At 34.3% G+C, this 54,777-nt stretch overlaps 2 long non-coding RNA genes and 2 pseudogenes across 2 annotated transcripts; 1 reads left to right on the top strand and 3 right to left on the bottom strand.

Moving 5' to 3' along the window:
- Positions 1-15,265: 15,265 nt before the first annotated feature.
- LOC120167902 lies at positions 15,266-16,174 on the top strand. Its single transcript, XR_005520083.1, has 2 exons — positions 15,266-15,674; positions 15,899-16,174. It is a non-coding gene; the product is annotated as an uncharacterized LOC120167902 (long non-coding RNA).
- Positions 16,175-16,339: 165 nt separating this feature from the next.
- On the bottom strand, positions 16,340-21,186 carry LOC120167901 (annotated as a pseudogene).
- A 17,831-nt stretch (positions 21,187-39,017) lies between these two features.
- LOC120167998 lies at positions 39,018-39,732 on the bottom strand. Its single transcript, XR_005520091.1, has 2 exons — positions 39,510-39,732; positions 39,018-39,333 (listed from the first exon to the last, which is right to left on the bottom strand). It is a non-coding gene; the product is annotated as an uncharacterized LOC120167998 (long non-coding RNA).
- A 5,822-nt stretch (positions 39,733-45,554) lies between these two features.
- LOC120168002 lies at positions 45,555-47,794 on the bottom strand (annotated as a pseudogene).
- Positions 47,795-54,777: the final 6,983 nt, after the last annotated feature.

Here is a 54,777-nt window from a genome sequence, read left to right as displayed (position 1 = left end):
CCGAGTCCATCAAAGAATTTGGAGTCAAGAATAATAAGACTTCCAAGGAAAAGCCGAAAGTCGATGGTAGCGACAAGAGATTCCGTGATGAAGGAAAGTCAGAGGATGAGGAATGTTGTTCCTCGAGTGGCAGAGAAAATCCACTCAATGATGAACCAGATGGTGAGTCTGGAGAAGATATGTGTAGTTTTGGCACAAGTTCGAGTGTCAAAGATGCTAAGCCGAGGGTAAAAGTTGAGCAAATGAGGGGGTAAAGACTTAAGATGCCAGCAGTGTTGCAAGATTACCCGAGGGGAGCCGAGTCATCCAAGGTGATGGATGAGCCTAGGATCGTGTTGTCCAGAGAAGAGGACGAACCCATGATCGAGGAGGCGTTGAGACTTGGCTCAATACGGTTTGTTTATGCCAATGCGAGTAGTGGCCAAGTGCAGGAGGAGTTGTCCATGTCCAAGGAATTTGCTAAGCATTTTCGTGTAGAGAACATGGCTTCAGAGACCATCATAAGAGAATGGTCAAAGCAAGAGCTTACCGAGGATGTTCACGTGAAGAACAATCCTTCAAAGAATCGTAGACAAGAGTCGAAGGGAGCCAAAACGTTGAGGGACAAGACAACAATGGAGACACGACCCATTTGCAAGGTGGAAAGTGAGCTCCAACCTTCGTGCTAAAAAGGAGGAGGCAAAAAGGGGCATCAGACTTTATCGTGAGAAAGTGTCGATGTATGGTGGCACAATGAACTCCAATGAGAAGGGTTCAATGCGAGGAGTGTCAAACTTCATGGAATAAGAAGGGCATACACAATTTTGAGTAAATGCAAACGAAATCAGAGGGGAAGGTACATCTCAACACATTTCTTGTGTTCTTTTGAGTTTGATTTGTTGTTTAAGTGAGTGTAGGTCGAGTAAGACCTAACCTTTAACGCGGAGGAAACAAAGTTTGAAGGGGATCCAAGACTTTGCCGCAAGGGTCGGGAGGGTCCAAACTGAAGCAAATCAAGACAAGTAGTTCATATGAGAGGACCAGAGTGCTATGATGAAGCAATGCATGTGGAGAATTCAGTCAAGTGAGAGTCTTCCATGAAAGATGATATGGACTAGTTTATGTCAAATCAGACGTGGGAATTAGTTGTATTACCACCAGACAAGAAAGCGCTTCATAACAAGTGAGTTTACAGGACGATAACTACGGAAAAACTGAAGTTGTGTTCAGCTTCAGTTGGCATGCTAGAGTAACAAGACCAGAAATGTTGCTGCATTGATATAAGTGTGAAGACAAATTAAAATCAGTCTTCAAGTGGGAGATTGTTAGAAAAGTCAAAAAGGAGGGCTAAGGGGGCACCGAATTCGATAAAATTTACAATATTAGTCCCTACACACTTTAGGGTATTTACAAGATTAGTCCTTAAGCTTCAACTATAAATACCCTAACCTATTTAGCTTCAAAATCATCCCAAATCATTTTTTTCTCCCAATACTAAAGAGTTTAGAGAGTTTACTTGTGAGTTGTGAGTGTTTTGTAAATACCTATAAATTTTCTCTCTTAGTAAAATATCTACAGTAGTCCGGAGACGTAGGCAAAATTAGCTAAATTCCGTTATCAATTTCGAGTATTATTTTTCTATTTTTATTTCACATTCTCACTAATCTGGTTATAGGAAAATTACTCATTTATTTCCCAACAGTGTTGTCCCTTTTTTCTAATGAAAGTAGCCATGAAAGGGCCTCCTGCCTTGAGTGATATTAATCAAAATGGAATGTAATTTCTTTGTACTTGTAGCTAAGGTAAGTGTCGACACCGTTTTTCGCCTGGGCGGGGAAAAGATCGATACCGACTCGGGGGTTTTATCTTTGAAAAATCGTTTCGAAATGTAAGGAGTCGCCACCAATCATTTAAGGTGCGATTGAAACACTGTAAAAACTGGGTGATTTTAATAAAATATTTTATTTTAATAAAATACCGAGTTTTGGGGTCTACGAAAATCCAAAAATCAGGTTCGGGAGTCAATTACGCGTAGGGAATGATTAGTACCCCCACAAGCGCCCGAAAATTGGTACCTAGTTGATTACCCTATATTTAAAATCAGAAATTTTTAGTTCGATCTTTATTTAATTTAAATATCATTAAGGATGCAAAGTTTGAAAAGGATATTCGTTTATTGAGACCGATAGATCGGCTATTTTGTCTAATAACTGAACATTGCCTCGTTTTTTTAAAACATGATGTGGTTTTGAAAAGGATGTCGACTTATGAGTTTTCTTGTGAGTTGTGAGTGTTTTGTAAACACCTATAAATTTTCTCTCTTAGTAAAAGATCTACAGCAGTCTGGAGACGTAGGCAAAATTGCGAGAAAATAAAAGAAAGTAACTCAATAAAAAGTAAATAGGGACCGAAATGCAAGAAAATAAAATTCAGTAACTACATTAAAACTAATAAGTACTAAATCGAAATAAAATAAAAATACATGCCAAAATAAAAAATAAATAGAAATAAAAGATGCAGTGACAAAAGTGTAAAAATACGCTAAAATTAAAGGTACTGAAACAGTAAATTTACCAGAAAAATAAAGCAAGCATAGAGAAATGGTTAAACATCAATTTCAGTCCTTACATTGACTAAAATGTAAAAAAAGGGGAAAGTTAGAGGCATTTAAGATGTAATTTTAACATTAATCTAGCCTATATATACTAACCTTTACTCTTTTTTGTTTCATTTTTACCCAAAAACACACAAAAAAAGAGCTCTTGAGAGACCAACTTGCTCAACCCCTGACCACCGGTCGGCCGCCACTCCGACCTCCGTACACAGTGGCTAAAACTTCTAAAATCGACTCAAATCACCCCAAAACAATAGATCTACCCATTAGGAACCCTCATCGGGACTAACTTAAAGTACCCGAAAACACCCCAAAATTGCTCGGTTTTCCCGGATTCCGACGACCTCTGACGAGGCCCCCTTTGGCTCAAGTAAGCCTCGATTCCTACTTCTTTTATTTTCTTACTATAAAATACATATTATTTATGCTTTTTATTATTCCGAAATTAAACGAAAAAAATCAAATATTATTGTTATTTCAAGAAAAAAAATGGAACGTTGTTGTTTCGAAATAAAGTTTAAAAACTAAAAAACCACTACCTTGCAAAAATGCTTTGTATTTCTATTGTAAACAAAAAAAAACCCTCCCTATTCATACATTTTGTTTGGCTTTTATAGCCCAAAGTTTACATAATTTCAACATGAAAAATTTAATCCTGCGCAAATTTCTACAGGTGACAAGGATGAAGGGAGCAAGTATTATGGGTGAACTGCCTTTGACTTCTGATTTTGAAAATTGGGGATTACAATAAGCAAATAGAGTTCGAAGGAAATGGGTAAGTACCAGATTGACGGACTCTCGAGTTGCAGTAGTGAGAATATCAGCGCAAGAAACAATGCCCGGACAGACGCATTCAAGTGCAATCTTCATGGCATCTGTCATAACCGGTTTTCGCCTGGGCACGAATGTTTCTTGGCGGAAAAGCGAGTGAATAAATAAATGGTTTTTAATAAAATATTTTAGAGTCGCCATCGAACCTTTTGGGTTAGGTAGGACGAATACCTAAAAATAACATTTTAAAAGAGTTTTTAAGAAAACATCATTTAAAAGATAAATCAGTCTGCGTATAACCAGAAATTCATTCTTTTTAGTAATAAAAAGGGATTCGTGGTCGGTTACGTTTGGGGAAGGATTAGCACCCCCATAACGCCCAAAATTGGTACTCGTTGATTATATATTGTCTCTATTAGTGGAAGTTTAAGAATTCAAATATAAATTTAATTTACTATCATATTATTCCAGATTCAATCGCATAATTTTATTTAAAGGAAATTCTAAGAATTTAATATTAAAAGTAACCAAAATATACATATTTTATTTTTTAGTTTTTTATAAGGTATTTATTTATTTTAAAATATCAGAATAGGACATTTAGTTACTTTAAGACATTCATCTCTTAATATTAAAATAATAAATAATCCTTTATATATTTATGACTAAAAATAATAAATAATAACTAAAGATTTAATTTAAAATATTTAAACATAAAGAATAATAATAAAAATTTCAATTAAAAAAATAAAATAAAGAAAATTAAAACTATAAGATTAATTTATAAAAATATAAATTAATAACCCTATTTCGAAATATAATAAAATCTAAGTATTATTAGCGTAATTTAACCATAGATAATAATTCACATTAAAATATAAATTATCAAAAATATTGTCAAACTTATAATAGTACCAAATGTTCATATTTCAACCCGATGATTGGTGTCATTAATGAATGAAAAAGACAACTTGTACAAGTCTTTTTTTATTATATTATTTATAACATAAATTATTTAAAATATACCTAATAAGTTAAGGAAATGTTTAAAATAATATAATTCGAATATATATAATAACTATAGTGAATTAAATCAATGAAGATAATAAAACATGCCTTGTTAGGTTTAATTTTGTAGTATTAAAATGTATTATAATATAATTAAATTTTAAAATATAGACACCAAATCTTTGACTTTTTCTATAGGGTCTAACGTTTAGCCATTAAAGGAGATTATAAAATTATTATATTTCAAGCAATTTTTCTTAAAGTTCATGTGAGTTGAGTGTAAGACAGTGACTTAAACTAATATATATGGCTGGAAAATCAATTATTGCGTGCTAGAAAACATTATAATATTAAAATATAAAAATATATTAAAGTTTAGATATTAAATTATAAAATATAAAAATTAGTCACCATAATATTAAATTTAAGTATTAAAAGTGTAATTTAACCATAAATAATTATACAATATCAAAAAAAATTATAATTATAGTGACTAAATAGGTTATTAATCCTAAATATATATAAATATAAGATAGTGATTAAAATATAAATAAAAAAATTAAATATCCAAATTAAAATGCTCATAAAATTATTTTAGTGACTAAAATAGAAATTTATAAAGAATCAGATATTACAGACAGAATTTACCTGTTAGCAAATTACACACAGACCTCTCCCCAAAACGACGTCTTTCATGGAGGGGTATAAATAACCCATTAACTGGCCATTTAGGCCTTCATTCTCTTATTTTCTCAAATTGCTTCTCTCTCTAAAGAGAGAGAAGCTCTCGTTTTCTCTGAAATCCCTCATCGGAGGGATAATCGGCCGCCGACCGGCAACCGCAGACCACCACCGCCGACCACCACCCACGGTGACCGAAAATGTCAAAAGACACCAAATTAAAGCCTGTATATTCTTAAACCCAGATCTAAGGTTGTTTTGGCCTAAAACTTTACAAAACGTCGTAGACCTAGGATTATTACCTTCGATGTTTCAGTTATCCGGTGGTGTGTGGAAGCTCCGATGATATGGTAAGTCTACTTTTCCTTCTTTTTGTTTGAATGATGTGGTTAGCTGGATTTCCCCCTCTATTTTCAGTGTTTGTTTTGCTTGTTCGATATTTCGCTTGATGTTCGTCTTTGCTTCGATGCTTGCTCCTCTTGTTCTCCTCTTCTTTGTAGGTAAATCGAGTCCTTTTATAGGGCTTATAGAGTTCTTCTCGGTGGATCTATCACATGAGGGTCCTTTGTGAGTCACCGAATTGCGATGTACGCAACTCTCCTTAAGTCTTCTAGAGGCTTTGGTGGCGTGGCAGAAGATAATTGGGGAACATGACGGCGGGGTGGTTGAAGGCGAGGCGGCGGAGCAGTTGGATCATAGAGGCGGCGTCGAAATCACCCTAGGGTTGGTGATCCCTAGGGTTTCTACCGGGAGAGATCTGGATCGTTGGATCGTGCCAGATCCAACGGCTATTGAAGCTGGCGGCTAGGTGAGACGTGGAAACCCTAGAAGGGTTTTGGGCCTCCTCAAGTTATCTGGGCCAGATCGGGTCTGGATCTGGGCCTTCGGGTTATTGGACTCCGGGATTGATTTGTAAATGGGCTTCAGTTTACTATTGGGCCTGTAAAATTAATTGTAATTTTTTATTATTTTTTATAATAATAGTAATAATTATTATTATTATTATTATTATTATTATAACAATAAAATGAAAAAAATTAGTATTTACAGCATCGACAACCTCTAATCCCCTTGTTGAGTTATTAATTATTATTCGAAGCAGCTTCTTTCTCGCTTTCTATGGTGGCGCTGTTGTCCAATAAAATCGATCCATTGCAGCCCTGAAAATGTAGTGCAACCATTTGTCCTCACTTAAATTTCTTGTTAGATTGGATAAGTATTTGAGAGTGTGCTTACAATAAATATACAGGTAAATTACGCCACTAAACTTTAAACGGTGTATTGTTTATACCATTAAATTTTCAATTGCTCAGATTATATGATAAATCTTTCTTTTACCGTGATAGCTTGAATAAAATGAGTCGTTTTGGCATAATTATTGATGTTCAAAATTATGCTATTTTAAGTACTGAAATTTAAGGGTATTGATTTTGTCAATAAACTTTTAAATAATTCACTTTTGGCACTAAACTTTTTTTACTGTAACTAGTAGCTAATCGGCACCTGTCATCGGTCACCACTTGCGAAAGGACCATTATTAAAATCTTCGCATTTCACTCCTCTTTCTTCTAATCGGATTGGGTTTCCAAGCATCCAATCAAAATTGAAAAAATTCATTAAATGTTTAAGTGTTAAACTCTAATCTCCTTCGATGATCGTTTTATGTACTAATTTTGTAGGTAATGTTTGTACCCTAAAACTCCTCAAATATGAGAAAGCCCACAAAACCTTAATGATGGTGCATTTTAATTGTTTAATTTTGTTGATTTTGTGTAAGTTTTATGAAAACCAACCTAAAAGAAGAAAGAGGAGTGAAATGCGAACATTTTGATACAGGTCTTGTTGTAAAAGACAATCGATGACGAATGATGATTCACTGCCAACGACGATAAAAAAATGCAATGCAAAAAAAAATATTTAAAAGTTTATTGGTAAATTGAAATACCCTTAAAGTTTAGTGTCTAAAATGGCGTCATTTTAGGCATCAATAACCGCACCAAACGATGGTGTTTTGTCTATGTAATCACACCGTTTTGATTTTAACAGTATGAAGTTAAAACCAAAATTTTGTATTATAATTAGAGTAATTGAAAGTTTAATAATATAAACGATATACTACCTAAAGTTTAATGATATTTGATATAGTTTATCCTAATATATACCATCCATAAAACTATAAAGGAAGAGAGAAGGATCATTACATTAACAAAGCAGTCATGGAAACCTAAGAAGTCTGGCAGTGATCTAGGATCCGACAGCAAGCATCTTCGATGATCCGTCGAATGACGCTAAATACCTCGGGGCACGTTTCGTCGTAGAACGATGGAGTCAATGTGGTGGTGGCCGGTAAGATCCCAGTGGAAGCGAAAGGGAGAGAAAGGGTTGCCATTAGACATCTGAAACGAGTCATTTCTCAGTCATTTCCCCTCAAATGAGCTCTAAATATCTAATGAGCTCTTTGTATCTTGCTTGAAGAGCACTTTCCAGGAAATTAAGAAACATCGAAATTAGAAATACTAATAATACTATTTACCAGTAACTTAAGAATTCTGGCAAAATAAAGCGATCAATTATAATTGTCACAATGCCTTTCATGCTTTGCAAAGAGATTCCATTTACTTTGGGACAAGGGAATATCTGGTTTATGGTAAATAAGCCGTTGAGGTGGGATTATTGCAGTCCATTAAAGGCACCATTAAAGTTTCTAAGAATGTAAAATTTTCCCCATTCGTTTGATCGGTGAAAATCTTAGAATATTTGAGGTTTTTAGCAATGATGGTTAACGTTGACACAACTGAAAATGATTATTAATAGTTTTTTTTTTGGATAAGTAAGTTTTATTACATAAAATAGCAGATCCTTGCTATAAAACAATACATCAGGATGTCAAAAGAATGGGGAACCTATTTACAAACAAAATTAAGCAATACCCCAATTACGACATAGATCTAAATTGATGCTATCGCTTCTATTGATGGACCTATCACTTAAAACAGTCCCTACAATCATCTTAACATTGTTGACGATTTCCTCATTACTTCGGCTTTTCCCCGTAAAAAACCTTCGATTTCGTTCCTCCCAAATGGTGTAATTAAAACCGCACCAAGAGAGTCTCAAAATAGTCGAAATCAAGGACTTACCTTCCAAGAAGATGCTGCCCATTCCAGCAGACCAGACCATGAGGAGAAAGCAAAATTTAACCCGGACAGTTGGAGCAGAGAACTCCAAATGGAAGCTGTAAACCTGCACGTAGCAAATAGGTGGTCTATAGTTTTAATTTTATCATGGCAGAATATACAATCAACATTAGAAATAATCCCGAATCGTTGCAATCTGTCCTTGGTTGGGAGACGATCCAGAATGATAATCCAAGAAATAATACTATGTTTCGGGACATGGAGAGAAAACCAGATCAGCTTATGCCAAGAGACTTTGCTATTTTTAGGGCGAATATCTTCCCAAATTTGCGCGGTGTTAGTTGCAGAAGAAAGCGTTAACATTCTGGTTATGGTTCGTAATTTTAAAATACGCTTAAAAATCCAGCTTGCATTATGCGGTTCAGGCATGGTCCAGAAATCTTGGTTCTTGATGATATTACTGAGAGTCCATGCTACCCAAAGAGAACCTTCACCAGCAAAAAGTTTTCTGGTGAGTTGAATCAAGCTCGCACAATTCCAGGTTTTAATATCCTTAAGTCCTAAACCGCCTTTAGACTTTGGGTTACAGATTTTCCTCCAGCTCACCCTTGCTCCTGTAGCTTTTGAATCTGAGCCCTTCCAAAAGAATCTTGAGCACAGTTGTTCAATTTTCTTGATAATAGAAGGAGGCAAAATAAGTTGTCGACACCAATAGTTTGCAACGCTATAAAGAACAGTCTTGATGAGCTCTACCCTTCCTGCATAACTCATATTTTTGCTAGACCATTGGTGAATTCTGTTTTTGATATTGTCTATAAGAGCTTGACAATCCTTTTCAGTAAGTTTCTTGGTGACCAAAGGAACACCCAAGTAACATACGGGAAGTCTTCTTTGTTTAAAGCCAGTAAAACTTATGATAGATTCAAAGATGTGATGAGATATACCAGCCGTGAAGAGTTCACATTTTCCAGCATTAAGCTTCAATCCAGAAAATTCATAGAAGTAGTCCAGGACTGTAATGACACCCAGAACAGATTCAAGCTCACCTTTGCAGAAAATTAGTAAGTCGTCAGCAAAAGACAAGTGAGTGATCCAATATTCTTGCATTTAGGATGAAAAGAAAGCATCCCTTTAGAAGCAGCAGTGTTGAGAAGATTGGACAAGACATTCATAATCAGAACAAATAAAATGGGGGAAAGAAGATCGCCTTGTCTTATTCCCTTAGCACCCTTGAAATAACCGATCAAAGTTCCATTGAATGCAATTGAGTACCTAGCATTCGAATAGCAAGCAATAATCCAGTCAATGACTTTAGATGGAAATTCCAGAGAATTTAGAACAGCCGAAATGAAATCCCAATTTATGGAGTCAAAGGCTTTTTGAAGATCAATTTTTAAAGCACATCGTGGAGATAAAGATTTCCTCCCATACCCTTTGACAAACTCTTGTGCAAGAAGAGTATTATCAACTATACTTCTTCCCTTGACAAATGCAGATTGATTTGGAGCTATAAGTTATCCTATTAACAAGGATCTTAGTAATTGCTTTGTAAATCACTGAACATCATGATATTGGACGGAAATCAGAAACTTTGCTTGGATTTGGCATTTTAGGAATTAATGCAATAGTGGTCGAGTTAAAGGCTGGATAAATAAAAGATTCCTGGAAGAAATATTTGACAGCTTTAAGAACATCATTGTCAACCACCGACCAAGCTTTTTTGAAGAACAAGACGGAATAACCATCGGGGCCTGGAGCCTTATCATTGCCTTGACTGAATATGGCTTCTTTAATCTCCTCATTGGTAACTTCTTTAGCAATCATTTCCTTATCTTCCAAGGAAGAAATTGGGTGCACCAAATCTTTAAGAATAGAAGGGGGATAGACTTGATTCTTTTGAAGATATGTCAGTGGAACTTATTGATTATTAATAGTTTTGTAGTGATTCTCTAATCTCTTTTGATGATTTGAGTTTTACGTTATTAAGAAACTATTGATACTACTATCTTATTACAGTTTCTTATTATCTTAACGTGCCACATTTGTGTTATAGGTGAAAAAATTTATATTAAAAAAATTAACTTATTAAATTATTATTGGTAAATTATGTTAAACAATTTATTTTTTCCCCCTAAATTTCCAAGGCTTCGTCATGGCTAATCTGAACCGACTCGAATCGCACACCTGACTTTGGTGAGTGAGTCTCTTAGGGGGGATTTTCTGCATACACAATAACTCGAACATGAGACTTTACTTAAGTGATATCAAGATGCTCACCACTTGAACCAACCTTGTTGGTCTAAATAATTTAGTTTTATAATTATTGTTACAATATTTAAAAAATATTAATTTAATTATTTATTGTTTTTTTAAATCAGAGTTATAAAAGAAAAACTATTATAGGCAATTAAATATTGCTTTCGGGACTAGCTACCACTTCGCATAAAAAATTGTTTCCATTACAAAACAACCGTCAATTTAAAAGTAGTGTGTTTTGTTTTCTCTTACTCTCTTATTATAGAGGTGAGTGAGGTAAATATTTTCCTTTTATGCGTGAATGTAACTTAATTTAAATTAAGTCAAAATTTATTATTATTTTTTGTGTTGATGTGTGAGGTAGCAATTTACAGTGATTCATACAGTGAGAAATGAGATTGATTATAAGTTGGGGATTGGTGGTTTATCCTTTTTTGATTTGAGGTAGTATTTTTATCTCTAAATCAGGGTACTAATAAATAATTAATCCACTAAGCCAACTCGTTTATTCCAGTTGAAATAATAGTACAAGTTTACCGAGTGCTGGAGAGGTTCTTAGGGATGCAAATGGCGATTGGATCGTTGTATATGGACGTCAGATTTATTGTTGTTCGTGATGGAGACTGAGATGTGGGGAGCATTCAACGGACCTGGAAATGTCGGATACGGGCTGTTGTTTCTCGTTAAAGTTTCAAATTACCATATATTTTAGAATCTTTTATTTTATATTTTGATAATTTATTTTTACTCCGAAATTTTATAAGTTTGTTTTTACTCCTCTACTAAAATTTTAGAAAATTCGTCCTCATAATATAAAATCTGAGTCCATCCGTTCAAGATACGGGATTGCAGAAAGTAATTGTTGAAGTTGATGACTCCATGTTTGTGTGTGAGACTGGTGCTGAGTTGCAACATATAGTTGGGTTGATAACAATAATTCATGGGTTGGACATACTTCATAAAACAGAGAGAATAATAATTTGAAGCTTTCACATACATGCGTACACACGCATATTATAGCAACCGGCTGATTCCCAGCATGGAAAACTTTTTATATACAGGCTAAAAGCCTCAAGGGCGGCAGTTGACTGTTGAAACCTTTAATGAACTATTTAACAAACAAATTGCTTGGGGATATGGAACACATTAGATATATGTTTACATTACAAAGGTGGAGGACAGAATTTTTCCTTTACCTCCATTTTGTCTGCTTCATTTGTCACTTTTGAATCCTTGGGTGCTTGCCTTGTTGCCCAATGTTCTTGTTATGTCCCTCCATATTGTATATATATATATATATGAGGCTTTATATCTGTTAGCTAGATACGAGTTTTGGGTTTCGCGTTGAATTCTGTTCCCAACTCAGTTTGTATATATAGCTTTTAATCACTGTTTATATTTTTGTTTCAAGGCATTGAAAGCAAGTTTTGAAGCAGATAGAAAAAAGGTTTTTTACACAATTTGGTGGGAATTATTGCCAATTTTATTAAGGTAATTTAGTTAGTGTATGTTGTAAATTTATAGCCATTTTGCAGGTAGTAAAAATTGATTTTGCTTTGCAACAAGATTCAGCATACTAGGGGGGAGTTCTTAACGTCATAAAGAAATGGCATCATCTTTGGAAGAGCTTCTTACATAGGAAGGGTTTAGAGGGAAGACTTCGGTTTCGAGATTGAGATCGTCCGTCGGATTAGAAGCTTCGAGCAAGCCGGATTCACCGTTTAGTAACAGAGTTAAGAGCCAGAAACGAGGTCCATGCATCTCGGTACAACTGGAAGGGTGAACTGTGGAGAAGTAGAGTACTGCTACACATAGGACCAAGATTATCTTGTTAGAAGAGAGACTATACGCTGAAATGAGAAACGAAAATAGAGACAGGCTTGAAGGAGGAGGGAAGATTTTCGTAGAAAGGAGATCGTAAAGAATGCATTCGCTAATGTCGGGAGACATAGTTTAGGGAGACAAGATACAAGGAACGACAATGCTTCTACTAAATATCCAATCGGTCGAAGAAGCAATAGCGATACACATCGAAACAACCCGAAGCAGCGGAATGCTGCTTATGACAATGCTAATAGAGATGGTCACCGTGAAAAGCATGATGATTTGGTACCTACAGTTCCTCAACCTGCGCTTGATAAAGTTGCTGTTCAAGTAATTATATCCATCTTAAGCGGCTATATTAAACACTTTCTCGAAGACGAGGAATTCCGTGCTTCCCTTCATCTCAAATGTTTCTCTTCGGTTGACGTAATCGACTAGAAGACTGACATTCAAGAAAGTCATTGTCATCCTCGAACAAGTAATTCAGGTAGTAGAAAAGCCTTCAGAGTTTGTAAGTGCAAAGGAACTGAAAAAAGCTTCATTGCAGCTTAGCGTGATAACTGGCTTGAATTCAAATGATTTGATGGACGGATTCATGTTCGGGGTTCCTAACTCATGCTGTCCTCGTGTGCTCATCTTTACCTCTGTGTGACATATAAGCTACAAAAGAAAGACAGGGCTTCAGCGAGGCATCTTTTGCAAGTGTTTTGTGATTCACCTTCTCAGGCACGGATGAATCTCTTGCCCAAACTGTGGGACGATCTGTTTTTTTCCGCATCTCAAGGCTTGGTACGAGCAGGAAGCTAATTCTCTATCAGATGCACCGAGCAGGGAGAGGAAAGTGAAGCTTCTTGAGAAAGTGTATAATGAAACTGTGGATTCTAGCACTTACAAAATAGCTACTTATTAAAAGGATTGGCTCACAGAGGGGATAGAAGCTCCTTTCCCTCGCATCCGTGTTCCGTCGGTATCGGTTGGAGACATTCAGCAAGAGGACTTGCTTGCTCATTCTCCTGTTCTAGCGAATCCAACTAGTCCATTCTCACCTTAGCCGATGGTGAGTAAAAAGTTTTATGATGCTGTATTCGGACGATCCAGTAAACCCGTACTAGACGAAACCGGAGATAACGAGTCACATTACTGTGATAAATGTGAGAGAAGCTCATATAGCTCTACTATTTGAACAAACATTAACATGCTCTTCAGAGACAGTGAAAGATCCATACCAAAATAATGGTGAAGCTTCCTCCAACAGTCCGCAGGATGATGCATCCTTTCTAGTAAAATTTTCCCCTAATACATACTCCTATATCTTGTTATTTTCTGATTATCAGCTAAGACAAATGTTTTTAAGAAAACCTTTTTCATGATTTACCTATGGTGCAGGAAGATGGCGTCTCCTCGACAGCTGAGGAAGAATGGAAACTGCCAGGACTGAGCATGCTGCAAGAAAAAAGAAACTTACAATACATGGCAGACAACTGCAAAAGATTACGACGAGCTACATACAACTGTTCCTTTAACTTCCAATGAACTCATGCTCAAAACGCTAGCAAAATCGGCATTCCAGTTGCGACAAACTAAGATCACAGATGAACTTACTCTCTTTGGTCTTCCAAACCTTAGTGAAGGTAAGTTGAAGGGAAAACGTTATGAATGCTTGAGCAGTTGTGCTTTATATTCAAGGTTTTGAATCGATTACTAATATCGATCTTGTCTCAGTGCAGAGTTGCATGAAACATACAGATGTTGCGATGAAGAAACCTTATTCTCAAACATGCATAAGGGCTTTGTTTGCCCTCTGACAGGAAAGTTGTTCGAAGACCCGGTGACCCTAGAGACGGGTCAAACCTTTGAAAGAGTGGCCATCAAGGAGTGGTTTAATCAGGGAAACAAGACTTGTCCAGTAACAGGGAAATCGTTGGATTATCTGTTTGTGCCTTATACCAACATTATTTTGAAACGTGTAATCGACGGTTTGAAAACGGACGATTCTGCAAAAAACTTGGCTTTGGCCTTTCTAATAGTTGGAAACTCAGAGGAACAGGGGTTACCAAGGAGGGAGGAGACGGCCATATTCACTTTAAACCTATTTCTTACCACTGTAAGCAAAGAAGAAAGACTAATGAATGCCAAACACCTAATTTCTCTTGGAGGTTTGCCATTTCTTATTCAAAGGTTTAAACCAGGAAATATGGAAGAGAACATATGTGTTGCTGCACTTCTTTCCTGTTGCATCGAAGCAGATTCGATCTGCAGATATCCCATAGTGCGAGACATTAATAAACAGTGTCTGTTTGAGCTGGTTTGCTGCGAGCAAGTTAACTTGAGAACAAATGCAGTGTTGTTACTGGTGGAACTGATATGTTTGAGCAGGTTTGTGATTAATAGTGTCCTTAACTCTGTGTCTACCTTGTCATTAGTAGTTGTGAGTGAAAATATGAGATTTCATTCGATATCTATTCTGATGAGCACCATCCGCTTGATCACTTATTCTGAGTCTCTTCTTCATCATAATAGGAGGAAAGATGTCCCACAACTTCTTAGCGACTTGCAGAATGAAGAGAATGAATCTTATGCATGTTGTTCATGATTATCTCCAAAATTCTCCTCCTGTACAAAGACCCTTGGTTGCCACGCTGTTGTTGAACATAGATTTGTTGGTAAGCTTGTTAGATTTAATAGTATATTCTAAATGTTTTATTTCTCATACCAAACTAAGTTCCAAGACTCAGATGAACACGTTCTGCAGGTAGATCCTAAAAAATATGGCTTATACAGACAGCAGGCTGTTGATGCCATTACAGAAGCATTGGATAGCAGCTTAACCGATGAGGAGGTTCGAGAAAAATGTTGTCGAGCATTACTTATTCTGGGAGGATGTTTTTCTTTGACCAGGAACTTATTGACAGAGGACTGGATTCTGAAAGTAGCTGGGGTCAATGATGACCGTGAAGCGAACTCTGAAGAGGATTTGAATATTGGTGATGTATTCTATCAGTAAGTTTCATCTCTAAGTTCCATTCACCATTCTCTCCTTTCTTCTATAATAAGCATATAGGACTAGTTCCATTGTCCGTTCTTTTATTATAACCAGGAAGATGAAGAACATGCCATTGCAGAGTGGTCGAGGAATTTGTCGGCAGCACTAGTCGGCGGCGGCAAAAAGTCATTTTTAGAGGCTATTTCTAAGTCTTTAAGCTCGGGATACCAAGATTTGGTGACTGCCTGCCTAACAACTATAGCGTGGTTGACCGGTGTATTACCATCACCAACCGGTGCTGAGTTGCAGCAGACCATATGCACTCTCATCCCACAGCTCAAACAAAGCCTTGAAAGTGGGGAACAAGTTAAACATAAGATTTTTGCTTCAATGTCCTTCCTGAACTCAAGTAAAGTTCCAGGTTAGCAACCATTCATTACTATGTTTCTTTAATTTCCATGTAATGGTACCATGTTTAAGGTTGAACAATAAGCTCAGCCATTGCTTATGTCCCAAACGTATTTAACCATGTTTTTTAAACCTGAGGATTCGGCTTACGGAAAAGGTAAGTGGTTCAGATTTGAAACAATCGAGTTCGGATTATGCTTTAAACAATAAAAATGACCTCTCCCTTACTAATTGCAGAATACAGGGTACTGCTAATGACAATTGCAGAAGAGATGGTGATTCCTCTAAGATGCCTTGCTGATATAACATGGACAGCAAAGGAGCTATACACCATAACTTCCGCTACGACAGACCTCTAAATTTTAGGAAGATGCTGCTGCTCTTGCTTCCACAGTTCTAAAGTTTTGCATATATTTATGTTTGATAAAATGTCGTATACTTCTGTAAACATGTAAAGAAAGTTTCTAGTTCTCCCTGATTCTTAGAACTGTTAATAGAATTATCATCAAGAACATATCAGGGAAAATACTGTGACATTGTCAAAAGAAGAAGAAAGACTTCTGGTAATGTCTTTAGATAAGATGAGCAAGTTTCCATTCCCCAGAGCCAACAGGTAGGTTAGATTAGGTATGCATAGAAAAATCATCACATAAGAAATACGAAAAAACTGGAGACTTGTGACTTCAAGCTACCATTGCATTGCGCAAAAACAAAACTCATAGTACACCAAAAATAAACAGGGAAGGGTTTTTACCTAACATAAAACATAAGGAAATTATATTCCTGGTTTGCGAAGTTCTTCTGCTCCATGTGCGAAATGACACCTATCACCAAAAGTGCAGGATCCTTTGGAAAAATTCTCACAAAGCTTAGTCTTTAAGTTGTTTGCTGAACCCATGCCACCCCTAGCAGGATTCTTCTTGCTAGTTCCGGAGGATGAACTAACATTAAAAATTCTCGAACCATTGCACTAGCTTCCTTGATCTGATCAAAAGTTCCCTCCAGCTCAATGTTCTTTGAACTAGGATCTGACTCATTGTCTCTTATGGAAAACTTGGCTCCTGTAACACGACAAATATGCTTCGAGTTCACACCATTTTTACCGATAATAGCTCCAGCAAGGGATGCATCAATGCTGATCTTGGCTGTAGCTGAAGCTCCAAAGCTGGCTGCAGCACCAAGACCCTGTGAGGGTGGCTCCATCCTACTAGCCATCCTTCCTGGCATAGATCCCATAACACGAGGATCTTCATAAGCAGGATCAGTTGGCTTTCCAAGTTCCCACTCCCCATGGGCAAAATGACATTTATCACCATACTTGCAACCTTCGGGGCTGCTGAATTTGTTGCACAAACGTGTTTTTACAGCTGAAGGCAATGAGCCATTGGAGAAGGATGGTGGGGCTGCTGCATTTCTGGAAGCTGTAGGAAGAGCTGGGTTGCTACCAAGCATCTGAGACACCGCTTTGATGCCACCAGGAACATAGTGCAAGAAGTGACAGCTCTCACCAAATGGGCACCCAGAAGTGCTGTTGTGAGCAAACCTCATGTATCAGGCCAATATCAATGAAAAACACTTTTACTAATTCTATAATATTACATGTCAGTAATTATATATATATTAACAATGAAATCTAATATAATTGTGAATTCCAGGCTCTTCAAGCATTTATAAGCTCATTCAATACCAAGAAATAGTAATAGTGTTACTGCTTTAGCATTCAGGAATAGCAAAAGATAGCAATCTTTTTTATTTTTAAATCATTGAGTAACAAGCACAAAGAACATGCCACATCCCCTTGTAATTGTCCAAAACCAAGCAAATCAACAACCCATTAAACCAAAGCAACTTTGAAAAGAAAAATCATTATCTTGAGACTTCAATCTACTGGTCATTTCCTCCCCAAATACATTGTAAAACTGACGAGTCTGACAGGGGAAAATTGTCAAGATCATGCAGCCAACAATTGTAACAATGACAGTTATAACAATAAAAATAGCATTATAACTATTTCTCACTACATGATGTATATGTGAAATTTTCAACTATGGAATACTACATGACCTAGAGAAAATCCAGATACATTCTTAATTTCTCTCCAAGATAAAGATAAAAAAAACTATCCGGAATGCACACAAAACCAGGTTAACATTATAACAGATAATCAATTCATGTACAAAAACAAAATTTGAGTTTCTCTCATTACTTTTCTATTCACTACACTTCAAAACACTTTTAGCCACCATTGGTAGATATGATATTCACAAGGAGTCGGATCCTACAAATAGGTGGTTATAATGTGAAAACTGGAAAATATGGAGGGGAATGCAGTCACAAAGTTTTAAATAGAAATACACACAAGATAAGATAAGACTATTGATCAATGACAGTTATAACAATAATAATAGCATTACAACTATTTCTCACTACATGATGTATATGTCAAATTTTCAACTATGGAATACTACATAACCTAGAGAAAATCCAGATACATTCTTAATTTCTCTCCAAGATAAAGATAAAAAAAACTATCCGGAATGCACACAAATCCAGGTTAACATTATAACAGATAATCAATTCATGTACAAAAACAAAATTTGAGTTTCTCTCATTACTTTTCTATTCAGTACACTTCAAAACACTTTTAGCCACCATTGGTAGATATGATATTCACAAGGAGTCGGATCCTACAAATAGGTGGTTATAATGTGAAAACTGGAAAATATGGAGGGGAATGCAGTCACAAAAGTTTTAAATAGAAATACACACAAGATAAGATAGACTATTGATCAACGACATTAATTGTGTTGCACAAGAGGGGAAAGGCCAATTAAACCTAAATTTGATAAAGCTTTTGACTTTACTAGAGAAAAAAAAAATTAAAGGACAATAGTCACAACTTAAAATGGGAAAATAATTCCTTATCTCTTGAGCCTTTCCATGTGACCTCGACTTGAAAAAGAAATTTTGCAGACAAAAGCATTTTACGAGAATCTGGAGGTTATTTAAACAGGTGAGGGAGAGAAACCAAGATTGGAAAAGAACACCACAACAAGAAAATCCTCTAAACTATATATAATTAAATAAAAGATGCATTTTTCAAACAATGAATCAGGGACAACCTCCCAAATATTTAATTCAAAAGCAAAATCATTGCTTTCATGAAATGCTCAATTATGTTATATTCTGTTTAAAAATTTAATGTCTGTATTTGCATCTGGATTAAGAACCCCAAGATGCATCACCAAAGATACATTCTAATGCAAATTTGGTTCTATTTATGAAATAGACTACCCCATACCATACTTCATGTAATTATTCAATTTGCCATATACTGCTTTTATTGAAAGATTATGGTATGCTATAAGATAGAAAGTTTTGCATCCTGCAGCTTGCTTTCTGCTTGCATATAGGCCAGGAAGTAATTAATCGCTTTCTGCTTGCATATAGGCCAGGAAGTAATTAATCAAGATTTTTACCAAGAAATCAACCATTTCTGTTCCATAGTCTTTCTTATCAAGACTAGAGCCATGAATATACCTGTATCATCATTTTAATGACCAATTAATTAGTCATAAGGGGTTAAGATTTGAACCTGAAAAACTTCGTGCATGGCTTCGATTTGCTTCCTATACCAGTTGGAGCGGACTCCGTTTCTGTTGCAGAACATAATTAATTCATCTCAGTTTCACTTTAAGTTTTATTGATTTTGGGACTTAACAAAGATTTCAATACCGTGTTACCATTTCTTATCCCAACTACAAAAGAAAATTGCACTTTATTAGATATGAATATTGGTTTACATCATTTTTTGAATATAATCACCAACATTACTAGAAAATTGAATAGTGGGCTGATAATTTGGTAATCACATCCAGTAAAAGACTTGTAAAATTGTTCCATACGTTAAAACAATACTCTACTTTTAAGAAAAATAGAGAAAGAAAAGAACATTTAAACATAATGTTTTACATTTTTCGCTTCCCAGCAAAAATAAATCAACAATGCGTTTCTAGAGTAAGTTGAGCTTCCTATTTTCCAAGATCTAAGTTTAAGAAGATTAAGACAAAATAAAGTTCTTTCCCTTTCATGATTTTCTGGATATATATATCAGAAGGCATTCCCAAACCTCTACAAGAAACAACATGAAAGAATTTGCCAAATTTTAACATACAAATCTATAATGGAAAATCAAAACTCTAACAACTGCAACAAACAACAGAAAAATATAACATAATTTCAGCCTAAGTATGCTATCATTCTTAAACATTCAATAAAAGCTTGTCCAGAATGGAACAAGATTCAATGGACTGCATATTTAATATACTACCACATAATAGAACCACACAGGAAAATTGAGAAAGGAACAGCCATCAACATCACAATACACTTGCTATGCAATCCCAGAGACACTAAAAAATGCAAATGAAGAATCACATGCAAAATTGAAACTTGCTGCTGCTTATGCTCAGTAAATCCAAACTAAGTGAAATAGTGCACACAAAACACTTATGGAGGATGCTTGGACATCAGCAATAGATTTGAAAAGTCCACAGGCTGGTTTAACTAGTTGCCACTCTCCATTTAACAGGAAATAAGAACAAATCCATTAAGCTAACATATATTGTTAAATGGAAATGTGAAACAAATTAAACCCATTTGTAGGGCATATAAGCCACATGCTCAAAGAAAGAGTAATATCCCAAAATCTCAATTTATATGTATATTATGTTTGATTGTACAGTATAATCTTAAAACCTCTAAAACTCTATGTAGTAACCATATAAAGTATAAACCTGCTTGTAGTGTTCTAAAGCCCCACGATCTTGTACTCTCTTGCGTGTTTGAATGAGGAAGAATCAAGCAAAATTTTTAACTCAAAATGTTCCCCAACTTTCCTTTCTATTCCTCTTGACAAAGCTTCCATGTTCAATTCATATTAAACTTGGTATAATGTGTTCAATTCAAATTCATCTTCATACATTCCCAGCCGCCAATGTATATATCCATGTACTAAACTATAACTAACACTCAAATCTCCATATGTGCTTTCCCAGCAACAAAACACTGCTAGACTACACAAATTCAAAGCTTTCCACTTTTTCAGTACTTCAAGAAGCAAAACGAAGAAAGCAAGAGAAGTTCAAATATCAGAAACCACCGTTTTCATCTCAAATACACTACGAACGAACTCGTACAAACATAGAAAATATATATACAGATAGTTAAACATATTCACATATGCATGTGTAAAACCTAGTTGAAAGTTCTCACCTGGCTTGAATTTCTTGAAGCCGCCATTGCCGTTCTCTGGCCTCCCTCTTTTGCGTCCACCAGCACCAAACTCCATAGGACCAAGAACGAGATCCGAGAAAAAGGAAAAGAAAACGAAAAGAGTAAACCTAGAACAGAGAATGTGAATTAGGGTTCGAAGTAAAAGGGAAAGGGGGCAAAGGGCTTGAAGGAGGGAGAAAGGAAAAGGGAGGGAATTGAAAATTAGGTTAAACTGCAGTCGATTTATTTATTTATTTTTCCTTTTTTTCCTGTTCAAAGTTAAGCTGCAGTTGATGATATCTGCACTGAGCCAGAAATAAAAATGATTTCTACCACACGTCATCCGCCTCACGGTATATAACTGAACTTTAAATTTAAGATTAAGTATACAAATTATCTTTAAACTATAGTATATTACTTCTCTCTCATTTTTTTCTTCATTAAAATATGTGTCAATTTTATTAATTAATTCAACTTTTTCTGCTTTAATTTTAGTTAACAGGTGACAGTATTGATTTTGATGTTGATTATTGCATGTCAATTGTCTTTTTTATTTATTTTTTAGTTTTTAATAAGAATATTTATATTTTATTGACATGTTATCTGATTTTGTGGCATATTTTTCTCTATCTTTTGATAGCTTAAGATTTTTTGTCGTTGTTTTCGTTTATATTTTTTCTCAGGGTTAGATTTGATATCGTATGACTAATCAATATGACGCTTATTTGTTATCATGTTGATATTCTCTTCTTTAAACCCTCAGATTAATTTGGATACATGTTTTGAGTTCATGAATAGTTTTCTCACGTCGTTTTAATCTGATTTGCGATTTTTTCGGTGGTCTTCAGTAGTTTCATCCCCCTTTTGTGGTTTATTTGCCGATGCAGTCAGATTTCTTCGTATCTTTATTTTGTTCGAGCATTGGTTAGATTTTTTAATCTTTTCTTCTTTTGGTCATTGTGTGATCTAGGTGGCTAGTTTTTGTATTAATAGTTATAGGAAAATGGTTTAATTATAATTTAGTTTACATTTACGGTTGTGCTTGTAAATATTCATTGTAATTTTGGATATTTTCTATTTTTAATAAAACTAGCAACTTTCTATCAAAAAAATAAATTATAATATATTATTTTGTTGAGTCTCTTGATTTTTAAAAATTATAAAATGATATTTTAATTATATGGCATTGTTTTATTGAGTTTTTCGATTATTAAAAGTTACATTTAATTATATGGCATTGTTTTATTGAGTTTTTCGATTATTAAAAGTTACAAAATTGTCACCTAACAGTTCATATGTTATAAACTAATTTTTTGTGTGAAAAAATTAATAGTTGTTTGAGTTAAAAATTAATTTATTCACTGTGATGTGATAAAATCTGATAATAAAATTATTATAGTTGTATTTTATGGATAGAGCCTCTATTTACATTATGTTGTCGGTCTAGTGCTAAAAATATTATCATCGAGTCATTGTTTAAAGGCAACAACAGTGTCAGTAGACATCATTAACATATGATTTTATTAGCAGGTTAACGTGCAGCTCAGACGATCGTCAAATTTTTAACAGAAAATGATGAGTTTGGAATATATGAATAGTTAGGTGATTATTTTATAACTTTTAATAATTGGGGATTTAGCAAAGTAGTATGCTATAATCAAATGATCATTTTATAATTTTTAATAGTCGAAAAATTTAATAAAACAACATCATATAGTCCAAGACTATTTATGTACTTTACCCTTTAATTAATTTATTTATTTAAGTAAATTCACAATCATCATTAAAAATAATCATTATCACTAAAAAATATTTTATTAAATTCTTATTTTAATGGGTAAATTACACAATTTCTCACTAAACTTTACTCTCTCTCCTATTTCACTCACTATATTTTTAATTTTTTCAATTTACTCACTAAACTTTTGAATTAATCATGTTTTGGTCACTCTGAATTTTTAAGGTTAAATTATTCATTTACTACCTAAACTATCAGTTTTGGTCTATTTTAGTAACTAAACTTTCAATTTTTCCAAAATCATACCCAAAGTTTAGTTTTTGTTTCATTTCAATACCTCTGTTAAAAACTTCACGTTAAATTTTCAAAAAAAAAAAAGTTTAGATATTAAAACGGGTCAAAACTAATAGTTTAGGTACTAGACGTGTAAAGTTTGTAATTGCGGATACTAAAATGAAAAAAAAAACTAAAGGTTAGGTATGATTTTGAAAATATTGAAAGTTTAGGTACTAAAATAGACTAAAACCAATAGTTTAGGTACTAAATGTGTAGTTTACCCATTATTTTAATATTATTTTGGTATGATGTGGCATTTTTATTATTATTATTAAATATAAAAATAAACTAAAATAAATAATAATATAATATTTATTATAATTATTATTATTATTAAATTTAAAAAAAAAAATCACCACCCATCGTCGATCACCATCGGCCTTTGAAACCAGCAGTCATTCGGTTCCAAATATCATGGGTCGTTTCGTCTTGATCTCCTGAGTCCAAATATGATGGTTATTTTATCGAAAAATATCCCGAAACCTATGAATCTCGACTGAAATATTTCGGTTTTCTCACTTTTAATCTTTTATTCGTGAACTTCGGAGCATGTTTCGATAAAAATATAGGTTGTTTTCGAACTCAGAGGTCGATATGAAGCGACTCATGAAATCTGGGATCGAACGAATACCATCTACGATGGTCGATGGAGGCCAACGTTTCAATTTTCTCATTTTTGATCAGATTTGGAGCATGTTCTAACAAAATGGAAGTCATATTTGGACTCAAAGGGTCAAGATGAAACAACTGATGAAATCTGAGACCGAACAACCATCATCTACGACAATCGACAGTGAAGTCCAATGCAGACAAACAGTAGATGACCACCTTCTATTTTTAGTTTATATTTTAAATTATTTTTATATTAAATAGTAATAAAAATATACCATATCATGACAAAATAATAATAAAATAATTTAGAATGACAAAAATATGAGTAGTTTAAACATTCAGTAAATAAATTGAAAAAAGTGAAAGTATATTGAATAAATATACGAGAGAAAATAAAGTTTAAAGATAAATGATGTATTTTACCTTATTTTAACTATTTAATCGATAAATATCTTTATTCATATTGATGTGGTCTTTGATCAAATAAAATTGATTCTAACTCATCACTAATGATTTTAATTTGTTATGATGTTTTCGTACTTAATTTGATTAAATTTAATTATTTTATTTATTTATATTTTTATGTGTATATCATTTTTGAATAGTCTTAGATGAATACAATAAAATATATATTTAAATTTTTTCTTAATCAATAATAACATACATAACATGCAGACGTAGTATCTAGAATTCAAATCATTTAAAGAGAACAACATTACTGTCACTCAATGAATTCAAAATGATTAAGCACTTGATCGTTATATTATATTATAAATTTAGTTATTTATTAACAAAAGATAACATCTAAATAAAATTACGTTATTAGAAACCCTAAGGCATATTGCTTTATTTTCTCTTTAGGGTTTGTGTTATTCTCTATAGATTATATTAATTTTTTCTTCTTTAACTTTGTGATATTGGTTCTGATGTTGATATCCAACCGTCGATTTTCTTTTTTTTTAGTTTTTTTATAAGAATGTTTATGCCTTTGTGGCACACTTTTTATCTTCTTTCTTGGTCGTTTGGTCACTTTTTTTATTTTATGTTTTCTCAGGGTTGTATTTGATGAAGCCACGACTAATCAAGATAGTTTTGTAATCATGTCAATCATCCCTGCTCTGGACCCTTGGCTTGAATTTAGATACGCGGTTTTGTATTCGTGGATAGTTTCTCATTATGCTCAGCTATGATTTGTGATTCTCAATGGTCTTTCAATAGCTTAATTCACTTTTGTGGTTTGTTTCTTGATATCATATTTGTTTGTTGTAATACCCTAATTTTTCTCAGAAGATTCAAATCAGATTGACAACAATCAAAAACCACTTGAAAGCGAGAACATTAATGGTAAAACTATTTGAGAATGATCACATTCAATTCAAAAGGCTTTGGGAGATTTCAAATATTATAGTTTGGCTTGTCAACCATACATATTTATGTTGGAAATTTAAAGTCTAATTTTACTTTAAATGTTTCATACCAAAATATTAGAAGTCCTAAATAAAATCAATCATTTACCCATTTGATCTTTACCCAAGTAAAGCCAAATATTTCAAAACCATATACCAAGCCCATACAATTCTAAACCCAAACAGTGGCCTAACGAAACCTAATTAACTCATTATCGTAATTATCACAAGAAACCATAGCTCATCTGTAACACCCTAATCCAGTATGACCTAAAAATCCATGGATTACGATGCTACACGGAACCATTGAAATGATCAACCCAAAAATTTCTTTTTAAAACATTTAATAACATCATAAATTAAACGGAATCGAAATCAAGTTTACAAAATATGGAAGTCTCCCGAATACGTATAAATAAATACATAGAGTATAAATCAAATAGAGTTATGACTCAATCATACAAAAGGTCTATATAAAATACATGCCCTCTAAAATAGACTCATGACATACTCTGCAAATCGTCTGGTATGTAATGTACTGATGCGATAGACTCCTCAATGATCCCCTACTAACATGCGTATAGAAACACATTCTATACGCTGAGCTTACAAGCTCAGTGCCACATAAATAACTATGTAATACTACATGCATTCATTACATGAACATGTTAGAGTGCAAGGTCATAAACATGCAAAAGTACATAACAAACATGAAATAAGCCAAGTGGTGTGGTAGGAGGAATTTTATGTGCATCTCAAATAAAACACTAGTCTATCTAGAACGTGTTAGCTTCGGGGTAAGAACCAGAAGTTACGTGCATCAAAACTTATAACCCTTAGTCTATCTCGGATACTCAAGAGGTCAGGGTGAAGACCGAAATTTTTATGCATCGAAAGCTCACATTTTGAAGCTAGTCGAGCATAAGGCACGATTTCAAAATTTACGTGCATTGAAATTCGTACAGATAGAACCTGAAATTTACGTGCATCATATACGTACAAACAAACAATATATGGATATTCACAAACAGAGAACGATCCTCGTAATGCTAGAGTAACTTGGGTGTCTTAGCAATTTCTCGAGCATCATACAAAGGCCAATATTATGTCATCCAATCTTGCTTGATTTCTAGGTGAGAAATTAGTAAACTTGTTTGTTTTCACTCGTACTGAATACTTGTAGCATAAACGAACTCAAAACACCCAAGCCCAAACCCCCGTACCAACGAACCAAAATTGACAAAAAATTAGTGATGGTACAGATATTGGGCCAATAGTATCGACCAAAATTTACTTTGATAGTTTCAAAAATACCTTGGTATCGATACTCCCCATAAGAGTAACGATACTCCCAATAGGAGTAACGATACTCTACCCTTGGTATCGATACTCCCATGAGTATTGATGCCAACAATGGCTACTAGAATCTGAAACTTGTCACCAGTATTGATACTATCTTCTGAATATCGATATTATCTTCTGAATATCGATACTTGACCCTAAGTATCGATACCCTTTGCTAGAGTATCGATATTGCCTTTATAAATTGCCTTATTTTTGCCTTTCAAGAAGAGTGGTACCGGTATTATTCTTCCAATACCGATATTAACATGCATAAGTGCTATGTTTTGAGCACGAAATCACATCCAAAACTCACTCATTCACTCTCCTAAGACTAGTGAACTTTTTTAAAGTCTTATTTGAGGTCTTTGAGGTCAAAAGGTACCAACTTTCATGCTTGCAAACATCAAATATGAATTTTACCATGGATTTACTCTAGTATGCTTTCATGAACAAACAAACCTTATATGTGCATACAATGATCTACACGTAATATGAAAAAGTTAGAACCATATTACCTTGGAGCTAGGTGACTGAAAACATCCCCAAATCACCCAAGAGTGAATTTATCTTTACCCCTTACCTTAGAGCTCTCACCCTTCTCTTACACTAATTAAAATAAAAAATGAGTCATGAACTCACTTTGAAACTTAGGAGAATGTTATAAACAATCCTAAAATCAAAGTTCTCCCAAAAACGGATTAAATCCAAGGTTTCATAAAACCCTCTTAAACCCATTTTTGAATAAAAAAACCTAAACCTTGTAAAATAGTGCTTAATTTGAAGCGTAGGAAGTGTAATTCATGAATATTACCTTAGAATTCTGATTCAAAATTGCAAACTAAAAGTTTGAATCTTTAGCTTGCCTTGGGGAGAAGAAGATGAGAGTAAATAAAGGAAGAAGAGACAAACAATGGTAAAACAAAGATGGGTAAATAGATGTGATATCATCCCAATTAATGGGAAATCAACAATTGGTTCAAAAATTGGTATAATTACTCCCTTAGTCCCTCCACATCTATGTCCAGATTAAAAAATCATTTTTAATACTTGTTGGGCTCATCACAAGCCCAAATCAAATGCTACTTGGGTAAAAATATTTGTGGGCTAAGATGATTTATTCTAAGGTCCAAATCAAATATACTTGAACTCTTAACCCAGAATTTAGGGTTCCCATGTCACTTTTTCAATGCCATGGTTCCTCTATAAAATCTTTACTAACGGTATCTTCTTGTTTCTTAGTTTATTGACGTATCTGGAAAGGATTCAAACTGATTCTTCCTCGTAAGTCAAGTCTTGTCTCACTTCCAATTGCTCAAGGGGAATAACATGGGATGGATCATATCGATATATTCGAAGCATGGAGACGTGAAACACATTATGGATGAGTTCAAGCTCTGGAGGTAACGCTAAACGATATACCATTGGCCCAACTCTCTCTAAAATCTCATATGGTCCAATTAATTGTGGGGTCAACTTACCATTGCATACAAACAAAAGTACCTTTTTCCATGGGGAAACCTTGAGAAATATTTTCTCTCCCACTGTGAAATCTATATCCTTGCACTTTAGATTAACATACGACATCTGTCAGTCAGAAGCCTCTTTCAAACAACTCTGAATTAACTATTTTTTTCTTAGGTCTCTTAAATTAAGTAGAGACCTACTATCTTACCCTCACTAAGCTCTGTCCAACACAGTGGGGTTCTACACTAGCGCATATACAAGGCTTCATATGAAGCCATCTAAATGCTTGCATGAAAGTTATTTTTGTAAGCGAACTCCACCAAAGTTAAGTGGTCTTTCCAACTGGCTTCAAGGTCCAAAAAGGTGCACCTAAGCATGTCTTCCAAAATCCGAACAACTTGTTCAGTTTATCCTTCTGTCTTAGGATGAAAGTCGGTGCTAAAATGCATTTTAGTACCTAAAGCTCCATGAAGTGCTTTCCAAAATTGATAAGTGACTCGCGGATCTCTATTGAATATAATCAAGATTAAAACTCCATATAACTTCACAATCTCGTGGATGTACAACTGTGCCAATCTATCTAACGTGAAGTCCATATGAACCGATATAAAATAGGTCGATTTGGTTAAATGATCCTTATAACCCAAATTGCATCATGCCTAAATCATGTCATCAGTAAACTGGTTATGAAGTCCATCATTACTCTTTCCCATTTCCATTATAGAATTAGAATTGGCTACAGTAAACTTAAGGGAACCTGGTGTTCCACCTTGACTTGTTGGTATACCAAGAACTTAACAACATACTCAAATACTTATCTCTTTATGCCCGACCACCAATGTAACACTCGGAGCTCTTGGTATATTTTGTTGCTACCCGGATGAACGAAAAGAGGACTACAATGCGCTTCCTGAAGGATCATCTCACAAAGTTTCCTTTCGGTTGGCACGAATTGTAATAACCCAAATTTTGGTTAGTGGCCAAAATGTAAGTTTTGAAAGTTTAGTGACTAAAGTATAAAATTGGAAAAAGTTTAGAGACCTAAGTGATAATTTTCCCAAAAAGAACTTTTATTCCATAAATTGATAGTTTACTATTGAGAATGAGGTTTTATGGAAATCAGGTTCTTGATCCATAAATTTTGTTAAAAATAGAAAGGGTTAAAGTTTAGTAAATATTTGGTAAATCAGATCGAATAAAAATTTTGAGAAAAATTGAAGGATGATAAATTAGGTTTAAAATATCATTTCAACATTTTAAAATGATGGAAAATAATATAAATAATTGGATTTGAGAATTTATTTTCATGCTCAATTTGGACCGTTGGATTTAAGTGGCAAGATTGATGTTTTTGAAAAGTTGCATGGATAAAATGGTAAAAGGGTAAAATATTTTGTTCTTATTTGACTTTTGAAATATGACAAGGGTTATGTGGCATGGTTTGATGGTAATTATAAGGTTTCATTAAGGGTAAAATTATCTTTTCCCAATTAAATGAATTTAATATTCGTTTAAGCTTAAATAAAGGATAAATTAACATGAAATTACTTAGAAATTTCACTTAATCTTCCTAATTTTCAGCTCTAAGTTGTGAACCCCATCCTAAGGTAAGAGAAAATTTCTTTTTGATTTTTGAGTAATTTCATTTGGATTTTGGATCGAGCCGTGAAATAGAAAATTGTTCTATTCAAAACAATGATATCATTTGGTACCATTTATGCACGCTAATCTTTCTTGTGTTCAAAAATCCTAAATCCTAATGTTTATGTTCATATTAGGGTTTATGAAATTAATTATGGATTTTAATATTTTTGAGGTTGTAGATTCATTTACATGTTTGTTTAATGATTAAAACTTGCTCAAACCTCTTAGAAATGCTATTGGTATTTTTGACCTAACCCTAAAATTTGGTGAAGTTTTTGTTTTCATGAAATTTGATTAGGGGTTTGATTGTAGAGAGTTTATAATGTTGAATGGAGGTTAATTTCATGCTCGAATCGAATCGAATCGAAATCGAGTAAAAATCATGAAAACCCTAGTCTTGGGTACTTGAAGCATTCAACCTTGGCTTTAGGCGATGAGAAAAATTATGAAAAAAATTATCTAGGGGCTGGAAATGATGTAAGAAGTATTCTATAAGCCTTAGAAAATTTTGGGGACCATTTTGTAATTTTATAAAAGTTGGGGTACCTATTCAAAAATTATGAAAAAGTTATGAGTGAATGCATAATTTTTCAAAAGTTGTTTACCTTGTTGGAAATTACTTTTTAAGTGTTGGAATTTAAGTTAGAATGTGAAATTGGATCATCTTGCGATCCATGAAGATGTGGCACTTCTCCCTAAATAAGTAGTGTCTCCAAATCCTCAATACAAAAACCACTACGGCAAGGTCCAAATTGTGGGTAGGATAGTTTTATTCAGGAGGCTTTAACTGATGGGATGCATAGGCCACAACTTTCTCTTGCATCAAAACACATCTCAAACCATTTAGTGACGCATCACTGAATACAGTGAAGTCTTTAATAGATTTCGATTATGTCAGGATGGGGGCTTGCATGAGGATTTATTTCAATCGATCAAAACTCTTTTGACGCTTCTCATTCCATACAAAAAGAACATCCTTTTAGAGTAACTTGGTCAATGGTGTCATAATCATAAAGAATTCCTTGAAAAAACGACAGTAATACCCTAATAGGCCTAAGAAAATACACACTTCTGTGATATTTTTAGGTGGTTTCCACTCTAACACTACCTCAATCTTCTAGAGATCTACTCGGATGAAATCAACTACTACTACATGACCCAAAAATGTAACTTCGGTAAACCAAAATTCGCATTTCAAAAACTTGGCATATAATTGACACTTTCTAAGCATCTTCAAAATAATACAAAGGAGCTGATCATGCTTCTCCTCAGACCTGGAGTACACAAGAATTTCATCGATAAATAACACCACAAACTTATCCAGATTGGGATAAAAGACATGGTTCATCAAATCCATGAATGCCTTTGGGGAATTGGTGAGTCCAAATGGAATCACAAGAAACTCGTAATGGTCATATCTTGTCTTGAAAGTGGTCTTGGCAATGTCGCCATCATTGGCTTTCAACTGATAATACCCTGACCTCAAATCTATTTTAGAGAACACATATGCCCTTAAGTTGGTCGAACAGATCATCAATCCAAGGGAGAAGGTAGCAATCATTTATGGTTAACTTATTTAGCTGTTGATAGTCGATGTATAACCTCATTGACCCATATTTCTTCTTGACAAAAAGGACTGACGCTCCCCAAGGCAAAACACACGATTGAATAAAACCCCTATTTAACATCTCTTGAATATGATTATTTAACTCCTTCAACTCTTTCGATTCTATGTAATAGGGTGAAACAGATACTGAGGTTGAACATGGCAAAACCTCAATACCAAACTTGACCTCACAGTCAGATGGTAACCCTGGTAGTTCTTCCAGAAATATATCAGAGAACTTTCACACAGTATGAATGTTCTCAAGTGTCGAAATAGAAACTCGTATATCCACAACATGAGCCAAGAAGGATTCACACCTGACTTAACAATCTCTGCACCATGATTGCCGAACCCACTAGTCATCACTAACTTGGTCCCATTATCATTGTGAAGTTTAAGTTGTCTCACCTTGAATCTCAAGCTCGTGTCTTGTTCGATAAGCCAATTCATGCCTATCATCACATCGAACTCCCGAAATGATAGCTCTATCAAATCCGCTTAGAATACATCACCCTGAAGCTTTACGAGGTAACGTTGGTGAACCTTATCAACCAAAAAGTCTACTCCTAGGGGACAAGATACTCTGAACCCTATTTTTAAATCATCAGTTAGAATATTTCTCTCTCGGACCAAATCATAACAAACAAAAGAGTAAGTGGAACCCAGATATACCAATGCAATAACAGGAATAGAGAAAAATATAAAGATACTTGAAATCACATCAACAACATTGCACTCCTCATAGGCTCATACAACATACTGACGCAATGCTACTCTGGGCTCCTGGACAGTCTTAGATCTAGCGGTACCCTTACTATACCCCTTTTACCTCACTAAAAAAAAGAGCGGATCTCTGTGAAGATACGGGGGTTGAACTCTGAGCTCGGGGATAATCTTTGACAAAGTGGTACAGAGACTCATAGTTGAAGAAACCTCAAGTTGCTCGGTAACACTCTCCAGAGTACCTCATGCCACAAGTCGAGTACGATAGATGATCTGGTGCCCTCTCTCATCTGGTAGCGCTAGATCAAAACCTGACGATAAGGGTCTCCTACGAAAGTCGAGCCCACCTCCATGGTCAGATCTCTGAGCTGGCCCTCTAGACATCCGTGATGGTAGTCTTCCTGAACTCTGAGGGCCTCTAGCCCGCTTAGTTGTTGATTGAGATAACTTAGCAATCTCTGGAGCCCTCTATTTCAGACTCACTGAGTCGCTCGCCATCTGAGCTTTCTTGAGCAAAATTCTCTCGACTACATTTGCCTAGCGAGTCAACTCCATAAAAATACGAGGAGGATCGACTGTCAACTAAGTCTGAATATCCAAGTGGAGGTCTTCCCTAAACCTCCAAAAATGGTAAGTCTTCATCAAAATGAACTCTAGATCATACTTGCTCAATTTGAGAAACTCCTTCTCATACTCAAGTATGAACTTGTCGCCCTGAGTCAGATGTAGAAATTGGTCGCACAAATCATCGATGTAGATCTCTCTGATGTACATCTCACAAAATTCTAACAGAAAGTACTCCCAGGTAGATCAATCTGGCTTCATCACGAACTCTACGATCTTTTACCAGTCAATCATGTCACCCTTCATAAGGCCAGTGACGTACTCCAACTTGCCCTCGAGAGTGAGGTGCAACTGACAAAGGTACAAAGTGTCTCCCGAAGCTATTGGTCTGAAAAAATAGGGTCGTCATCCCTAATCCATAAAAGTCAATCATCATGTACATATGGAGCCTCTCAACAGGGGACTCTTAAGGAGCCATTGTAAGTTGGACGGGGGTACAGGTGAGAGGGTGGCATAGCGGACAGATTTAGAATAGTGTGGATTATCTACCAAAGAGTAAAGATTAGATCTGAAAGAATGTTGCCTCGTCTACTCCTATATTTGCAGACATCTCATGCTCTGAGTCTAGGGCATATTGATCCCCCTCGTACTTGCCCGAACCCCCAATCCAACTAACCAAAATTACCAAAAATCAGCAATTGTACCAATAAAAAAAAGGAAAATGAGTTATTAACTCACTTTAAGACTTAGGAGGATGTTAGAACAACCCTACAACTCAAAGCTCTCCAAAAAACATATTAAACTCCTAGGTTTCCTAAACCCCACTTAAATCCATTTTTAATAAAACACCTAAATCTTACAAAAGAGTGCTTAATTTGAAGCTTAGGAAGTGTAGTTCATGAATCTTATGATTCAAGCTTACAAAACTAAAAAACTTGAATCTTTAGCTTGCCTTGGGGAGGAAGAAGATAAGAGTGAAGAGAGGAAGAAGAGACACAATGGTGAAGAAAACAAATATGTGTAAACAAATGTGATATTATCCTAATTAATAGGAAATCAGCTTTTGGTTCTAAAATTAGGATAATTACTCCCCTAGTCTCTCCAAATCTAGGTATATATTAAAATCACCCTTTCTAGTTAGGCTCATCACAAGCTCAAATCAAATAATACTTGGGTCAAACACTTCATGGACTAAGAGGATTTATTCTAAGGTCCAAATCAAATATACTTGAAACTCTTAACCCATAATTTGGGGCGTTACATCAAGGGTTTAAACCATAAAAGTGGCCTAGTGAAGCCCAATTAACTCATTATCGTAATTAACACAAGAAACAATAGCTCATCAAGGGTTCTTACCACCACCTCTATTTCTCTTTCAGCTTCCATTTGTGGTCCTGATGGTCCCTTGTATGCACATCAAGTACTCCACGTACGGTCGCACGCGCCCAACGCCGATAGTAGTGGTCCCAACACATTCATTCACGTGTGTATAGTCTCTAGCTCCAAGTAAACCTTCAGCTAACTATGTCTCTCTATCAAGTACTCGAGCGAGCCTCTAAATGGTCCATTTATCATCAAAATCACATGCAAATAAAAAAAATGAAAAAAATTTTAATTTTATTTTTAATTTTATCAATTTGTAATATGGGTATAAAAACCCCAAAAATATTTTATGTAAGGGATCTTTGTAACACTCGAATCACACAGATTCGATTGTAACATGAAATTTTAAAAGTAAAGACCCAAAAATTTTCCTAAGAAATCATATTTGCTTCAAAGTATTTATATAAAGTACAAATCGTAACAATTTATAAAAATGGGGCCCTAGTTTAGAAACTCGATAAATAAAAATAAATAACTCATATATACACTAACTGACTCTTTTTAAACCATGACATATACATGCCCATTAAGCCAACATCGTCGTATTTTGGTAATTTGTTGAGACTACTCCGATGATCTCGTTGTCCTATCGCGATCCATGAAAGAAAATGGGGCCCTAGTTTAGAAACTCGATAAATAAAAATAAATAACTCATATATACACTACTGACTCTTTTTAAACCATGACATATACATGCCCATTAAGCCAACTCGTCGTATTTTGGTAATTTGAGACTACTCCGATGATCTCGTTGTCCTATCGCGATCCATGAAAGAGAAAACATACGAACGAAACACATTCAAACGCTGAGCTCGCAAGCCTCGCGTCATACAATACCTCTACCATACTACATGCATTCATCAAATGATCATGTTGGTGAACAAAAATATGTGTATGAGAATACACTCAAACATCCTGAGGTAAGTCTAGTGGTGTGGTCGGAGGAATTTACGTGCATCTCATGACAACACCCCTAGCTTACCTAACATCTTATGAATATGTAGAAACATATCAACAAACATGAGAACGGTCTAACACTGTGGTTAGAGGAATTTACGTTCATCTCAGACAATATACTAGCCTATCTAAAACAAAATAGCTTCGGGGTAAGAACCATAATTCTACGTGCATCGAAAGTTACATGCATATGAAGCTCACATCCCGATCCCACAGATATAAAATTTATATGCATCATAATTCATACCGGTACAACCCAAAATTGACGTGCATCGGATACGTGCCCCAAACAAAGATATGGATATCAACATAATACAGACAACGTCATAATACTAGAGTAACTCGGATGTCCTAGCATTTCCCTAGTATCAACAAAGGCTAGTTTTATGTCACTTTATTAATAACGTTATTAGGTCGAGTTAATCATTATCAATGATATCCTAGATTAAGGGTTTAAGTATTTAAGAAAAAAAATTAATATACCAAATTGAACTCATTCAAACATGCTGAGGTCAAGATAATATTTCTCATTACATCATACCCCTAAAGAATGTAATTTAACCCTTTTACATTGAGCAAAACAACAAAGTGACTTATCCTTCTTTTGAGGATCGATCCTTTTCACCAAGGGATTGATCCTTTTGAAAAGGGATCGATCCTTTTCTCAAGGGATCGATCATTTTTAAAGGTTTGATCCTTTGCTGGACAGAAACTTTGGGATTGGTCCCTTTGGTCAAAAGATCAATCTTTTTTCTGGGAATAACTTACTTAAGCTCGGGAATACCTAAAAATTAACCCAACACTTCCTTAAGACTAGTAAACATGTTAATGTCTTATTTAGTGTCTTAGAGGTCAAAATGTACTAGCTTTCATGCTTACAACACACAACGAATATTTCCATGAAATTGCTCTAGCATGCTTATTTAAACCAAACCCCACATGTTTTTCTTGCCGCATACGTTCAAACATATTCATTTAAATGACATTAAAGTGGTAAGGAAGAGTTATAGTGTGTTACCTCAGCTCCTAGAAACTTCAAAATGTCTATAGCTTACCCAAGGATCAATCTTTCCTTGACTTAGCTCAAAAGGGAGTTATTGCTCCAGTTCCATCACTCAAGAGCCATCAACCGAGTCCAAACATGAAATGAATGATACTAGTTGTAGAAACAACTATAACCCATGAAAATCGAATGGGAACGTTGGAGGAAGCTCTTGGAGCTTAAATCTTCCAAAACCCCCATGGAAGCTCAAGAAAACCATTTATGGAGATGGTAAGTTTTTGTGAAACTCAAGAACTCTAGGTTATGAATCTTACCTCTAGATTTCTGATTGAGGAAGGAGATGGAAAAAGGTGAAACTCTTGTTCTTGATTGAGTAAAGAGAAGAGAAGAAGATGGTGAAGGGAAGAAGATAAAGAGGAAGAAGCTTTTGGGGAAGAAAGAGAAAAAGCTTCCCCCAATCACGTGAAAATCAACTAAAAATCCTCTAAATCAGCCATGTTTTTCTTTAATGGTCATACACTCTTGGTCCTTCAATCTTCTTTCTAAGCTTAAAATTCCCCTTTTTACCTTCTACATGTCTAATTTCTAATTCGATTAAACTCAAATTTGAACCAGAGACCTTCGTTAATAATAAATCTATTAAATAAATTATTGGTTCGATTCAAAACTACTAGGCTGGTATTCGGGGCGTTACAATCTCTCCATCTCATTCGAAAGAAACAGATAATACAAAGCTATTCTCATTTTTATTTTATGAGATTCGAACCAAGTAAGAACAGTTTCTTCATTTTTCATTTTTTCAAGCAATCAACACAAAATATAATGCATTAAAGGTTATTTTTACCTTTTTAATTTTCAAGCAATAGTTTTCTTAAATTTCAAACAGAGAGAGGGGTAGTTGTTCATTAGTGGTATACTTGAGTCGGTCATTAGAGTAAGGTAACCAAAGGATCAGAGGCCTTTGGTCATGTTGAGGGAGGCTTATCTAGGTCATTTAGGTGTTTTTTTGGGTTTAGATTCAAAACATCAAACCTGAAATCAGTATGAATATCAAATGAGAGGTATCAATACTAAGGGATCAGTACCGAACCAATGGTACAATATCGTTTACCAGCGTACATTTTTTGGCAATAAATATTAAGGATTGTAAGGGGAAATGAGGTTCCCAAGAACTCTATAGTTTCTTTGAAATAAGATTACAAATGGAAACTTAATTATGCAATTACACGTAGAAACGAGATAAGTTAGGGTAACATAAAACTAGCCTTAATTGATGCTCAAGAAACGATTAGGACCCAATTCCTTTAGCAAAGATAAGGTGTCAAAATTTAGAATTGATTCGAATATCCTTAGGTAGTGTGCAAAACACTTTAAATTGACTAGCTCGGGCGCAAGGTCCGACACTCTCAAGGGATGGCTAGTCGAGGGCGTTATATTCGATGTAGAGATTTGGGCCTCCTCCTCAGTAGACTAGAGGCGTGCGTGAGCTTTGAGATGCAAAAATCCCTCAACCGCACCATGATGTCTATCATAGAGTAGAGTGAGTACACAAGTATACTCACTATATTATTTATCAGTTGGTTTGAGCATGATGTAATGAACCCTTTTAGTATGTTTAGTTATCAGTATGACACTTGGCTAGTTAGCTCAGCGTTTGGAATTTGTTTCCTTACGCAGATTAGGTGAATAGCAGTAGAGGGCCTTTTGACCAAAAGTGATTCAGACCAGCTCAGAGCAGAGTACGTCTTGAATTCTTAAAGGGTATGTATATTTGAAATCCCTATTTTATATTTGAGACATGATTTATTTAAATGACGGTCTGTATTTTTATTTATTATTATTGGGAGCTCCCGAATGTAAACTAATTTGTACAAATGTTAACGTTTATTTTATTTTCAACATTTTCAAATGATTTTTCCATTTAGTATGTTAAGAAAAAAATTTGTTAGTCGCTCTAGTGGTTCCGTGTGGCGCTCTCATCGATCGATGTGTGTTGTACTGGTGTAGGGTGTTACAAGTTGAATAGCTCGACTTGGTTAAAATTTAGTAAATGTTCTATTCGAATTGATTCAATTTGAACTCAAGCTCTACTCGAGGCCTTAAATAGTTGAATTGAGCAAAGTTCATCTCGACTCGAGAAGTTTTGCGAGCTTGTTAATTTTTTATATAATTTTTTAACAATTTGATGATTGCAAGAAACAATGAATGGAGTGAATAGATGTTGATTTTCTTTTCTTTTTTAGGATTGATTATGTATCGTTGAACTTTTTTTAAAAGAATTTTTTAATATGTTAGTTTGACATATTTGTGGTAGTTACTTTAGTTTTAATATGTTAGTTTAGTGTATTTGTGGATTGTTATCTTGGAGTTTTGACTTTGAAATTGCTTCATCTTTTTGATATTTTTTTTGTTAATATAGTTAATTTATGTTTATATTAAGCTCTATATAGTATTAGTATTGTTATCTATTTTAAAAAATAAGATAAAATTTCTAGTGAGCTTAATGAGCAACGAGTCGAATAACGAGCAACGAGTGAGCAATAAATTTTTTAATGAGCATGCGCCGGCAAAATCTTAATGAGCAACGAGTTGATCGAGCCAAAAAAAAAGTAGCACAGTCGCACTACCCTCGCGATCGACTCGCTCGATAAGCACACCTAGTTCTATCCATAAAAAATGAAGACTTTTGAGTAACTTGGAAGAAAATGAAAGGAAAATGGGAGATGAATATTCTGATGCTTATAGCGGATAATTTTAGCTGTCGATATCGACAAGGAGTGAATCCTGATAAAACATATTTGGGGGGTGTTGAAGGATGCAGTCGTATTTTCTGAATTTTTATATTTTTATTAATAATATAATTTTGCATCTCCTAGAATCTTTATAATTGTGCACCTTTAAAGTTTTAATATAAAATTTTAAATTTGTACCTCCTTATATAAAATACGCTATCATCTCAAAACATAATTACTTCTATAGAAATCGATAAATATATTTTAAAATAAAATTGAAGTTTCATCTTAAATTGTTTTTCTAGTTTTTCAATAATGTAATGTCATATATGATGGTATGAATTAAATCAATTTTAAGAGTAAAAACGCCATTCAAAGCATGTAAAGTTTAGGTATTGTTTTCATGTCAGTTCCAAACTAGCATGGTTTCTTGCTAACTCTTGGCTGATTTATTACAAACTTGGAAATGGAAAGACGAGGCACCGCAAAAAGAAAGAAAAAAAGGAAGAACTCTATGCATGTTATTGTTGACGTCTATTTTTGTCCATGTTTTACTTCTTCTTCTTATTATTATTATTATTATGTATATTTACTAATATTATTACATTTTTACAGGCCAAAATACATACAATACCCAAATACAACCCCAATTCAAGTGACCGAGTAGGCCCAATGGAAGCTTGTATGTACCAAGTCCAGCTGCTATTCACTCATCAAGATTAGGGTTTCATCCTAACCCTGTCGCCGTCGAGTCATTCCATGCGCCGCCGCTCACTGTCCAAGTCGAAAGGCTTAAAAAAGATGATAAAGGGACGTGAAAGGCTTGAGCTAGGACACTCATTTCCCTTTGTAGCTTCACCGGAAACCATCACATGCAACACCAGATCTGGATAAAAAGGGAAGCCATTCGAATAAAAATGAGGGAAAGAAGAAGAGGGTTCGAAGAGAGATGAGACAGAGAGAAATCAGAGGCAAAGGGGAGAGAAGGGTTGATTCAAAAAGGAAGAAGAAAGGGACCATTCGAACAGAGAAAAACTCGAATGAAAAAAGGAAAGAAACGACCAAAAAAAGGGAGGGATTCAAAACTTCACTCCAGATCTATGCAGATTTAATCACTTTGGAGCGAAACGGAGCCCGAATCCTTGCTAGGGAGGTCAAGACCCTTCGAACGATGCCCTCATCTCCCCTCTCTGACGCCGACGAGCGGCGGCCACTACCGACTAATGCGGTCTTCGCGGCCGGAAAACTCTCCAAGAAGAGAGAAGAGATAGTTTTGGTGATTTGAAAAAAAGGGGCTTAGGGTCAATTGCTTAGATCAAATTTTAATTTTTATCTCTATTATATTTTCGTATTAATTTTACTCTCGAAATAATTTAATTATATCAATTTCTACTTTATTGTATTGACTAACGAAATTATTAAGTTCTACTTATGTGGATGATAGTTGTTTCCACGTTAGAGGACTAAAGTTATAATTTTTCTTTTTTTTTTTCTTCTACTAACCTAAACTACTAGTTTTAGAAGAAATATATATCTTCATTTTAAGTTTCCTCCCTATATTTTTTCACTTTATTTCTTTCCTTCTCTCAACCTTACATCTGTGCTCTCCACTCTCAGTCATCGATCACCTTTGACTGTTGATAATCACCGCGTCGATTATCGTCATCGATCACCGTTTAAGACCCAAAATACATAATCAAACTGTCTCGTCTCCTTGTCATGAATCCAACCTTTGATCATAGAATACATCGTCGGTCATCGTATCTAGATAAAACCAACTGATTTCCTCAAAATAAAATATTTCCTTTCGTCATAGAACCGTCCGATGGAGTCATCTTGGGGTACAATCCTCCTGTTAGGTTAAATTATGCTAAACAATATTCGTATTTTCTGGGGGAGACAGAATTGGTGGAATCTGTAAGGTATGATTTTATCATGCTCGTTTCAGAAAAATAGCAGATTGCGAAAAGATAATGCTATCGGCTATTGAATATGTTGTCGTTTTCGCGTCTCGGACTCGACCGTGGAAATTTAGCCCTAGTTTTTATATTACGAGAATAGTTATTGTTTTGCTTTAGCATTGCAATTCTCTCTTTACTAGTTTTGATATTGCACTGTTGGTTGGCTTGTTTAAGGATCGTAGTTTTTCAAGTATTAATGTCCATCCTATGAACTCACAAATCTAATGAACAAAACTACCTAGTTTAAGTTGTAAAAAATTTAAATTTACTGGGTTCAAGCATTCTCGTCGAACTCGGGGTCGGAGGTTGATGTCTTGTCGTCAATGGGCGGGACTCATTATTAATTGAAAAATATATTCTTTTTATAAATGTCACATCATCATTTAAATTAAAATAATATATTTATTTTATTTTTTTCATAATTGTCATGTTATCAAGTAGACACGTCAACAATATATATGAGGTGGAAATAATTAGCGTTCGTATCAGTAGAACTTAACGGTTTTGTTAGTTAACAAGGTCAAAAGTAAAAATTAATACAATTAAACAATTTTAAAGTAAAATTGATGTGAAAATACGACAGTGGTGAAATTGATAAATTTGATCTAATACATGACCATATGTAATACTTAAGCCAAAAAAAAGTGAAATGAGAAATTGAAAAAAAGGAGAAAAGAGTTTATACACCCACACGAAAACGACGACGTTCAAGCCTAGAAATTGCGCATTCGAGCAAAAGGGTATCTACGCGTCTGATCCTTGAGACTTTGTAAGCATTACTATTTGGTCGCTTGATTCAAATTTATGTGTTTATGCTTCTGGCCTTTGATCTTATTTGGAACTCAAGAGGGGCTAGTGGGGTCCATGGATCCCCAAACTTTTAAAATTATAATTTATATCTTTAAAAATTTTAAATAATTTAATTTGGACCCCCAAATTTTTAAAATTCAGATTAACATTAAAATTTGTTAATGTTCTTAATTAAATCTCCTTCCATAATTTAAAAATAATCTCATTAAGTCTCTCAAGATTTCAAAAATTTTAGTTAGATCTTAATTTTCTAGAAAAGATGTAAACTAAACCCTTCAAGATTTTTAAAAATTTTAATTCAAACCTCTAAATTTTTTAAAGTTTTAATTTAACCCTCAAACTCTATCACCAAGTTCTGTCACTAGTTGTGTCAAACTTTAGCTTTGAAATAATGCAAAATACCACACCATAGCTTAGTTGATTGAGCAAGGCCTGAAATAAGTAGGAAACAAGTTGAATATTAACCAATGACCTAAGTTTATTCCTTTCAATAAAATTATACTCAAACTTGACTTAGCCTAAATGCCCCAAAATTAGAATAATTTTAATTCAAAATATAACCAAAAAAAAAACAAATTCTACATTAATTCAACTGAATTGATCGGACGTAAAACAATCCTAGTCGCCAAAAAGAAATAGATTTTCTTTAATAATAATATAAAATTTAACCGTTTTATTTTCTTTTAAAGTTTATAAATTTAAAATTTTATTTTTATTTAAAATATGAATTTAATGGAGAGTGTGTAATTTAAATTTAATAAAAAAAATTTAAAATAAAAGTTTATAAATTGCTTGTGTTGTAGTTTTGATGGTTACAATACACATAATGTTATTAGCATAATAATAACATCCAAGTTTAATTCCAATGGGATGCACATTTTGGAGATTTAATCCCTTTCCTAATTCAATAAAAAAATATTATGTGCCATGTGGTAATATCTGCTTGGTTTTATTAATTTAGTAAAAAAATAATTATTAATTAATTTACAAAAAAAATTCCTGATGTGGCATCACATGTGGACATGCCACGTCAGCATTTAGTCCATGTGGACGTGCCACATCACCATGTACCATGAGCTGGCCAAGTCACGTCAACATCTCAGTCCACGTGTATATTTGGTCAGCATCAGACGCTAACCGTCAGTTGACTAACGATTTACATCAACTGAAGATGTTTTTTGACCCAAAATAAAACGTTGAGTGGTCAAATGTGTCAAAAAAAATAAAGACGATTTCCATCCACCGATGATGTTTTCTAACTCAAAATAAAACGTTGAATGATAAAATGTGTCAAAAAAAACAATACAAATAAGTTTAACAATACTATCAAACGTTAAATTATTTTGTTGCATTATACCTTTCTTATTTTATCATACGTAATTCTTGTTTCTTATTTTAATACAAGGATGAATATTAGCCACAACTTGGGTTTTTTAAATCAATAACTTTTTTATTTTATTAAAAAAATTCCCAATCAACATTCCTTGAAACAGAAAATGACACACAAATAGCTCAAGTAAGAATTCCTCGCGTTCTACAAAAAGTATGTTTCATGTATTTCTTGTATCAAAGTTCTTTTACATCGATAAATCTCACGTTTTGTAAAATGTGAGATCAGACATTGAGTTCTGGAAAAAAAAAAACAAGATGTTCCTACGAGTGTCATTTAAAGTTTTTTTTCCAAATAATTTGGATGAGAGTTATTTTATAATAAATTAATAAAAAAAAAAGAGGGTTTTTATAATAAAAAAGCCCAACTTGTTGTGGGTCATGACAATAATACTTAATAAATTCCCCGCTCGTGTTAAAGTCTGAACCTTTCTTATTTTATCATACGTACTTCTTGTTTTCTTATTTTAATACAAGGATGAATATTAGCCACCAACTTGGGTTTTTAAATCAATAATTTTTTTATTATTTTATTAAAAAAACTCTAATCAACAATACTTGAAAAATGACACACAAATAGCTCATATAAGAATACCTCACATTCTGCATAAAGTAAATTTTATGCATTTCTTGCGTCAAAGTTATTTCACATCGATAGATCTCACATTTTGTAGAAAGTAAGGTCAAACCTCCCGTTCTGCATAAAACAAAATTTTCCTACATGTGTCCTTTGAAGTTTTTTTTAAATAATTTGAAGGAGATTTATTTTTATAATAAATTAATAAAAAAGGGTTTTTTCTAATAAAAAAGCCCAACTCCTTGGGGGTCATGGCAATAATACTTAATAAATTCCCCGCCGTGTTAAAGTCTGAACCTCTTATAGCCTCTGCCTTTAAATCATTTGATACCTGACAATGAGAAAGGACACATGTATAGTTGGCAATGACCAAGATATATAGTGATGAAGGTCAACCTTTCCACTATTCATGAATCTACTCTCATTTCCCATTATATTCATAGCAGAAAATTTTATGTTCATCGTTAAAATGATTGGATATCGACACCATCTTTCTTGCTTTTATCTTCTTGTTTTTGTCTCAAAATGCAAATCTATTAGTATTTCACATCATACTTAGGCTGTTTATACCATGATTTTTGGAAAGACATTAGATTTTGACAAGATTTCGTGATCAGAGATATGGGCTGGCTAGCAGGGTCATTTGGTGTCCTCTCATTTTCTGGGTATATATTATTCATGAAAGCTGGTGACGTTATTTCCTTTTCGCAGTCTAAATCTTCATAAATACCAGAAAAGGAATTGCATCATCGAATTATCAACATTTTTTAAAAAGTATGTACCAAATAATATATAATTTCATTATTTCTTTAATGTAGGACTAACACACTCTTCCGCTTTCATAATCAGTCTACTTCCCTCTTGGGAGAGTTGGACGTAAAATTTTTTATCATTATATTTTATGACGTATTCATCAGGGATCCACGTCCATTGTTGATCAAATTTATCTACCTCATCCATTAGGCACTTGATCTAAAATCCCTTAAGAAAAATCCCTTCAATCTTATGGACCCGTTGGTTCCACGAGCATGGAAATTGCAAGGCGACAGTTAAAGCTGCTTAATTATTTAGGTCAAATCTATGGAGCAATCATGTTTACATGCGGACAGGTATAAAAATAGACCCTACATCATGGAGTCCCCACTTTAAAAGAGTTCGTAAAGTCCAAACACGTTTATTTCATATTAGTGTTCATCAGTAACTTTCATTTAGCTAAGTGCCATCAAACTGGATTCATCAACTTGAGGACTCCAAATGCCTTTTATTTGGATACAATTTCGAGTTCCCCAGATTTCTGAAGCCTCGTGGCTACAATTATTTGTTTTTCCTGCCTTAATGAGCTTTCGACCTCATTGAGAAAAATTTATGACCATCACAATGATAGTCGACACATAATGGTCCCATCGTGATAGATAAATCTACAGAATCGAATCAAATCAAACATAAAAAAAAATTAATTAATGAGTTTATGATGTTTTATTTTGAAAAATTTTTTATATATTTTTATGTTATTTAACATGTATAAGTAAAATTTGTAAGATTATCAAATAAATCAAATATCATCTAAAATTATATGATATATTTATAATTTTTTTTGAAGAATGGATAAAATATTGATGAGAGTATCCTAGTAGTTAAAGAATTGATAATAAAGAATTTATAAAGAGTTTAGTCAAATCATCAAATTGAGTAAAACATAATAGAGAGGTTAAAGTGTAAAAAATTATTGTCAAAAAGAGAAATTGAAGTAACAAGAGTCTTTTGGAATGACGGATGGGTTTATGATTCAAATTTGGTAAAATCGAAGGAATAATTAAATAAACAATGAAATCTAAAATCTATTGGAAACTAATCAAATTAATTATTTAGTAAGACAAAAACGTCGTCATTTTAATATTTGCCTTTTTTGTTATTCAAACTTTACAAAGTCAAACGTATTTCAATCTGAAAATGCAAACTAAAAATTTGAATTAACTTAAATAATTTGCAATTAAAGAATATTTTTTAATATAATCAAAATTCGTTCACTTCTAATAATAGAAATTCAAATTATAAGATGGATTTAACTGTTGAATATTATTATAAATCAATCTCAGTGAAAAAAAAAACATACACGAAGATGAAGACAAAAACAAAAGAAAAAGGATGAACAAGATAACTAATCAATAATAATAACAACAACAACGATCATCAAGACAAATTGACTAATAAAGCTTGAAAACTTCAACCAACAAACATAATTAACCAAGCCCCAAAAGGGAAAAAAAACTAGCTAATGGAAGCAATCATGTGACTAAAGGTCATGGCTCTTATGTGAAAACGGACGTAAAATGTTAATCAAACAAGCTAGGGCGATTGGTTTTAGTGTTCACAAATCACAAGTGTTTAAACCTTTGTAACCATGTCCTTCTGTTGTTCTTCGAGTTGAATCTCCTTCTCGTCGGTGTAAAGGTTGATGCATGTGTACCATTTGGCACAAAAAACGTAGATTATGAAATCAATAGCGGTTAGAACGGCGATGAGGAAGTAGAACCGGTCTATATGGCCTTCGTTCAGGTCGGCCGGGATCCAACCCGGACTGTCACCTCTTGCTGTGATCCCCATAACCATGCTAACTAATAAACTGCTGCCGTAGTTTCCGAGTGAAATGGACGCCATGCAAAGGGAGCTGCCGAAGCTTTTAATGCCGTCCGGAGCTTGTCCGTTGAAAAACTCCAACTGACCGACGTACATGAAAACCTCGGATGCACCGACCAGAACATATTGTGGAACTTGCCAAAATATGCTTAAAGAACTTTTTACCTCGCCCGGGGTCACGTATTTGAGCCTTTGTATCTCGGTGACACCGGCTGCGAACATCGCGAGCATTCCGATCACGAGTCCGATGCCCATTCTTTGAAGCTCGGACAGTCCCTTGGGGTTACCGTTTAATCTCCGGGCAAATGGCACAAAGACTTGACGGTAGATTCCGGTGGTGATGAGAACGCTGCAAATGTCGAAAGCTGACATGCTGGCTGCCGGAAGGTGGAAGTCGCCGAGTTTCGTGGTCATTACATCTCCTTGCTCCACAAAGAGGGATGCCATTTGAGTGAAGATGACGGAGTAAATTATAGTGCAAAGCCAAATGGGTAACATTTTCAGCACACATTTGGCTTCTTCAACTTGAGTTACAGAGCAAAGCCTCCATGGATCTTTACCACACACATCACCTTGTGTTATTGTAGCCGCTCTGTCCAGGAACCTGCAAGTTCAGAAACCGAATCATAATTTTACGTTAAGGTCGAGTTTCTAAAATTTTAAAGATACTATCTTTTATATGCTTACTTAAAATCATCACTGTGGAGGATTTTTCTGCTGCCTTTGATTGCAGATTCCGTTCCTTCTACTTCGTACAATTCACCGGCAGAAGCCGGCAAGACATCCACTTCCGGTAAGCGGCGACGAATACTTGACCGACACGTGGAAGCGGGTTGCCACATGGCCTTACGTATCTATATCTTGATGTCCCCAAAAATACAATAGCAATGCTACAATTGCAGAACCTAACGAAACCAAGAAGCCTAGCGTCCACTCTCCTGAATCCTCGTAGTAGACCAGTATGGTGTTTGAAAACAAAGATCCCACGTTTAGTGCAAAGTAGAAGTAACAAAAGAATGTAGCTTTCGAGTATGCCGCCCTCGGATTCGAATCATCGAACTGATCTGCTCCAAAAGTGGCTATCGTCGGTTGATGCCCACCGTATCCAAAAGCTATCAGATATATCGACAAGTAAAAGATACCGACACCAACCGGCGACGAGTGTGTGCAGATCTTCGTTCCATCGCCACAACCAGCAGGGTTTATCAAGAACAGCCACGAAGCAAAGGATAGTAAGCCTAAACCCTGCAAACAGATCAATTCTCAATATCAATCTGCAACTACGTACAAGTGACTAAATTACGTGCGAGACCAAATTGTTCCCATCAACAATTACCAGCACGAGTATGAGCTGAAACACGACACATGTCAAGTAACGACCCCAGTAGGAATCGCTGAGGAATGCTCCGATCAAAGAGCAGAGGTAAACGGTTCCGGTCCATTTGCTGACGCTATTAGCAGCGTCGGCGTTATCTTGGTCGAGAACCCTGGTTAAGAACAAAACCAAGTTCACACTCACTCCAAAGAATGCCAACGTTGCTAGGCCTTGATTCACTGCAACAAAATTGAAGAACCAATCATTTCTCAAGTTTACTTCATATAAAACAGTAAAAAAAGAACATTTAAAGCTAATCTGAGAAATACCCAGCAAGAGACATGCATAGTTCCATCCTCCCCAGTTCTTCCTCTCATTTTCATTCACCGTTTCCACTTGTCTATAGGTAATAATTTCAGTCTCATGGGCAGCCATTGATAGTTTCTTCTGCAAGAAAACAGTGAAAAGATGAACAAAACCTAGGGCTAAGGCTGAGTGTATGAAAGTTTCAAACAAGGGGAGGGGAATTCAAGAAGATAAAACTTACTTAGACTTGAACGGAAGACAGGCTATGTCAACAGGTATAGAAAAGGAAGCTTTCTTATTAGGAGAGAAGAGATGAAAGGATGGTATGAGAAGAATACGAGGGAAGAGTCCATTATATACGTATAAAATTCATATTTGTGGTGACACTATTAATTAATAAATAAATTATATAGTTTAATATTTGATATACCGATCATATTTTATTATTATATATTTATAAAAAATATTAAGAAGTTTTGGCTAAACTCACGATATAATGCACTCAAAATAAATAATTCACGAAATAACGTTCTCCCAACATTATTTGCTGAAATAGGGCGAAATCAACAGTGTGGCCGTAGGTCGCCATGCCTTCCGGGCGACCTACGACGTGGCTTGCTTCTGTGCATGGGACATGCACAACCCAACCATAGGTCGCCATGCACTCCCAGCGACCTCCTAGGTCGCCATGCACGCCCGGCGACCAAGGAGGTCGCCATGCACTCGGGGCGACCAAGGATTCATGCATGGGGAGATCGTGCCATGCACTCGGGGCTCGGTTCATGCATGGGGCACTCGAGGCGACCAAGGATGACCAAGGAACGGTTCATGCATGGGGCACTCGGGGCGACCAAGGATCGGTTCATGCATGGGAAGAATGGGGAGATCGTGCATGTGTAGGTCGCCATGGAGTCCCGGCAAGGTCGCGAGCAGGCGAGCATGCAGCAGGGGATGTTGCCGCGAGTGCATGGCGACCTCCTTGGTCGCCGGGCGTGCATGGCGACCTAGGAGGTCGCTGAGAGTGCATGGCGACCTACGGCCACTGTTGATTTCACCCTATTTCAGCAAATAATATTAGGAGAACGTTATTTCGTGAATTATTTATTTTGAGTGCATTATTTCGTGAGTTTACCCAGAAGTTTTATTTGAACGGTGTATGCCTATGCCACATATTAGGCCATTTTTTACTTCCATGAAATATTGGTAAGTGGGATTTTATTTGTATTTGAAAGTGATATTTCATGTCACTCTCTCTCTTTCTAATGTTAAGATTTTCAAAATATATTTGATATTCACTCCTAAATTTCATTCTTGCTTTATATATACTGTGATCAGCTCTCCATACTATAATCACTGATTATTGTTTGAACTATGTTTTTAATTTTTCATTATGATCTAAATGACTCAAATATAATGAAGAAAAATCCAACCAAAAGATTTTTCAATTTCATCATTTATCATATGGAATAGTTACTTGCTGTACATTGACATGAAAATCAAAGTTTTGATGATGAAATTTTCTATCAATTCAACATATTCCAAGATCCAAACCATTTCTTTTTCAACAAGAAAAAAAATCTCCTAAATACATTGAATCACGAATTTTCATTTTACAAAAGCAAGAAAAACATGTGTTTCAATCATAAATTAAAAAATGTATGAATTGGATAGTCCAACAAGTACAAACCTGTTACAAAAAATCAAAATGTTAATATGTCTAAATATATTCTTAAAATAAGTTAAAACATGTTAATAGTATATCTAAAATTTAAACTCATGGAAAATAAAATTGAAGATAATATGGAAACATTTTGTTGGATGAAGTATAGCTAGTAACAATGGAAAACTTGGTAAACAACTTCAAAGATGAATTGCTAAATGTTACAAGGAAAGCTATCAGCTCAAGTAAACTCCCTTTTTTACCGTGTTTAAAAAACTTGCGTTCCTTGTTTGTTTGTTGTGTATAAGTTTTCTATACAAGGTAAGTATTTGTGGATGATTTTATCTACAATTGTTCTTTATAATATTTTAATTTGAATAATAACATTCTATAACTAATGAAAAATATAGATATTAAGACTCGAACATCATTATTGTTATTAGAATTAAATTTTGTAATGTGTATGACAAATGAAGTTTTCAATAGTTTCCCATCAATGTCAATGCTTCCGCTACTAGGTCATAGATGATCCTTTACGCAACAAAGAGTAAAGTTTCTTGTTAAGTAAACATCATGTATTCTAATTAAGATTAAATCTTATCTTCGTACGATCTTTCCATTCCTTGGCAGAAATTTCTTAAGAGAACAAGTTATGTTACAAACCTTTCACGGAACGTGGCCATTGACAAGTTCATGTTTTTCGGGTTTGTTGAAGTCTATTCCCATCATAGGAAAGAATCGACGTTATCAAATCGATATAAAACTAAAAGATTTTATCAAGTGTAATTGGATCTTAACCCCTCTATTTATAATTTTATTTTTTATGAGAAAAATTGATGCAAACGACGAATATCTGTGTATTGAAACCGTTGGATCACAAGTTAATAGAATTGAATTCGTTAGCCTCTCCCCCATGCCCTCACCTATCATTTTTTTGACATGTGTCTTTCCTTACCACTTTACTAACATTTTCACTTTAACGGCAACGGAAACTTTAATTTCAGTCGAAAAGATCTAGTAACCGTGAACGCCTATTCTCCCAAATAGCGGTGGAGTTTGTGGAGAAATCAGGCTTGGCGACGAACCCATTTCTCCATCCAATTTTTGGCTGTAGAAGATAGTCATTGATCTCATTTCTTTAACTGAGTTCAGCATTGCACTTTGCTCAATGTTTCAATAAACGAAAACAAGCAACCAAATCATTAATTGAAAAGTCTGTCCATTTAGCTCATCCACAAATAATAGTGGTGGTGCGAGTTTAATCTTTAAACCTTGTAAATAACGAAGTAATCAGTAGATGTTTTGCATGTATCTTACAAATTTAGCCTCTCTATTCGAGGCTCATCAACATTTCAATCAAAAAATAAATAAAGAGAAGAATAATAATCAATAAAGGCCTGAGATTCAACATGACAAAAATGGGGCCAGTGGGAACGATTACCATTCTTGTTCTTGGCTTAGTTCTTCCTGATTTTCTAGTGTTGGCCTAGTTCGATCCTTATAAAGGCATGGAGATCAATCGCCACTGGCACCTGCCCCTCTCGTTGTTAAAGTTTTAAATGTGCTAGACTTTGATGTCAAGATTGATGGAAAGCCTCGCAGCTCCATTAATTTCGACAGGACATTCAAAGAAGCCTGCAATCATGCATGAAAGGCGATGTTACTGATCCCTGAGGTTTAAAGATTAATTTTGTCAGCAACCGATCAAAACACTTCTAATTGATTTTGTGATCAACATCGGAGATCTTATGGAGGTAATTATTAATTTAATGTCTTCCATTTCATGTTCCATGTGGTCAGCAAATGAATAATATATGGTGTTTAGAGCTTGGAGATAATATCCAACGTGATTAATCGAAGCATTGAGCAGAGTGCGATGGTGAACACAGTTAGAAAAAAAAGAGATCAATGGCTACCTTCTACAGCCGAAAATTGGATGGAGAAATGGGTCCGTCATCAAGTCTGATTTATCCACAAACTCCACCGCTGTTTGGGAGAATAGGCGTTCACGATTACTAGATCTTTTTTACTGAAATTAACTTTTTTGTTACCGTCAAAGTGAAGTGGTAAAGAAAGACACGTGTCAATAAATGATACATGAAGCACAATTAGGGGCATGAGAAAGGGGCGGACGAATTTTCTAGAAGAATAAAAAATTGTAATTTCTTGAATTTCGACACTTAAAAAATTGTTCAAAATCAATAATTAAGAACTAAATTTTTTCAAGAGTTTTAATTCATTTTTAATAATTTATTTGAATTTTTATTAAATGAATAAAATTTGATAATAAATTGATGATAATATTTTAAAAAAAAGTAATGAAATATATAAGGTAAATTATAAATTTGATAACTGAACTTTACTATCTCTACTATTTCACTCATTGTACTTTAAATCTTTTCAATTTCTTCACTGAATTTAATACATTGAGTTTTTTTTTGTCACTCAGCATTTCCTTACTAATGACGTTATAAATAAACTTTTACATAAATGCAAAACGACATCATGTTGATAAAAATTTTGTTTTTTTTAAAACGGTGTCGTTTTAACGCCGTTAAATATTTAACGGCGGAGTGACAAAAAAAACTCAATGTATTAAGTTCAGTGAGAAAATTGAAAATATTTGAAGTTCAATGAGCAAAATAGGAGAGAGAATGAAATTTAGTTACGAAATTTGTAATTTACCCAAATATATATTCACAAAAATCATGATTTTCTATTATTCCTTTTCAACGTAGGATTCAATTTCATTTTGGAAAATTTAAGAACTCATCTGCATAATTTTAATAACATCAAGAGCCATTTCATGAGAAAAGAAGGTTGGAAGAAAATTGGATTTGGAGTGATAAGAAGGGGTCCATATGCCACTATCTAACGGTTGAATTATCACATCAAAACCTAAGTAATTTTCCATTTCAACTATCTAAGTAAAACTATAGCTGTCTCCCACCAAACCCTAGTTTACTGCAAAAACAATGTCTTCCACTCCTTTTGTCTTATGCAAATGCTGCTGATGTGTATCCAATTTCACCCCCAAAGAAGATTGTAAATTCAACTATTTGTTGTTGTTTATGACGGTTCTTCGAATCCATGCGGATCAATAAACATCGACGACCTACGTCTTATAGGCTGCACCCTTGAAATTATTCCATGCACCGTTGAAATATGCACCGTCTAGTGGTATTGTTTATTCATTTATTATAAATTGCACGTTTTTTTTTGTCATGGCTATAGTAAAATTTATCTTTTATGTTTCTATTTTTTTTCGTTTAATATTTTTACGTTAATTTATGTGTTATATTTTTTCTTATTATTTTATGAATGTTTACTCGATGTTATCAGTAACAAGTAGCAAGAGATGTTGTGTTATTTTAATGGTTTAAGGGTGAATGAAGCACTTAAACTTTTGGAGAAAAAAATGATTAAGTACTTCTTGAATTTCTTTGCTCTCAATTGAACCTTCAAACTAAGAAATTAAATCAATTAAATCTTTAATTAGTAAATTGAATCGATTTATTTATTAGATCAATTTGGATCATTAAATTTTAATTTTTTTTAATATTATGACCACATTGCACAATTTTACTTAGTCAAGTTGAACTTGCAAATTTCCAAATAAAAATTCTGAAAAAGTATTGAAAATAATAAATTTATGAGAGCATCACTTGATAACACTATAACGTGAAATATAACACAAATTAATTAAAAATGTTAAAATTAACGAATCTAACAAGGGGGTTTATAAAAATTTAAAGTATAGAAACTTAATCCAAAAATAAAAAAATTTAATTGATTTTTTTGAAAAAGAATTGAATGCTTTTGAAACCCTTGAGCCGACTTTAGTTTGTCCTTTTATAGAATAGCTTTCTTGGATTTTCCCCCCCCCGACAGCTTTGTCTTGTTATAAATTTAAATAGTTTGCTGCAATATTATGTTTCAAGCCATGTGAATTCTTAGACCACAAATAATGAGATTAAAGTATACAGATATTTAAATTATATAGCTACTTGTATATCAACTTGTTCACGAGCTAAATTATCATTGGCACAGTGGCGGAGTTGCATTGAATTCATATATAAAAATATTAAAAATACAATTAATACAGTTTTTATATAATCATCAATACTTAATTGATTAATCGATTAATCTTAATCGAATATTACAGAAGCAAGATATCACATATCACATATATGTTTGATTTGAAGGTTACACATTTTACGTATATGCATTTAAAAAAAATCGAATTCATATATTAAAAGCATTTAAGTTAGTCGCATTATACATCGATATGGTTAGTAGATCGTCAACGATTTCATCAAAAATATGAAAAGAATCATGATCTCTCAAACTGAGTTTCCAACCCTCAACCATTCAAAATCATTTTATTGCGGTTCTCATAGGCAAAATGCTTGAAGAATGAGATTTTTTACTGAATCTCGAGAGTTGAGATCTTCTTATGGTCACATTTATATCTCCTCCCATCAAGTTGAGTGTATATTTCGTCAAAGCCTGCAACGAGGTTTGTTGTGGGGAGTTTTTCCTAACTAATTTTCTTGCAATTGGGACGTTATCTATGCTCATGACACCAATTATTGATGGGAACAAGGGGATTATATCGGTTGTGGGAACTTTATCCCTTTAAATTTAGGTAAGAAGCCACAATCAACTATCGGACATCAGTCGTTCGATAGTGTTAGTAGTGAAGAGACGAAGAAAAGTCTAGAAAAATAGTTAATATATTGTGTATATCATAAAAGCCCTTTTTATGATATATTGACTCCTTATATACGATGGTATCAAACATATAACAATAATTATATATGATGGTAATAGAATTTATATATTGACTCCTTATATATAATGGTATCATATATAGAACAATAATTATTATTTGTGGGCCGACATGAAGGTTAAATGCAACCGACCATTAATAGATTTAAGTCTTATCATATTTCTCGAGTTTATCAGTTAATTTAACAAGAGTTGATGGCGGATCAGATGGATCAAATAATTCTGAAAGTATTACACTTTGGTTTCCAAAAATATAACATTTGACTTTAAAAAATATAACATATATTTATATTTTCTTATGTTAAGAATTTCTTTTAAATATATTTTTTCTTTATGTCAATTTTTAGTATGATTTAAGGGTGCATAAATAGGGATGGGCATGGGTCGGGTTTCGACCAACCCGACCCGATATGAAAATTTTGCATCCTTCCCCTGATCCGACCAGACTCAAAAAATATATATCCTCCATCGACCCGATTTTTTGAGATAAAATCTGAACCTGATCCAACCTGATCTGAAATAAAAAATATTATTTTTATTCAATAAAAACAACGATTTAATTGAAAAATATATATATAGAGGGGTATTATTGTAATTATTCTTAAATATATAAGATAAAATTATTTTTTCCCAGGTCGGGTCGAGTATTTTTTACCTTAAACCCGAATCCGAATCGACCCAAACATCACCTTTAAAAAACTCGACCTGACCCGAATCGAACCCAAAATATTTTTAAAAAACCCTGACCCGATCAGATCGGATTGAAACCCATCAGGTTTGGGTCTCATGCCCATCCCTATGCATAACTCAAAAGTTTTAGAAAAAAAATCAACTGTGTAATTCTTTTAGGATAAACTACATGGGAGACCGCTAAACTATGGTCA

Source organism: Hibiscus syriacus, unplaced genomic scaffold, assembly GCF_006381635.1.
Source record: "Hibiscus syriacus cultivar Baekdansim isolate YM2019G1 unplaced genomic scaffold, ASM638163v2 tig00111708_pilon, whole genome shotgun sequence".
Lineage (NCBI taxonomy): Eukaryota > Viridiplantae > Streptophyta > Magnoliopsida > Malvales > Malvaceae > Hibiscus > Hibiscus syriacus.
This window is presented reverse-complemented; position numbering and strand designations above follow the sequence as displayed.